The 72,089-nt window shown below is 40.7% G+C and overlaps 1 protein-coding gene and 1 non-coding gene across 2 annotated transcripts; one reads left to right on the plus strand and one right to left on the minus strand.

Annotated features, from left to right (window-relative positions):
- Nucleotides 1-30,619: 30,619 nt before the first annotated feature.
- On the minus strand, nucleotides 30,620-48,228 carry LOC126213083 (zinc finger protein 493-like). The gene is made up of 3 exons (XM_049940674.1): nucleotides 48,131-48,228; nucleotides 36,887-37,445; nucleotides 30,620-33,747 (listed from the first exon to the last, which is right to left on the minus strand). The coding sequence occupies exons 2-3, from the start codon at nucleotides 37,432-37,434 to the stop codon at nucleotides 32,664-32,666; spliced, it is 1,632 nt and encodes a 543-aa protein (XP_049796631.1). The 5' UTR covers nucleotides 37,435-37,445; nucleotides 48,131-48,228; the 3' UTR covers nucleotides 30,620-32,663.
- Nucleotides 43,103-43,177, plus strand: Trnat-ugu (transfer RNA threonine (anticodon UGU)). The gene has a single exon. It is a non-coding gene; the product is annotated as a tRNA-Thr (tRNA).
- Nucleotides 48,229-72,089: the final 23,861 nt, after the last annotated feature.

Here is a 72,089-nt window from a genome sequence, read left to right on the forward strand (position 1 = left end):
GACAACGCAACATTCGCGTTTATGTATACCGAATTTAGTAGAAGACGAGTAAGTGTGGTACATTCATAAGGGGTATGGGCATTTTGGTATAAAGAAATGTATTGCACATATGAATAAGTTCTACTACATTAAAGAGCTAGGACATACAATAGCATCGGTCATTAAAATTTGTGAAATTTTTCAGATGGTAAAAGAGGGTAACACTCACATTAAATACAAAATCTATCTAATTATTCCTAAAGCATTACACGATCTAATAGCTGCAGATTTCTTTGGACCTATTTCAAAAGAAAAAGGAGTGGCCTATATTTTTCTCCTCTTAGTGTGTTGGTCTAAGTATGTTATCTTATACCCTGTTAAGAAAGCAAACACACCAACAGTAATACACTGCAACAGTACTTTCTCGAGGTAGGAAAACCGAAACGGTTCCTTTTCGACAATGGACCACAGTTTGCTAGTAACGAGTTTATGGAATTTATAGCGTGCGAAAATATTCGTCAAGTATTAATCTCCAACTATAATCTATCTTCTAGCCCATGCGAAAGGGTTATGAAAGAAATTGGGAAGTTATGCCGCACATACTGCCACGAAAAACATACGTCTTGGGCAACGGAAATGAAAGACTATGAGATTATTTTCAATGAGTTACCACATTTATCAACGGGATTACCACTTTTGGAGGTAATAGGTAATCCCTTTGTCGGATAACCCCTTATTAAATGTTTCGTGTGGCCTGAGCAACCTATAGACGATTCCAGCTTAAACAGGAAATAGTCTTCAAGAACACACTTAACGAAGCACAACAACGAGTGAGCAATTATAACGAGAAGGCTATCGAACCACAATGTAAAGTTGAAGATGCAGTTCTTGTAAAGCACTATTTTCAGAGCTCGCACCTGAAGAAAGAGACACATAAATGATTTCGGAAATATGCTGGACCTTTCTGGGTACAAACAGTAATCCATCCCAAGACACTACATTTAGTAGATCCTATAACTGGATCGGAAAAGAGAAAACACAGAGTAAAGGATTTAAAACTGTATATTCCCTAGGGACGTTAACATTCTTTATTAAGGGGAGGAGTGATGGCTGTCAGTGCCTGAGTTGTTTTCGGTTATACTTCCACATTAGTTTTCCTACACCGAATTTCCTTCAAATATTCAATTATTCTTAATCTGTTAACAACCTCTTAAACTATCGTATCATATTAGAATTAAAGTGACCGAATACGACTACAAGATTGTGATTAATTTAAGAGAATCAAGGAATAAACAGTGATCTGTAAGCATAAAATGGAACGAACGTAATAATATTGTGGTAGTATGTATAATATGATGGTACTATGGAAACAAAATGATTTTAAGGTGGAATGAACAGAATAGAGTATTATATTTAAGAATAATATAATATGAAGTGACTGATGAGTTAACTTTTTGATTATAGTGTGTAACTTTCCATTTACTATAGAATATTCTATTCCTTTTATGAGATGTGAGGTAGATGGTGAGGGATTATATCGATTTTGAAAAAGGGGGGAGGGTAGTGGAAGTACCAACATAACTAACACTACACACACACACACACACACCACCCTTCAGACGACCCTCTCACACAAGTGTAACCCATTCTTCACCATTTGCCGTTCCATAGGAGTTGCTAAGATCTTTCTTCAGGGACTTCAAAGATGAAGATAAGAAAGTCTGTTCTGCAGGAGACGTTTACATCATACCTCCTCCGGCTTTGACTCAAGTACCGGTAAAGTAGGGTTCATGGGGAGGAGGGGCGAGAAAGGTTTTCCTTTGGGGCTATCTTCTTTCACTTCTTTGATCTTAGCAAACGTTCCTATGTTTTTCCTTTCTCACTTCTCTATTGAGTACTGGTCCAGCTTTCCCTCTTTCCATACGCATACAATTCTATCGCTGAAGTCCTTCCTATGCTCCGTGGTTTCCTTTTACCTTCAATTTATTTCAAATAAGGAGGCCAAAGAATCAGGCTGCACGAACACACATAGACATACACACAAAACTACACTTAGACACAAACATGAAAATTACGGACTAGAAACCGAAAGTGATGTCAGAACCGCCAAGGAATCTAGGGGAGTATAGATATATGTACATGTGAATCGATGCACATGTTACATTGTTGATATGTGACGGTTACTTTTGTCACTCTAAAATATATATTGACATGTGACGTACTAGTCCTTGGAGAAAAGTTGATAAATACAGGTAGACATAGCATCTACTATCTGCGTGCATGATATCTGTTTATACAGTAAAAGTGAGGAGTGAAAGAGGACTCTAGGGCGTAAGATGATGTCTTTGGAATATGAGGGTAAAGTAGATCTGTAATTTTACCAGAGAGTATTTAAGAATAGTATTCATAAAAATGTATGAATGGGCAATGAACCGGGAGGCCGACTGAGGAAGGAGGACGAGGGCGCATCTAGCATTTATTGGATGAAAAGGGCAGATAGGCAGACCCAAGAGAGGCTGACCTATACTGTGTAGACAGGTGCACCAAGAAGGGCATCGTCCTGTACCATAGATTAGGAAGTTAAAAGGGGCGTACCTATCAAAGCGGAAGGAGAAAGGGTACACCTAGGATCAACCCATGTAAGATATAGGTACGGTTCGTAAGGGGGAAAAAGGGCAGTATCGTCACAGAAGTCACACGTTTAAAGGAAAGAGTTTGGTAAGTTTAATTCTATGCATAAATAGCCTCATTTAGTTCAGGTTTACAAATGTCCAAGAAGAGAACAGTTTTATTCTACCCAGAATTCCTCCAGATTACAATAAGTAATGATTAAGCACATAATTAGGAAAGGTAGTACGGCAAGTAAGAACAAAGTACCAGAATATTCATGAGTTACGTGCATCTGGAATATACAATGGGAATTAAAATGGGAGCTTATCCTGTGAAGTTCAAGAATTTATGAAAAATACATATATAGCTAAACTACAAGTGGTTGCCTCGCTCGCCACAGAAGTTACGTGCCCAGCATTAGCAGCAAGCGCGCCTTACTCCGTGACGGTGCTACGTCAGTCATTATTGTGAACAGTTGAACTGTGTAAAAGAAGCGAAAAGACACTTTTACTTACTCACTTAGGTACTTACCGACTCTCTAGAGTCGTGAATGGTGGACTTGTGATAAATTTCAGAGATTTTTGGAACTGTATTTATTGTAAAAGTAATCAATAGTTTCTGCCGGACCGGGAGTCATCGGATTTACGAAATATGATTCATTGATGTGAAACAGTTGTGTTGTGTTCTGTTTGTGGAAGTGAAATATAGTAGGGTTGTTTAAAAGTATCCTGAGTGTACGAAATCATTTTAAGAGAACAGAAAATTCCTCCAAACAGCGTCATATCTTCGGAGAAAATGTTGGGCAGATCGTCGCAGCCGACTGAGAAGAAGATCGGCAAAGCACCTCCAAGTAAGTCCAGTGATGAAGGGGACGTGTGAGTCTTGCGCACCAGCACCACATTGCTTCCTCTTGTCGCTGGAAACCGCCAGACCGGTTTAAAGCTTCTTATTCTTTCGTTCGTTTTATTATTCAATATCTCGTGATAGTAATTTTTATTAAAGATTTTGTTTTGATGACAGCGGTTATCATATTTCGTTTTGAGTAACAGGTTTATTATTCGTTGTTGCTTCTGGTGGTAGACATCTTCATTAATCTTTCCTCTCCATCACTTAATTTGAAGTTTTTAACAATTACTGTTGATGCTTACGGTTCCCATTTGGGTTATCGTAGTGTGATGTGACTCTATTAAATAAACCTTTTATATAACCAGTTAAACAAATAAATGATCAACATAAATGAAGATGGTCTAATAACTCCCCTCAACCATTCTCAAAAGATTGATGTATATGTTTCTATTCTTCCTTGTCATGGCTGGGGAGGCTTACGTGCCTCAGCGATACAGATAGCTGTACAGTAGGTGCTACCACAATGGAGGGGTATCTGTTGAGAGGGCAGACGAACGTTCAGTTCCAGAAGAGGGTCATCGGCCTTTTCAGTAGTTGCAGGGACAACAGTCTGGATGACTTACTGATCAGACCTTGTAACATTAACCAAACGGCCTTGTCTGCGGGTACTGTGAATAACTAAAAGCAAGGGGAAACTACAGCCATAGTTTTTCCTGAGGGCACGCAGCTTTTCTGTATGGTTAAATGATGATTGCGTCGTCTTGGGTAAAATATACCGGATCTCCAGGAAGAGACTACTCAGGCGGACGTCGTTACCATGAGAAAGAAAATTGGCATTCTACTAATTGGGGAGTGGAATGTCAGATCCATCAACTGGGCAGGTAGGTTAGAAAAAAAAGAGGAAAAGAAATCGATATCTTAAAGTTCGACATTAGTGAAGTTCGGTGGCAGCTGGAAGAAGACTCCTGCTCAGGTGAATACAGGGTCATAAATACTAAATCAGTTAGGAGTAATGCTAGAGTAGGTTTAATAATGAATAAAAATAGGAGAGTGGGTAAGCAACTACGACCAACATATTGAATGCATTATTGTAGACACAATGCCCGCGCCTACAACAGTAGAACAAGCCAACCACCTCCACAGATGATGAGATTTAAGAAATTTCTGATGCGATAAAAGAAATTATTCAGATACTGAAGTGAGACGAAAATTTAATTGTCATATGGGACTGGAATTCTGTAGAAGGGACAGCAAGAGAAGGAAAATTAATAGGCGAATATGGAATGGGGGCAAGAAACGAAAGAGGAAGGCATGTGGTAGAATTTTGCACAGAACATAACTTAATCATAGGTAACACTTGGTTTAATAAACATGAAAGAACGTTACATATGTGGAAGAAGCCTGGAGACACTGGAGAGTTTCAAGTTGATTGTATAAAGGTAAGACAGAGATTTAGGAACCAGGTCTTAAATTTTGAGAAATTTCCAGGAGCAGATGTGGATTTTGATCACACTTCATTGGTTATGAACTGTAGACTAAAACTAAAGGAACTGTAAAAAGGTGAGAATTTAAGGAGGTGGGACCTGGATAAACTGAAAATGCCAGAGGTTGTAGAGAGTTTCAGAGAGAGCATTAGGGAACGATTGACAAGAACAGAGGAAAGAAATACAGTAGAAGAATAATGGCTAGCTTTCAGAGATGAAATAGTGAAGGCAGCAGAGGACCAAACAGGCAAAAAAAAGAAGGGTAGTAGAAATTCTTTGGTAACAGAACGGATAGTGAATTTAATTGATGAAAGGAGAAGATATAAAAATGCAGCAAATGAAAAGCCGAAAAGGAATACAAATGTCTCGAAAATGAGGTCGACATTAAGTGAAAACTGGCTAAGCAGGGATAGCTAGAGGACAAATGTAAGGATGTAGTGGTATATGGCACTGGGGGTTATATTGATAGTGCCTAAAGGAAAATTAAATATAAAAAGGAGAACCACCTGTTCGAATATGAAGAGTTCAGGGGTAAATCGGTTCTAAGCAAAGAAGGGAAAGCAGAAAGGTGAAAGGAGTATATAGAGGGTCTATACAAGGGCGATGTACTTGAGACTAACATTTTGGAAATAGAAGAGGGCGTATATGAAGATGAAATGGGAGATATGATATTGCGTGAAGAATTTGACAGAGCACTTAAAGACGTAAGTCGAAATAAGGCCCCTGGAGTAGATGACATTCCATTAGAACTACAGATAGCATGGGGACAGCCAGTCATGATAAAACTCTAGAACTGGTGAGCAAGATGTATGGGACAGACATCAAGAATAATATAATAATTCCAATCCCAAAGACAGCAGGTGTTAACAGGTGTGAAAATTAGCGAACTATCTGTTTAATAAGTCATAGCTCTAAAATACTAACACAAATTCTGAACAGACAAATGGAAAAACTGGTAGAAGCAAACATCAGGGAAGATCAGCTTCGTTTATGTTGAATTGTGGGAACATGGGAGGCAATATTGACCCTACACCTTGTCTAAGAAGACAGATTAAGGAAAGGCAAACCTACATATCTAGCATATGTAGACCTAGAGAAAGCTTTTGACGATGTTGACTGGAATACTCTCTTTCAAATTCGGAAGGTAGCAGGGATCAAATACAGGGAGCAAAAGGCTATTTACAATTTCTACTGAAACCAGATGGCAGTTATGACTCAAATGGCACGAAAGGAAATCAGTGGTTGAGAAGGAAGTGAGACAGTGTTGCACCTTACAGCCAAAGTTATTCAATCTGTATATTGAGCAAGCAGTAAAGGTAACAAAGGATAAATTTGGACCAGGAATGAAAATCCATGTAAAAGAAGTAACAAATTTGAGGTTTGCTGCTGCTGATGTTATTCTGTCAGAGACAGCAAAGGACGTCGAATAGCTGTTGAATGTAATGGACAATGGCTTGAAAGGAGGTTATAAGATAAACATCAACAAAAGCAAAATGAGGATAATGCAATCCAGTCGAATTAAATCAGTTGATGCTGAGGGAATTAGATTAAGAAATGAGACACTCAGAGCAGTAGATGAGTATTGTTATTTTGGTAGAAAAATAAAAGTTGATGGTTGAAGTCGAGATATAAAATGTAGACTGCCAATGGCAGGGAAAGTATTTCTGAAGAAGAGAAATTTGTTAACTTCGAGCATAGATTTAAGTGTTAGGAAGTCTTTTCTTGGAAGTAGTTGAATGGTGTTTAGCCATGTATGGAAGTGAAATGTAGATGATAACTAGTTTAGACAGGAAGAGAATAGAAGCTTTTGAAACGTATTGCTACAGAGGAATGCTGAAAATTAGATGGGTAGATCACGTAACTAATGAGGAGATACTGAATAGAATCGGGGAGAAGCGAAATCTTTGGCATAACTTGACTAGAAGAAGGGATCGGTTGGTAGGACATGTTATGAGGCATCAAGGCATCACCAATTTAGTATTGGATGGCAATGGGGACGGTAAAAATGATAGAGGGAGACCAAGAGATGAATACATTAAGCAAATTCAGAAGGATGGAGGTTGCAGTAGGTACCTGGAGATGAAGAAGGTTGCACAAAAAAGAGTACCATGGAGAGATGCCAGTCTCTGGATTGAAGACCACAACAATAACAACAACATGAAGCTATTTTTACGTATATCTTTAAAATACGGCTTTTTGTATATTTATATTATGTATTTCATTTTTTGTACATAAATAGCTTATAATTAGATTTTAACACTGAAGATGTGAAGGAAATACTTTTATTTTTAGGTAACTTTTATAAGTGGAAAGTTTATTTTTTATTTTCCTTACATAAATGTTAGAAATGTTAATGTCATTTGACTGCTAATTAGCAGTTTTCATATTGACTTTACATTTTCTTCATTGGAACTCAATAGTTCAGTTACATGATTGACAACAGTACACTTCTTTTTATCCTCAATAAATATCAAATGAAGCTAAATATCTACCAACCTTCCAGGTCGAAACTGACAGCAATAACTCGCTTCTTATTCAGTATGAAGTTGACTGATTATATTTATACATTCTGTATACAACCCAAATGTAACGATTAACTACAACCCTTACCTGCTCCTTTATTTTATTTGTGATATAATATTCCTGGAAGGACTGAAATGTAGAATATTGTTGATACTGTACAGATTATAATATCTGGTGCTTTCATAATGCTTACAATTGCAAAATTTCTACATCTAAGATCAGAAAGTTTATGGCAATTAAGAAAAATAGAAGGGAGAAACAAATCTGTGCTAATACTTTTTTCGTCAAATCAATGTTCAAATGGTGATTTTTCAATCATTAATTAACTTTTTTGTTAGAATTGTTGCAATAATTATAACAATTATTGGAGTGATAAAACTACTAGAAATTTTTGTAGGTAATACTAGGATTGTTTTACTTGACTGATAATCAAGCTTTTTGATTGGAAGTGAAATGTACTATTTATAGAAGGAAAACTATTACCTACATCATCAATACCTACATCATCAATAAATTGGTATGTATATAAATATACAAACAGCCATTATCATGTAGTGGCTTCAAATCTAAAGCACTGTGTTGGTGAGAACCAATTTATTGAATGTCGATGTATGCATGTTATTAGGAAAATTGTTCCAATAACTATACAAACCACATCAAATCCTGTGGCAACAAAAATGTTTATCCATAAACTATATCAGCAATGGTGAAAGATGCTTACCAATATCTGTATGATTGAACTGTAGTGAAAGATGATAACAAGAGTAATATAAATAATAATCCTTGTAACATCTGAGTTTGACTGGATTCTTTAAGTCTGTGGTGTGCTCATGTTACTCTTACTCCTGATGCAAGAAAACATTTTATACGGTTAAAAATCTAACCTGCTATTTGTCCTCATAATATTCCCAATTCAATAGTTGGTGCTCATCTTGTACTAAAAAAAGTGCCAAAGCATGTTACAAAGAACATATCTTATGATGCAATAAGTAAAATTATCCATTGCTGTAATTTAATTGAGAAAAATTCTGTATGTCTTCCTTGGTATGTGCATTCACAGTCTACATCTCATCATCAATGAATAATTGTAAGAAATGTAATTCCAATTCCAGCGATGAACAGGATATTGTTAAATAAGTGGAAATACTTCGCTAAACCTGATACTAGCACTACTGCTCCAATTTACCCATCAATAGTCAGGGTCTATAATCTAATAGGTGACAAGGATTGTTTGAGTGAGTTGTTATCATAAGTTTATTATACTTCTCTAAAATATATAGTTCTTAAAACTAAGAAGACATAAGCTTCAAATATAGCTACTGCTGATCCCAGAACCAGCATTAGCATTGGTCCAACAACTAGCTATGAGATTAAATTTATTGCTATTGAAGATCCTGTTTCTCCTAATAATGTTAATAGTACATGTCCAGTTATTATACTCAGGGTTAATCATATCGCTAATGTTCCGGGTTGTAAGGTATTCCTAGCTCTTTAAATTAGAACTACTCATATAAATGATATTAGTGAAGGTGGTATACCTCGGGGTATCACAAGAGTAAATACATGACTGATGTGATTTATTCATACTAAAAGCATAAATATTAATCATATAGGTAAGGCAACTGCGAATGTTAGTGCTAAATGTCTCATAGTGCTGAAAATAGAAGGCATGAAACTGTGTAACAGTATAATAACAAAAATTGAGATGAAGATAAATGTTGTTTCATTAAACGATTTTGGTCCTAATGAGTTTTATATTCCTTCTGTAGGGTTATGCTGTCCGCAGCTCGTGCTCTCGTGGTAGTATTCTCGCTTCCCAAGCACAGGGTCCCAGGTGGGGTCAGGGATTTTCGCCTGCCTTGAGATGACTGTGTGTTTTTGTGCTATCTTTATCATCATAATTCGTTCATCCCCATTACGGTCAGAGGAAGTTAATGGCAAACCACCTCTGCTAGGACCTTGCCTAATACAGTGGTGCATCCCCTATGCTCTGTCAAGGAGTATGGGACTTCATGTCATCAAGGTTATGTTACTTCAGGCAATGTTGGTTTGTGATAGTGTAGGCCAAATAGTGAAGGGATTAATAGTAATACTAGGATTGTTCTAGTTCAATTTTATGATAAATTGGAGATATGGCAAATGGATGAATTGTGGAGAGTAAATTTGTTATTTTTTTCAGATTAGGTTCTTCCTTTCAGTTACCCCTTGCTCTCTTTCAATAAGATTTGGTTCAAAACATAAAAAGTTTATTTCGTTAAATAATGCATCTGAGACGATAATAAACAGAGAGAATTGTATGATTGGCGATATTTGAAGGATTCAGATTAAAAATTCCCCAGCTGAAGTATCCATTAATTTACTATTCTTTTTATTAAAAGGCCATTACCTATTTTGAGCCATGTCATGTTCCTAGGCATACTAAGTGTTCACTTACTCTGCAGTGACTTTTTAACAAACTCCTTATATTATCTTAAATAATAATTTGATAAGTAAATTTACTGATTCTCTTGCAGTTACAATTAATATAAATGTATGCTTTGCCCAACAAATTTCTTAGCAAAGAATAACCCAGGCTGATTTATTGTTAATGTTCCTTGATTTAGCCGACATGTGTAGTGTGAATATTAATTCCTAATGCTGGTATTGCTCATGAGTGTAGGACATCTGAAGTTGTTGTTAATACTGATACCTCAACATTTATAGTTAAAAATATTCGATTGTTCACATCTAGTAATCGAAATCCATCTCTTCTGGATGTAGTTCTGAAGTTGTATAAGCATCAAGTTCTAAATCTACAAAATATGAACATTCATTTCTTTGTAGATCGAGTTGTTTTGATTGTAGTTATTGTACCTACAGAGTCATCAAGTAGGTATAAGTCATAATGAAGGTAATGGAATAAAGAGTAGTGCTGGTAATGCTGTTCAAATGGTTTCAATTACTTGCACATTAAGTATATTTCTGCTTGTATAGGCAATAGCTAGTATGTAACTAAAAGCATAGCATACAGTTACTGTAATTAATAATAGTACAAACATAGTATGGCGATGGAACAATGGTAATTGTTCCATAATTGGTGAAGATCTGTCTTAAAGCGATAAATTTTGTCACTTTGCCACCAATTATTCCCAGCAAACGGCAGACCTTCTGTTGCAGAGCCAAAATCTTCTGCACTAATTTGCCATATTAAACTCTAGAAATTACTGGTAGTTCTGAAAAACTGTGTTCCAAGGTTGCTTTGTAATCAGTCGATTGATCTACTTATATTATGATTGCTGGACTTGCAACCAATCTGTTGTATGTAATTATAACGAATATATTGATTCCAACAATTGTGAGTGTTGATCCAATGCTTGATACTACATTTCATGATGTACATACATCTGGGTAAGCATTGTTTTATCGTGGTATCCCTGCTAATGATAGGGAGTGCTCAGGAAAGAAAGTAGGATATAGTTGAATAAGTATAGTTGTGAAGTGGATATTGAATCATCTATTATTAATAGTTAATACTGTAAATAAAGGGTGTCATTTAAGTGACACTTCCTATAATTGCAAATACTGTTCTTATAGTTAATACATAGTGGAAGTGTGGAACTACAAAATAAGTATTTTGTAGTTCAATATTAAGGGAAGAATTTGCTAATACTGAACCTGTTAATCCTCCAGTTGTAAATAAGAAAATGAACCATAGGACTCACAGTATTTTGTAGTTCAATATTAACGGAGGAATTTGCTAATACTGAACATGTTAATCCTCCAGTTGTAAATAATAAAATGAACCATAGGACTCACAGTAATGGCGGGTTAAATTTGAACTTTTTTTTTGCATATTGTTCTAATCATCCGAATTTCTTAGTTCCTGTTGATATGGCAGTAATTATTGTTGCTGATGTAGCATATGCTAATGCATCAATATCCACTCCCACTGTGAATATGTGGTGTAATCACATAATAAATCATATTATTCCAATTGATAATATACCATAAACTATCTCCAAAGTTCCAAATGATTTAGTTTTTCCACTACCTTGACATATAATTTGTAAAATAACACCAAATTGTGGTAAAATTAAAATGTAATCGACTGGTTGTCCAAAGAATCAGAATACATGTTGATACAGAATGGGGTCACTTCCACCTTCAGAGCCAAGGAATAATGTATTCAATTTTGGTAAGTTAGTAGTATGGTAATAGCACCTGCTAGAACAGGAAGTGAAAGATAAGGGAGAAGGACTGTAATAGCAACGGATCAGACAGATAATGGTGTCTCATCTGAAGTTATTCTCTCTGATCTTATACTGACTGCAGTTGTAATAAAACTTACTGCTTCTAGAATAATGGGTTTGTGTTTCTATTATAGCTGCATTCACTGATAATGTAACTGCCTTATGAACACTGATTTCCTGTTCTATGCTAAATAAGTCGAAAAGTTTGGGCTGTTTGTCAGCAGTAGGTGTAAAATATTATCTTCACAAGATGATTCTCTTATTAGTGTGTCAAGGTGATTTTTCGATAAAGCACATATAACGGTTTCATATGATTCTGTATCTCTACTGTCGTCAATACAAATTACTTGGGTTCTCATTCTGTTTATGGCAGAGTTAAAATCTTGACCTAAACTGTAACATGGCTACATCTTTCAGTGACACTTAAAAAGACTCGCCAATTTATCCAAAAGCACCTGAATTTGGTTGCATGCTTGCGATTCCCATTCCCACAAGGTGTGCACATTGTAAGTGGCTGTGGAATACAGCAACACCTTTATGTATTTACATGGTTAGAAATATAAGCACCTTGGATTGCATGACTGGGGACATCCTTCTTTGTTTGTGTTACACACTTTTCTACTAGGCATAGAGACGTGCAGAGCAATTTCATAGGGTCTGTACATCATATCTACCGATTTCTGTCCTATTTTGATAATTCCTTTTCTTCTCTTATCTTGGAGTTTGGTTTAAAGACGGTGTGCACAGTGAGAGCAGTTTGAAAAGTAAAGTTTTAGACAGAATGAACTGTTATGTAGGCTATAAACTTTCCTTGGTGGAAGTCACATGTAAACAAAATAATTGGCGTTGTTGGTAATGTTATCTTCCCTATTCCACTGGCACATGAGAATACCTCTTTACCTTATGATGACCTGTGCTGTACTATATTAGTGAAGCCAGGACAATTAATGCAGAAGATGCAATAACACTAACAGCTTGTGAAATGAATTTATTGAGACGTAGTGGACACCAAATGGGAATGAGAATGTAGATGTCTTGAAGGAGTATAAGACTGAACCTATAAAACTGTGTAACATTATGCTTACCTAAAAACTAAAATTCAATACTTTTTAAGGTTGCAATAACAGACAAAAAGGTTCATGTCGTCTACTCATTAGATAACTTAAAATCCCTTACTGCATTCTCTGTCTGTATTTGAAGGCTAATCTCAGGAGCTACTGTAAGGATTTTGATATGGTTTTCAATAATAGTAAGAAAGTTTCTCTATATGAATACATATTATAAATTAAAGTCCAGCATTGTGTTTTACTGTCTGTGTGCAATGGCTAATTTCATGGCCTACTTTAGGGATGCAGTTATCAGTAATACGTAGACTGATGCATCAGGAAGTTTTTGGGGTTGTCATAGGATACTATTGTGGTGTCTCAACATAGACATACATTACTGGTCGCTACTTGTGAATAATTTTCACAGCTTGAACAGAATTTAGTATCTGTGTATAATAGTAAATCCTGCATATTAATAAGCAGATTATCTAGATGGTTAGCTTCATGTTTCATGGATCATTTTGCATGATAAATCTTTATGATGTGAAATGAATCATTTTTAATTCAGAGCTCACATTAATTTGTATATTTGCTTACATATTGAACATTTATAAGATAGTATTATCATCATTATTTAAATATGCAGATGTATTTCCTACCCAGCACCTGCTACACATTCCAATAACAGAAATTCCTACCCACCACCTATTACACACTGCAATAACAGAAATTCTTCTATGGAGCAGAAGGAATTTTGAAGGAGAATCTTTCTCAGTTTGTTATGTTATCAAAATTTTTAGTTGCTATGAAAGGGAAAAGTACCGCCCAACATTGAAAATAGGTACAACATACTTCATTATTTTTGTCAGAACAACACTTTTTTTTGTAAAGTAACTCAATTTCAATTAATACAGCGAAGCCGGATACCAGTGTGGGAAAAAATGACAATTTATTTATTTAATTGATCACATGTGCACTCCCACAAAGTAAATCCCTACATCCAGTTTGGTGAGATCTGTGAAATGAATGAATGTATGGTCGTCTGCTAACCGCAGATAGTGAATGTGAATATATGATCATCTTTGAGACGATCCTTTGGCCACCTTTGGTGGCACCAAAGAGATGAAACTTACCGGAGCTTTCAGCGCCTGAAATGTGGCTGACCAATACGGTAGTATGGTCTTCCCCCACCTCGACATAGGTGCGAGAGGACCTGAACAACGGCCATGATTCAGCACTCTGCCGCTGGATCTTGTGCTGTTATGACCTGTTTTAGTTGTGCTCCGTAATGACAAAAGAGTGGAGACATGGTATGCATGTGGATTATTTAAGAGTAGTTTGAAATAATAATTTCTCTATTTCAGGAACTTTTGAGGGGAGAATTAAATGTCAGGCAGGTAATATTAATGGGATTGTAGTAATCTTCAGAAGTGACCAACAGTCACAATGAAACCATGTGTAGCAATAAGTTGAAATACTTTCATGTGCTTAAGTTAAGCTGAATTACTAGCATGTGTACAATAAGTTGAAATATTTAAGAAATAGCGTGTGTACCATAAGTTGAAATATTTAAGAAATGGCGTGTGCAGGACTTGAAATTAGAGACGAGTACTCCCACGTGATGAGTACTGTGTGAGTCTCAAACTGTGTATGAGACAAAAGATAAAGAGAAGTACTCGTCCATGGTATCAGTTGAGGACTCGCGTGTGTGATGAATACGTTCTTAATATTACTTTGCGTGATATGATTCCGTGTGACGCTAGATTCAAACTCTGAAAGAGAAGCAAGGTGAGTCGGCCGTCTATCCAGCAACGCCACTTGGCTTGCATTGCACAGGAAGACGTGCAAATATCTCCAGAGTTCATAGTAGGAAAGTAGAATTACAAAGTGGGGCAGTGTCGTGTGAAACTGGGATAAATACTAATTGAAGTGGGAAAGCTGAAAGTGATAATGTTGTGACTATTTAGTGTTTTGTATTTCTTATTGCAGTGTGATGTATGTCATGTAATTTGGGTATGTGTGGTTTGCATGGGAGAGTAGCAAGGTAGTTTCAAAAGATTAGTGGGTTATGCTTGTTCCTTCTGTATCGCTCGATCTGGAGGAAAGTTTCGTGATGATGATTGTGAGAGTCGAAGTGTGAGAAATAATAAAAGATCCACCATCCTATCCAGAAAGTGCACTGTAGAGTTAAATAATTACGAGACCATAATATAGAGATTCACCAATGTAAAGCCATGCCCACTGGGCGGAATTTCTCATGTGTTATTGTTGTAGGTTATAGAATTTGTGTGTTTAAGTTAGAGAATTTATCGGAATAAATAAGATAGTGAAAATAAAAAGATTGGTGGACTTTTCCTTCGAATTGTATGTTGTCATAATGTCCCGAATTTATAATGTGTGCGCCATTCATATTCAGTGCGGTGGCCACGTGTTGACAAAAGCCGTTAAATAAAAGACAAAAAGGAAATGTGGTATTGCCAGTGCGTAGTGTACAGTCAGAGTTCTGTAAATTACTGATAGTCAGATGCGTGTTTCCGTTGCGTATTAATCATATAGGAGGATAACTTGTAACTTAAGTGTGAGTACTAGAGTTCATGTTACTCGATAAATAAGAATGAATCCACTCGCTTGGCAGACCACTCATCTTGCAGGCCTGACTGCTTGATGCCACAGTATGAGCTAGGCATGTGGGTGCCTCTCATAATTTCGACCCTGCCAGGATTATTTTTGCCAGGATATTTTGTCAGGATATTTTTCCAGGATTATTTTGCTGTTAGGGTTTGCTGTTAAGATTTTTTTATTTTTTGATGGAATATATTGTGATAGCACTAAGAAGTAAAATTTTTTCTGTTTGCAATTTCTTTCTGGATTGGTGAGGATCTTTTATTTTTTTGGTAATTAATTGCCATATCGTCCAAGGCTGGAAGATCGTTGTATAATTTTTTTTGCGTAATGTCCGTAGTAACTAGGTCGCAGTCGAAAAGTGTAGACACCATGGAGAATAATGATTCTAGGGTGAATGTAGCAGTGCAGCAGGAAGTAGCTGTTGACCATGGGTTAATGAGCGAGAACGACAAACACTCGGAAGGGGCGGAATTGTTCAGCAGACCGCAGCTAGGTGATCCTTTATGCGGCAGGCTTTGTCCACAAACGGGGCCTTTTCCCGACGACGCGGGCGAGCCGGGACTAGGTCAGGTATGCAGTGAAAGTGAAGGTACCCTTAGCGAAGCTACAGTTTCTCAGGCGAACAATGTGAGCACACCGAAAGTAGCAAATGACAATGTGCTATTGCAGTTTTTTCAGAGGATGGATAGAGATAATAAGGAAAGATTGGAAGCGATGAATAAAGATAATAAGGAAAGAATAGAAGCGATGAGTAGAGATAATAAGGAGAGAGATAGGGAGAATAAGGAAAGATTTGAAGCAATTAAGGAAATATTTGAAGCCATGGATAAAGGTAATAAGGAAAGATGGGAAGCGATGGATAAAGATAGTAAGGAAAGTATGGAGGCATTGGATAAGGGAAAGAAAGAGGCAATGAGGAAGGTACACTCAGTTATCGATGAGCGTCTGCCCGCAGTTAATAATCGGTTAGATGAGGGGGAGAAGAATCTGGGTGCGTTGAAGCAAGTATGTGACGCCGTGAAAGAAAAAGCTAATAATTTGGAGGGATGAATATTTGCAATAGAGAGTGATACTACTGAACGTAGGGACGTGTTGCCGGACGAGCGAAGCAAAGAGGTAGTGGTCAGAATGAATACGATTAGCGCAGATGTAGAAAGGATCGGTATGAGAGGCGAAACAGGCTCTGACAGTACGCAGCGAGAGGTTTATGCCGACCAGGAGGAGATACAATTACAGTTTAAAGAGGCACAATTAGAAACAAATAGGAAACATAGGGAAGAACTAGCACAGTTGCAATTAGTGTGCAGTAGCGAAGGTGACACACCACCAGGTAGATTGCAGAGGGAGAGTGAGATAAATTCAAAAAACGAAAATAGGCAGAAAACGGAAGACGAACTCAGAGAGTTAGAAGAACGGTTGTGTCGGATAAAACAGGTGGCAAACCCAACTGGGTATAGTCCAAGGCTGTCTCAATTTCAAGATTCATTACCTTCATCGTGGGGACAGCTCCTCAAAATGAAGATTGTGTGTAACCATTTGAGGGACGAGGCTAAAGCAAAAATGCAAGAAGTTGTTAAAGACTGTAGTAGCTATTTAAATGAATTCTGGTCGCAAAGTAAGCAGGACCAGGTTACGCAAAGCATATTGATGATGCCAAATTGTAACGAAGGTGGTATAAGAGATCCAGTGTCGTGCTATCAGGAAATCCTGAGACGAAATAGGTATTTGGATGTGACATACGAACCTGGGGAGCTCATTAGGATCTGTATAGCGAAGTTGCCAGTGAAATTGCGCAGAGATATAGCGATAGCAGGCAGAGGCGTAGACGATTCTGCGTCATTTCAGCACTTGTTACAAGGATGGGGTAATGAGAGCAATATCGTGAACGGAGACACGACTCATAGGTCAGATGGTGTCGAGGATAGGAACGGCAGAAGCTATCAGAATGACAGGAGAGCATGGAATCCTGGCATTTCATTCTTGTTGGTTGGTTGGTTTGGGGAAGGAGACCAGAGAGCGTGGTCATCGGTCTCATCGGATTAGGGAAGGATTGGGGAGGAAGGCGGCCGTGCCCTTTCAGAGGAACCATCCCGGCATTTGCCTGGAGTGATTTAGGGAAATCACGGAAAACCTAAATCAGGATGGCCGGACGCGGGATTGAACCGTCGTCCTCCCGAATGCGAGTCCAGTGTCTAACCACTGCGCCACCCCGCTCGGTTTCATTCTTGTCATAATGGATTGAAGGATAGGAGAAACTAATCCAACATATCAGCCCTAAGCATCTTGCCTTAAAACACATGCAGCTGGCACTGAAAATTGTCTATGTAGCAGACATACTCTACTGATATGTAGGAATGCAAATACCATACTTCTGATCAGAGAATAAAACACCAGTAATGGCATCTGTTAGGCTGGTCTCTCAGAGCAAAATTTGCAAATTTTTATTTCGAACAGTAAAGTAAAAGGACTGTTTCCTCAAAGAAACCAGTTGCTAAAACGTTATGTAATAATGCCAATGAGTCCAGTATAATTAGTGCAATTTGACTATTGCAGGTACTTAACACGTAATGTAAAAAGTCAACATTGTGATCGAAGTTTTTAGATTAGCTGCCATCTGATCTATAGTATGTCATTGTCGTGGTGACAGTTATAATGAAGTGCTGTGTATGGTTGTTCGGAATCGGGTGTTAGGGAGAGAGGTCACTAGCACCTAAGTTTCTAACACTTCGGCTGTCCTATCTCTCCCAGCTTGTATATTCTCTGCACACATTTAATTTTCATGTAAACTTAGATTCCTAACTAGCAAATTCTTTACTGTGTAGAGTGGACCATTCAGAGTGAGGCAGATTGTCCATGAAAATGCTGTACTGATTGAGACGATCAAGGGAAAACAATCTCGTGGGCTTCATCACATTTCTAACATCAAATTATGGAAAAGTTAAGGATAGATAGAAAGTAGGCAAGTTATGGCAGATAGTCAGTGTATTTATTTGTGGTGTGTAACGTTGTGCAGGGTCAAATCGAACATGAGAATTTTCAGGCGGGATGTCAGGAAGTATGACGGAATAGACTGGTCGAATGAGTCACGAACAGGAGTCGACAGAGTGGTGTATGTACGTATTTTTTGTCATATGAATAAGGATCAAGCAGAAACGACGTGATGATTAATGAGTGGATAAAGATGGTAGATAGAGAAGCGACGTGATAAATAGTAGTGGACAAAGGTGATATTTAAGGAGAGAAGCGACGAGAAGCAGTGTGATTAATAAAGAGAGATTCGACGTGATGAAACAGTGGTAAATAAAGGTGAGTAGAATTAATAATGTGGAGATGTCTTAGATGTGTGTTACAGAGAGGCCTGTGTATGCTGCAATAGAGATTGATGCCAATGGCGAAGGAAGACCAGGAAATGATGGAGTAATGGACGGACAGAGAGCCGAAATACGAATGAAGAGATAAGGACAACTGCACAATCTGAAAGGACATAAAGGGAGTATGAGATCCAGATGGTGAACGTTGTGGAATACTGACATAGGATGTAATATAAGTGTAAAATCTAATTCTTACCATAAGATTTGCAATTTGGCGAAAATAATATTTTTGTTGTTGTTGAAGCGTACCAGTATAACTAATCAAAACGGTACCAAGAAGGTGTACAGTTATTTTTCAGGATGAATAATTCGTGTATTTTTTGTTATTAGATGAGATGTCGCAATTCCAAGTTGATATTTATCAGGATGAATAATCGGTAAAGTGAATGCAGAGGTAAGCCGATGGAGAGAGGTGCCAGAGTGAAAGGACGAATTCGGAGACTGGAAAGCTATCTCCAAAACAGCTTCATGTGTTATGTGGTTGAGTATAAGGGAGCAAAGGTATGGTATGTTGTCGTGAGTGTGGTGGTGTTAAGGTTAGCTGACTTCTAGGCCTATTCTGTTAGTGTATTAATGGGTTGAATGAGAAGGAAAATATGATGTCTGGTGAGTGAGAGTCGTAGAGTAGTGTGATCAATGCGCACACTCCTGTAAAGGGGTGCTACCGATACATAACTAAAACATTATTGTGTTATTGTTTGATTTGGATGAACCTCGATGGCAGGTCAGGATTTGACATCATGTGGATGGTTCAGACATGTCCTAGAAATGTTGTTATATATAATAAAAAGGTAAAATATATAAAAAGATACTAATTTCAGTCTGTCACAAGCACAAAGGTGCATTGTATGTTGTAGATTTAGAGTCATCAGTTTCTAAAATGTTTATTGTGTTAGGATGTTAAAGTAGTTTACTATTTAATAACATATGGTAGGTAATTGTGAGCTGTGTAGATAATTTCTTATTTTTTTGTTAGAACACTTTCAAGGGGTATTAATTTCAGTCTGTCACAAGCACAAAGGTTCACTGTATATTTTAGTTTTAGAATAAACAGTTTCTAATATTTTCACTGTGATAGGATGTTAGAGTAGCCTACTATTTGATATTGTGATTATGAGCAGCATAGATTGCTTATTACTCCTTTTGTTTTTTTTACACTTTCATGTTTTGTATGAGGGACGACAGGTACAATGAATAGCACAAGTGTGGGCTGTATATAGAAAAGGGATAAATGTTGATGTTGTATGTGTAGAAAGCTAGGGGGTATGATTTTATGTTTTTAGAACAAAGATTCTTTTATTACCAATGAATCTAATAGATCATACATGTAATAAATGAGTATTTAAATACTGTAAGAATATCCTTTTGTCTGTAATGTTGCAAGATGCACGGAAGGGTCTGACTGATTGGGTGTCATAGCGCAGAGGGCTACACCGAACACGCCCGTACCACATAAGCCAAGCAGACGTCGGCAACAGAGCCGGTGCACTCCCCACTCCACTGCCGGTCGGGGTACACTCCACGCTCCCGCTACAGCAGGTCAACGGCCTGGGGCGACACGCACGTACCACTGGCCATTCATAAGTTCCGCCACCCTTACGACTGGGGAAAGTATCCCGCGGAGGCAACAGCGGGTGGTTTCTTCTGCTCAACGGGTCGCGCGGCAGAATGAACGACGCGGCGCAAAGTCCAGAGGGCATTTTTTACCAGCAACTATTAACTAGTACTGCTCATATGTCTCCATGAGGTGGAAAGTGAAGGACTGGTGTTCCCACGTTGTGAGTGGTGGAAAAGATTTTGTCTTTAGCAGACAGGACGATTGATTTGTTTTGTCTTGACCACTGAACGGTGGGATCCATAAACCTTTGTCAGTGACTTGTTAAGTGTGCTTTGTGAATTGCATGTGGGACGCTTGGTATACTTAAAGAGGACAGTTGTCGTTTGGTGACTTATTATTGTATGAACGCAAGAAACTAGAGTGGGACATTGACATTTGCATCTGTAGTAGGTGACATTTCTTGAATTGGTGCGGGAATAAGTGCTGTTTGTTGGAACTTAAGGGCCATTTCTGGACGACCAGATTCGTGTGGATGGTACGCTGAGAGTGACTATGACATTTGTGTTTAATGTGAGATACAGTTTACTGTTCAGTGCGTGTTCAAAATGCCGATTTGAGTGACTTAAAGACTTTCGTCCGGGTAACCATGGGAGAGCTTTGACACCGAAACAGTGTTTCTAGGGAACCTGTCAGTAACTTTTTTGACCCCAAGAAAATCACAGAATGAAATGATTCCGTGTGACTCGCAAGATAGGGAATAATGTATTTGTACTTGTAATTGTGTAAATTTTTTTTATGTGTTTCATTCCTGAAGGGACAGCAAGTGTAATTGTATTTTATTAACATTTGTGTTTAGAATAGTTAGTGTTTTTTTCTGTTTGTTCTGGGTTATCAAGTTCACGTAGCATGTTTATTAGAATATTTGGTACAATGATGCTTTAATTATTAGCCAGTGGCGTAATACTAACGTAGCGGCCCTTGTTGCATTGGTCAGTAAGATAGTCACAGGGGACAAGAGTTTGCATTGCACAACATATATCGGAATTAACTGATGCAGTTTAATGTCGTGGACAGTAATGATCTTGTTGGTGTGTTGACTGAAGCCACTTATTTTCATTATCACAGTGGTGATATTTCACATTAAAGTGTAACGAAGGCTAGTCGAAATGCAAGTTCTTGTAGTCTAAATGTGTGACAACAGAGAAATGAGCAGTAGAGTAAGATACGAGAGCTACTGGTGGATTCAAGCACTTATTGCTAAACTATTTACTGCGTGTATTGATCAAAGTTGATGGACTGACTGGCTCAGCAGCAGGTATTTGTACTGGTGGATAAGGATAAGGTTAAACTCACTGTCGAGTAGTTGTGGCAATTGCTTAGGTGATGATAGTTAATGAGGTATGACATGATGTCTTAGACAAACTATATTACGTAACCAGTATGTAACTTGTGGTATATTTCATTGTTTTTCTTCTCAGTTTTATTTCTCTGTAGGTTTGATGTATATTTTAGAGTAATGGTATGGAGCCTGACATTCTACGTGTAACTAGTGTACGAAATTTTTTTCTTTTGTTGATTTTGTTTTGTATTTAGACCTTGCCATGTAAAGATTATTACAACGCAATTTATGAATGTCAGATTACTTGTTCTGTGTTTGGACGGTGAGCTATTTAAAATTTCATGAGTACAATTAGTATTTTTTTTTATTTGTCATAGAAAAGTTTGGATTACTCATAAAAATAACGAAGATCCCAGTAACTAAGCAAATTTTTATCTCAAAATTATTTTTTATTTGTTTGATGTAATGTTTTATTTGTCATGTGGATTGTTGTAAACTTGTATGTGTATGTTACTCCAGATTGTGGAGAGTACAATAATGGAACAACTGTGTCAATAATTTGGTAAAGTAACAGCATTTGGTCGTCTATTTGAGGTCAGCAGGAGCTAAGGTCTACTCCTGGTTATTTTGATGACTTGCTATGTTTGTTCTAATACAGTTTTCTTAAAAAAATGTTCGGAACTACCCTCGCATTGCAAGGATAGTACCGTGCCATTTTTTTCTGCATGGGTAGCCGGTGGTGAAAGGGTACAGTACCGCCCGACATTGAAAATAGGTACAACATACTTCATTATTTTTGTCAGAACAACACTTTTTTTTGTAAAGTAACTCAATTTCAATTAATACAGCTAAGCCGGATACCAGTGTGGGAAAAAATGACAATTTATTTATTTAATTGATCACATGTGCACTCCCACAAAGTAAATCCCTACATCCAGTTTGGTGAGATCTGTGAAATCAATGAATGTATGGTCGTCTGCTAACCACAGATAGTGAATGTGAATATATGATCATCTTTGAGACGATCCTTTGGCCACCATTGGTGGCACCAAAGAGATAAAACTTACCAGAGCTTTGAGCACCTGAAATGTGGCTGACCAATACGGTAGTATGGTCTTCCCCCACCTCGACATAGGTGCGAGAGGACCTGAACAACAGCCATGTTTCAGCACTCTGCTACTGGATCTTGTGCTGTTATGACCTGTTTTAGTTGTGCTCCGTAATGACAAAGGGTGGAGACATGGTATGCATGTGGAATATTTGAGAGTAGTTTGAAATAATAATTTCTCTATTTCAGGAACTTTTGAGGGGAGAATTAAATGTCAGGCAGGTAATATTAATGGGATTGTAGTAATCTTCAGAAGTGACCAACGGTCACAATGAAACCATGTGTAGCAATAAGTTGAAATACTTTCGTGTGCTTAAGTTAAGCTGAATTACTAGCATGTGTACAATAAGTTGAAATATTTAAGAAATAGCGTGTGTACCATAAGTTGAAATATTTAAGAAATGGCGTGTGCAGGACTTGAAATTAGAGACGAGTACTCCCACGTGATGAGTACTGTGTGAGTCTCAAACTGTGTATGAGACAAAAGATAAAGAGAAGTACTCGTCCATGGTATCAGTTGAGGACTCGCGTGTGTGATGAATACGTTCTTAATATTACTTTGCGTGATATGATTCCGTGTGACGCTAGATTCAAACTCTGAAAGAGAAGCAAGGTGAGTCGGCCGTCTATCCAGCAACGCCACTTGGCTTGCATTGCACAGGAAGACGTGCAAATATCTCCAGAGTTCATAGTAGGAAAGTAGAATTACAAAGTGGGGCAGTGTCGTGTGAAACTGGGATAAATACTAATTGAAGTGGGAAAGCTGAAAGTGATAATGTTGTGACTATTTAGTGTTTTGTATTTCTTATTGCAGTGTGATGTATGTCATGTAATTTGGGTATGTGTGGTTTGCATGGGAGAGTAGCAAGGTAGTTTCAAAAGATTAGTGGGTTATGCTTGTTCCTTCTGTATCGCTCGATCTGGAGGAAAGTTTCGTGATGATGATTGTGAGAGTCGAAGTGTGAGAAATAATAAAAGATCCACCATCCTATCCAGAAAGTGCACTGTAGAGTTAAATAATTACGAGACCATAATATAGAGATTCACCAATGTAAAGCCATGCCCACTGGGCGGAATTTCTCATGTGTTATTGTTGTAGGTTATAGAATTTGTGTGTTTAAGTTAGAGAATTTATCGGAATAAATAAGATAGTGAAAATAAAAAGATTGGTGGACTTTTCCTTCGAATTGTATGTTGTCATAATGTCCCGAATTTATAATGTGTGCGCCATTCATATTCAGTGCGGTGGCCACGTGTTGACAAAAGCCGTTAAATAAAAGACAAAAAGGAAATGTGGTATTGCCAGTGCGTAGTGTACAGTCAGAGTTCTGTAAATTACTGATAGTCAGATGCGTGTTTCCGTTGCGTATTAATCATATAGGAGGATAACTTGTAACTTAAGTGTTAGTACTAGAGTTCATGTTACTCGATAAATAAGATGAATCCACTCGCTTGGCAGACCACCCATCTTGCAGGCCTGACTGCTTGATGCCACAGTATGAGCTAGGCATGTGGGTGTCTCTCTGGTACATTGTGCTAGAGATAATCGTAATGTAAAGTAATGAATGTCTTCTTCCTCCTGGTATTATAATTATGTACATTATTGTTACTCCTGAATTGCAGTAGATTATTTACAACAAGTTAATAATATTGAAGCAGTGGTCAGAATGGCCAAGTCCTGAAATAAATGTCTACAAAATGATTGTGGGTGAGCACCAAATATTATTCTTAGAGCCTGTTTTTGAGCAATGAAAATTTTGTTTCATAAAGGTGAGTTTCCCATGGAACATTATTCCATAACAGATTACTTAATGAAAATATGCTAAATTTGTAAACTTACTGATTTGTTTGTGTCAAAGATTTGCAATTATTCAAAGCATAAATGTGGCTAATCTGTGTTGTTTTAGCAATTCCAAAATGTACTTTATCCAGTTCAAATTCTCCACAATATAGACACTTGAGAATTTAGGGGTTTTATTTATCATGCATTACAGTTATTATTGGTTTAGACTGCTGGGTCTACAGAGTTAAATAGGTTTTCCTTTTTTGAAAGATTAGAGTGAGAGCATTTGCAGAAAACTGATCAATGATACTTTTAAGAACATTGTAGACTATTTCTTCTGTTTCTGTATGCATGATTTGATTAAATGCTGTGCTAGTTACTTCCGCAAAAGGAATAATCCTGCTTGTTGTGTGTTAGACTGGACATGGTTTACCTATAAGTGGGACAATAGTGGACCTAAGACTAAGGCTTCGGATGCCCCTTCGTGATTTCCTCCCATTCAGAACAATGTTCCCAGACTGCACTGATTGAATTACTAAGTACAACATTTGCAGTTTTTGGTTGGATATGGTAATATACGTTGTTGGTTGTAACATCTGTCTATAAAACTTCAATTTGTTTAGGAGAATACTGTGATTTGCACGTCATATTCCTTAGATTAGCATGCAAAAAAATACCAACCGACATTTTATTTTTTATTACTTCTAGAAAATGATGCATGAATATGTAAATGGCATTCTCCTTAGGAAAATACTTCTGAAATCAAGACTATGATTTTCTGAGGATATTATTGTTGCTCAGGTGAGATACTATCCTAGACTACGTCATCATCTCAGAAATTTTACTCTTATTTTACTTTTGTTGAGGGTTACTTTTTATAACTATGATTAATATGTGTGATGCAAAGTTCCACCCTACAGAAATTCAAGATTTTCTAGTTCCTCTGCCACAGATATCTTTTCTTATTACCAGTTCCATGGCTGAATAATTTGTTGTCATGTGTGAGCTATATTATGTTCTGATGGCATCTTGTGAGCCATTGCGACAACACAGCTTCTCAAAAGTTTCTGCAGTACTACATATGTTGACATCTCCTATTGCCTTCCTTATAATGGGCCTTGACAACAGAATGTCTAAGATGAGTAACATCACTTATTTATCTTGTGAAAAAGAATAAAGTGATCATGTGCTAGAAAATTTTATGTGGTGCATGGAAGTAACCGTTGCCTCACCATATGTATACTGCAGATGTGATATGTATTGACTTATGTTTACAGGTGCATCGATAAGCTTCGCTGTAGACTGCACCACATTTACATAATTTGAGTATAGCCCTTTACTCTTGTGTGGCCCACAGTCTAAGGACTGTTTTGATGCAAGTCTCCATGTTACCTTAATTCATGTGAGTATCTTCATGTCTGGAAAACCATTGCAATTTACATACGACAGAGCATACCTACTTACTGAGTTCGAAGCCTGGTCTCCCTCGACAACTTTTGCACACAAGTTCTTGCTCCATCCGAAAACAGGTGATTCCTTGAAGTGTCGTGATATGTATTATCAATAGAGCCTTCCTTTTAGTCTCGCTGTGTCGAAAAATTATTCTTTCCAATCAGATTACTGGCTCCTCAATAGTTATTCAATTTAGTGTTAAACTTTTAGTTAACTTCCATAACACCAAATTTCAAAAAAATTCTCTTTTCTCTGAATGTGATCCACATTTCTTTTCTGTACAAGACAACAGCCCTGAGAAAGTCTTTAAGAAAAGAGTTTCTACGTAAATTTAGGTTTGAAGGTAAGATTTTTCGTTTTTGGAAATGATTTTTTTACAATAGTTAACCTGAATTGATACCCTCTTTGTTTCACCCATCATCCATTAAATTGCTACCAAATAGTAAACTAGATCTACTATGTTTTCTCTTTTGTTTTCTAACTTTCTCAGTACAGCTTTATTGATGGTAACTACACTGTGTTACCCTTATTTTACTTTCGTTGAGGATTACTCTTTACAACCATGATTACCATTTGTGACACTGTGTTCCACCTAGCAGAAATTCAAAATTTTACAGTTCCACTCACAGATAAATTTTCCTTTCACAGTAGTTCCACGCCTGAATGCTTTTTTACCAGGTGTGAGCCATGTAATATTCTGATGGCATCTTGTGAGCCATTACCACAATATAGCTTCTCAGAAATTGCTGCCACAATACATTTATTTCTTTATCACTTGAAAATAACTCAAGAGTCACTCTTTCCTGGCATGAGGGTGTCAGTGCCATTCTTGTTGAAATACGTTCGTTTTGTATTAATCTGTACTGAGAAAATTCTCAATGCTGGTGGCAGTGAAATCAGTGATTTGGAAGGTCAAGGTTTAACAGTGGGTCACATGGTGATTCTTAAAATGTTAATTTGTGTAATAATTCACTGAAAGAAATAGTAATGAACAGTATGCTTCATAATGAAGAAAGATGACCCATACAGTGTCAATTGTGCAACAGTGCAAAAAATTTTATTGCAAACAACCTGAGTAGGGTATCAACAGATAAAATGATCATAAATACTGAAAAGAACACTAAAACAAGTTAGAATATACTGACGTGTTGAAATGCTGCTAAAATTGACTGAGAGTTCAATCTGCCACATTCGCTGTTATGTTGTAGTCCATCAGATACTAGTACAACTGGTTTTGAACCATGCAGGTACACCTTCAGGCTTGTTTCAGGTTCAATATCCCAAGTTACCTAAATTGTTTATCACATTATCCAGGGTGTAATGACGAACAATACTGACACAAGCACCAACAGAGGTCAAAGTTAATAAAGCCTGTTGTCACCAACAACTTACGTTTAAGTTTGATTTCTGTCAGTTGTTGCGTCATGGAACATTAGACCTTAAATACACCTCAGGACACACCTGCATGATATGAAACCTCTTGTACAAGTCTATAAGCGACCACAATAAAACAGCTAACTTAGCAAATTGCACTCTCAAACCATTTTATTAGCACTTAAACACATCATTACATTTCAGTTTGTTTGTATGTTTCTTTGAGTATGTAAAAAATAAGCTATTGCCCACATACAAATAAATCCACAGTTATTTCAAGTAATTTTTAAATATTGCTGCTACCAAAATATAGTTCATACAATACATCACAATTACGTCACTTCATAACATCTTGTATTTTGCATTTGTGGATTGCACAAAGATGTGCAACACTTTAAGAAAGATATGTCGACATCAGAAGGTAAAATCATCATCGAAAATGTGATATACATTGTTTCTTCAACTATGACATAAGTGATGGGAACTATTTTAAATCCATATTACAGCAGGTGTACAAAGTAAAGGCTGTAGGAAACATGACACACACAAAATGAATCGTTTTGCATTTGTGAGAACAATCAGTGCAGAAGTCCAAATTTCAATGTATTCACAGACTGGTCATACAGAAATGTCACTTTATCAAATAAATTTGAGAAGAAGAAACGATAGAGTTTACAGGAACCACAGAAATAAATAAGACTGTCAAGTCTACAGAAATAGAAAATAAAACGAAAATGAAGAAATGTCGCAAGTCCACTGACATGAAGGCAACAAAGCATTGATATTAAGACCGTATCACAGCTTGTAACAGACCAGCCATATTTGTCTGGACAACTAAGTCTTTGCGATCAAACCACATGATACATTATAGAAATGTAGAAGTGTGTTCACCAGACAACGCATATGGAGTGAAGAAATGAAATTACCGACACAAAAGCACACATTTCAATGTTACACTCTCACTGTTGCGTGTATGGCCTGTATTGTTCATGTAAACTGAAGTGTGTGCACAGGTTTACTGCAGAAAGAAGTCATGAAGTTAAAAAGAATGCGTCTATGAGTTTATTGATAGCACTCATGACGGTGATAAATTAGTCAGAAAAATAATGGTCTGGAGTTGAAGTGAGTATTGTATGCAGATTAAAAACTGGAACTTGAAGAAAATACACAATAATTTTCAAAATAAACACCATTACACAAAAGTACTAAAAGCCATAAGAATGTAAAGTTATCTTGGATATGGTATTGTGGTTCTCTCGAAATGAGTGAGCAATAGCTATGGTACTATAAGCTGCTGAGTATCTTGAATGATCAAGATGTTCACTGGAACTCATTTTCAGATGTACTGTGTTGATAAGGACGCAGGAACTGTGACAGATGCAGCTGACATTAAATGTATTCTCAAAACGAATTTGTGTGATTGCCCTTCCCTGTTCATCAATTGTTCTTCGTTATCCACACTTCTTTTTTAACAGTTCTTTAAAGGCATCTTGGCTTGGTAGAAGAAAATCTCGCATCGCTATATTGTGTTTACTGAAGCTGTGATTAACTATAAACTGATGGATTACGTAAATCACAAGTTTTCCTATGGTATGTTAGGCTGAACTTGCAGGAAAATCTGTAGAGTCATATGTATGTGTGTATCAAGGTACAGAGAGGTCATGAAGCCGAGCACACATCATAACAATATCAAATATGTGTATGGGTGCGTACCAACTGATACATCTATAGTATGTAGATGATACACAACAAAAATTACCTACTGACTGAGCTAACTACTATAGTGTCAACTGGTTTTACCGATAAACCACTGTAGTTTTGGGGACCAGTATTTCTTTTTCCACTACAGACCAGTGTGGTGGAGCAATCAGTGGTAACAACATTAGAGATCAAACGGCTAGCATAGGTAGGTCACAACAGACTGAAGAGGATGAAAGTGTATGAAATGATTCTTTTACATAATTAGTTCTCTAGGGTCCCTCGGGCTTGTCTTACTCGTTTGTGCCACACCATTACATAGTTTTATACTTTTCGATTCTTTACAACCTTATTTACTCTTGTTTATTATGACCCATTTGTATAAATATTTTATCTCCAATTTTAAGCAAATTCTCTTATATGGGTCTACTACTTCTCATGTTCCTCTTTGTGAAAATACTTTCGCCAACCATCACCCTCTTGTTCCATATGCTGTGGGCTGCATGTACTAGCCATATACTTTTTGTGTGTTTCTATGCCGAGTACTGTGTAAGCAGCTGGAAGCATGAGCAGCTGCGTCTCCTGTACTGCGTGATGCATCCATGCAGGCTTCATCCCGTTTTAGTGGATGTAGATGGCCCCGCATATCTCAAAAGGCAATCTGCTGCCTCTATACACAGATATACATACTTCTTGCAGATGAAGTCAGTTATTTGCTTTCGAATACTTCCTGACAATTTTCGAGCTGACGAGTTTCATTTGGACGCCATGTGAACTATTTTAAGTATATGACAAGAGGAACTACCTCCTCAGGCTTTGATGTGGTTTAGATGCAGTCCTCTATATTTTAAATTTTTATATCACTAAGCTCCTTTACTTATTTTTTAAAATTTTATTTGAGTGTGCTTTGGTCTCTTAGTGCACTAGACTGTTTCCTGGGTTCTGATCATTTTATTAGCCATATTATGGTATAACTATGAAGACTTTTGTGATGGAATCCTACATAAAAAGTGCTTGGTTTACTTACCATGTCAAAATTGGATGAAATCCCGAACTTTCGATGACTACCTCCGTCATCTTCGTCAGGGGTAAAACTGACAGGACCCCTGACAAAGATGATGGAGATAGTCATTGAAAGCTCGGGATTTTATTCAAATTAGATGTGGCAAGTTAACTGAGAACTTTTTATGCATATTCTGGTATAGTTTTCTCTTAACTTATAGAACACTGCACAACGTTCTTAAAATCCTGACCACAGTAGTTTCCTGCTGGGACATTTGTATGCGTGGCATCATATGTGCTTAACACCATATTTTGACAGTAACAACTTATTTTTTCCCTTGCTAGTCGAATTTTGATGATCGAGGCCTTGGCATTTATATGAAAAGTTGTATTTTCTCTCGTAGGCCAGTCTGAAGATGCCTTGGTGAAATGCGTCATTGGAGGAGAAATAAAATAAAAACTCCAGTCTTGGTATCAAAATTGTTTGGTTCTTTCAACAGTTTCTCAGGTTCCCTGAAGCGCCTTTAGCAGTCTTATATAAATTACTACAGTATGTTACATTATATGCAAATATAATATGGTAAGTAAGAATTGTTAACACTTTTTAGGAAGACAGTAGGAGTCAGTTGTAAATGATTAATGTATACAATGGGCAAATAGCAATGTATTATTCATAGATAACGAGAAAATCGTTAGAAGGAACACATCATTTTCGTTTCCATTTTCCAGCTTTGATGACATATGTCATTCCCAGTTGACACAAAAAGAATTGTTTTACAACTGAGAAACTACCAGAAATTCAAAACTACAAACTCATGTTTTAATGTGTACCAATACTTCCAAATTATATGAAAAGTATCCAGCACAAAATTATGCTTACTTTTGTTTTTATACAAAGGGAATAGTTATTTATGCTTCTTACCACCATGATTAAAAGAACAGTAGCTCAATGGTTTAAAGTAAATTGACAGCAACATTGGATCCCTCATACTAATGCTAACAACGATACCTCAAATTGTTGTAACAATAATTCCACAAGGCTCAATGTCAAAGCAGCTTTTAGGAACAAACTGGTGAAACTATAAATACAAATTTATAAAAATCAATAAGTAAAAGTTAAAAAAATCCATAAAACATTAACACTAAGACATATAAGGTTAGATCACTGATCTCAAAATGTCATAATCATATCTTAAAAATTCAGAAACTAAAATTTGATACATTAGCCAAATGTGCCACAAGAAGAACAGTATCCTCTTTTATTCTATCTGGTCTCCTTTTATATCGCGGTCGATCTTCTTCACATTGTTCCACTCCAGCTTTGGTAAAAATGGAAGACATATGTGAATACTGAATAACTTTCGTTCTTTAATAGAGTATATTAAACAGCTATAGTTATCAGACATTGAAAACTTTGTGCATATAGGTAAATTGGAGAGTTTGTATACATTATGCCAAATTCAGATGTAATTTTATTAGTTAACCAATAGAAAAGCTCACACAAGTGGAAAGGTATATACTTTGCCACACTTAACATGATACAAATACAGAAATGTGAACATTGTTCAGTACATACAAATCTGTCACTTTTAGAACATAGTCAATAAAATCTGTTACAAAACAACCAGATACTTGAATCTTATGCACTACACACAATGGCACTGCCACAAAAATTACAACTATCGATATAAGGTTTACATAGAAAATTAAGTTAATTTCCCTGAAATGAGTACTGATCTATGGGCTATGGATGTCAACTAACACTCATTTATAAAATCTCTCTGCCAATTTCTACTGATCTAATTAAGCTTACTGGCAGGCTCATGTGAGGTCTGTCTCCCATTTGAACTATGTCACTTTTGTATCCAGTTTCCATGATTTTGGATGGTTTCCTACTTGTATGTATAAGGATACCCTACTTCAAATCAATAGATTTAATTAAGGATGTCCCACAAATGACACTTGTATGTGATCTGTCGTCCATATGTACTAGAGCATGAGTCCTGAGACTGCTAGCCATGGTAAATGATATCCCACAACTCCACATTTGGATGGCTTCTTGATGTTATGTATTAAGGTTTGCTTCTTGAGGGCATCATACACAGCAAAGGGTTTCCCACAAATAGGATATCTGTGTGGTTTTTAGCCAGAATGAACTAATGCCTGCTTTTTGACATAAGTAAGCTAAGTAAATGATTTCTCACAGATTTCACATTTGTGTGCTCTGTCTCTACTATGTATTAAAACCCTTTTAAAACATCTGACCGAGCAAAATATTTCCCACAAACATCACATTGATATAGTTTCTGGCCAGTATGAATTATAGTGTGCGATTGCGGATAAGCTGAGTAAAAGATTTCCCACAAACATCACATTTGTAGGGTTTCTTACCTATATGTATTAAGGATTGCATATTGAGATAACTAGAGAGAGTACATGATTTTCCACAAACTTCACATTTTTCTTTTCGCCGTACGGTATGTGTCAGTAAATATTTTTTGAGATTTTCAGATGTAGGAAAGCATTTTCCCACAAACACGATATTTGTGAGTTTTTTCGACAGTATGCACTAATGATACTTTTTGACATTACTAGTCCTAATAAATGATTTCTCACAAAAAATCACATTTATGTTGTCACTCTTTATGATGTATTAATAAATGTGACTTGAAAACATTAGGCCGTGCATAAGATTTCCCACAAACATCACATAGGTACACTTTCTGGTCAGTATGACTTAATGTGTGCAATTGGAGATGGGCTGACTGAGTAAAACATTTTCCACAAACATCACATTGGTAAGGTTTCTTTCCTATATGGATTAAGCAATGCTTTTTAAGACTACAAGAGCGAGTAAATGATTTTCCACAAACCTTACATTTGTGTGGTCTGTATCCAGTATGTGTTCGTAAATGGACTTTCAGATTATCAGACCTAGTAAAGCATTTTCCACAAACATCACATTTGTGTAGATTCTTGCCAGTATGACTTAGGGTGTGCGTTTTGAGATGGAATGACTTACTAAAAGATTTTCCACAGACATCACATTTGTGTGAACTCTCGCCAGTGTGAGTTAATTTGCTTGTTTTCGGATTATAAGACTGATTAATGGATTTCCCATAAACTTCACATTTTTTTATTTCCTCACTGTCTTGTACTAAAGTTGGTTTTTTGAGAAGATTTGATTCAGTTACTGATTTTTCGCTAACGACAGATCTTTGTGGACTGAGATTATCAGTTGTGGTGAAGGATTTCGTAGAAGAATGGAATTTGTGTGGTCCCTCATCAGCACACATTATTTCATGGGACTGGTTTCTACGAAGTTTATCAGTGATTTTGCCACATTGATCTTCCTTTTTACTAATCCCTCGCATCGTCACACAATGAGTGCTGAAGCTGCTATGGCTGAGAGATACTTCATCAGACAATGTACAGTTATGTGCTGTTGACTGAACACCATCAGTGTTGAGCTTCTTGTCTGACGAAAAGCTCTGCTTGCGTGAACTGCAGCCAAAGTCTTGATACTCCTTTTCCTCTAAGTTGCAGATATTTGTAGCGTACGATCTCTTCTCCGGGGTACAAAATACATGTGTTTCAACACTATTTCCAGCAAAATGCGCTGATTCGTCTGCAATGATCTTCGGATTATCAGCAGTCAGTTCTTGCAGCCATGTTTCTTCTAATAACGTGTTACCAAGCTCAACGATATTTTTTCTCAGCCTGAAACATAAAGATGAGTCCAATATATAGCTATTCCACTGTACGCTGAGAAATAAAATATAAATAATCGATATATTCTGTACTACAATTGAAAGTATTTCAAATATACACGAAACAAAATTTATATTCAATTAGTACTGAACTAATGTATTTATATACATATTGTCCTGAGTTTCAACTCCTTGTAGCTTAGCATATCAAAATACAGATCGTACAAACAAAGCACGAATGAAAGATAGTTATTGTACTTAGAGTGATACAAAAATTGTTGGAGCGCAAGCTCTAAGTACATAATAACAAAAATCATGCACAAATCAGAAGGCCAATAACAATCAGATGTATTTCGTGTGGCACTATGACCAGCAAGCACTAAAGGAAACAAAAGAAAAATTCGGAGTAGGTTCTAAAATCCATGGAGAAGAAATTAAAACTTTGTGGTTCGCCAATGACATTGTAATTCTGTCAGAGACAGCAATGGACCTGGAAGAGCAGCTGAACGGAATGGACAGTGTCATGAAACGAGGATGTAAGGTGAACATAAAAAAAGCAAAACAAGGATAATAGTCGAATTAAATCTGGAATTAGATTAGGAAATGAGACACTTAAAGTAGTAAGTTTTGCTCTATGGGTAGCAAAATAACTGACGATGGTCGAAGTAGAGAGGATATAAAATTTAGACTGGCAATTTGTTAACATCGAGTATAGATTTAAGTGTCAGTAAGTCTTTTGTGAAAGTATTTGTACGGAGTGTAGCCATGTATGGAAGTGAAACGTGGACGATAAATAGTTTAGACAAAAAGAGAATAGAAGCTTTCGAAATGTGGTGGTACAGAAGGATGCTGAAAATCAGATGGGTAGATCACATTACTAATGAGGAGATATTGAATAGAATTAGGGAGAAGAGAAATTTGTGGCACAACTTGACTAGAAGAAGGGATTGGTTGGTACGACATATTCTGAGGCATCAAGGGATCACCAATTTAGTATTGGAGGGCAGTGCAGAGGGTAAAAATCGTAAATGGAGACCAAGAGATGAACGCAGGAAACAGATTCAGAAGGATGTTGGTTGCAGTGAGATGAAGAAGCTTGCACAGGATAGAGTAGCATGGAGAGCTGCATCGTACCAGTCTCTGGACTGAAGACCACAACAACAACAACAACAAGCGCGGTTGAAGTCAGGTGCGACTTCAGCTAGTGAGGAAAAGATACAGGCTGAACACTGAATCCTGAAAGATGGTCACTGATCTATACATCTGTCTGTGTTTGCAAATTGAGTATGTATTGTATCAGTGGCTACAGTGTAACATTACCATTGTGTCTGGAGTAAAACGATATGAATGTATGATTCTCATTTATTTTCTTAGTGCCGTCCAGACATATAGCAGGGACTTTGGATGAAAATGCTTACGTTGACTACAGAATTTTGTACTTATTGCGTTGAGAGAAGGAATCAACTGTGCAAGGAATTGATACTGTAATTAGAGATTGAATTTATGTCTGCAGATTCCAGTATCCATGAGCAAGTGACTAAGGTAGCTAAGGTCACCAGGAGAGCATTGTTGCCAAGGCAGGTCCAGAGTGGTGACAACACACTGTTTGCTGAGAGCCAGGGAGCAGCATGGTGACGCGAGGACTTGGGAATAACTGGCTGTATTAGTTGGTGCAGCTGCAAGTAGTGTGATGTGGTTGTGCTCCGTCCTTTCCCGTGGTATCTGGACTTGGTGGCTGAGATGCTTTGGAATCTCAATCTATATTACTGCCCACTTCTGTTTGAAATTGGAATTAATCGCGATCCCATGAGAAGTTATACATGCCAGAAGGGGAGTTCCTCTCTTATTTAGCCACGTCAGTGCAAGAATTATTAAATACTAGCGGTAGTTACTTCCCTGTTATAAAGTTCTCGGTTTATCTAAACTGTATGTTAAAATATTTAGTCCTTTGGAACAGCATTAGTAAATAATCAGGAAATATATCTAGAATGAAATTTTCACTCTACAGCAGAGTGTGCGCTGATATGATACTTCCTGTCAGATTAAAACTGTGTGCCGGACCGAGACTCGAACTCGGGACCTTTGCCTTTCGCAGGCAAGTGCTCTACCAACTGAGCTACCCAAGCACGACTCACGCCCCGTCCTCACAGTTTTACTTCTGCAAGTACCTCATCTCCTACCTTCCAAACTTTACAGAAGCTCTCCTGCAGGAAGTTTCAATCAGGAAATATGTCAAGCATCCAGTGGATGATGTACTCAGATCCTTATATGTATAAATTGACCTACAAGACCAATCAACAGTAATGCGAATGACAGACCCTCACCTACTATAGTTGTTGTGGTTGAAATACGAGGAACCTTATCAGAATGGTCTCAGAAGTACAGGCAAAGAAATTATGATCTCCAGCCAAAGGTCTGCGGTACTATGTTAGCATCTAGAACATTGCAAGAGTGATTGTGTACTTGGTATGGTTGGCATCAAAATTATGAATTGGTAGATATGTGAACCGAATGAGAAAAACAGAAATAGTGGTATATCTATCACATACTGAGACAAATATAATACAGTATATACCATAGGGCCTAAAACAAGAAGATAACTCCCTCCATTCCATGGTTGAATTTGTACTTTAAAACTATTAGCATGTAAGACAAAAAATATTTCTTTAACTGTAGCTGCATGAGCAGGAGTAATGCACTCGTTACTCTTAGCACTAGTCATGTATACACATCCTGTAAACCAACTCGTTCAAATCATTTCAGTAAAATAATCGTTCAAATGATTTACAGGACATGTGACCAATTAACTAAAAAACCTACTTTACATCTTCCTGTACTTACGCAAATAAGAGAAAAATTGATTGGCAGTAATTTAAAACTAATTTAAGAAGCTACAGAACATTAGCATCTCCCAAGACCTGTGTTAGCTAAGTTATCTGCTCATCAACATAATTCATCTTAGACTTTCGATTTACCTGTTATGAGAATTTAATGAAGGCTGCATAAACTACCAGAGACAGGCCATTGCTAACGATAAATTTAACATCATAGACGCAGGTAAGCAATCTTTGTAGGAAAGATTTATGACTCAGATATACACATATACTTAAAACTGAGCAACACAGATGAGTGGCTTGTCTTGTGCTCACCTGGCTTCCACTGGTGGATCAGATACCAGGCGACACACTTCGATCAAATCTTCAGGCTGGCTATGCATTGCATCTGCCCAGCCCTGCGTGGCCATCACACTGACCAAGTGGGCCTTAATGAAGGCGACGGCGGCCTGCTTCAGGCTGTCAGCAGAGTGCCTAATCGCGAGGACAGCGGTGGCCGCCGCAGTCTCGATGGACAGCTGTGCAGCCACCTGCTGCTCACACTCTGCCTTCAGGACGGACACTCCGTAGCTGTCGGCGGCGGCCAGCAGCTGGTGGGCCATGCTGGGCAGTTGGGGCGCCTGCAGGGTGTAGAGGTAGCCCAGCAGCTCTTGCAGTACTGGGCCCTCCACGTCAGGGACTGTGAGCTGGCCGCTGCTGGCCTCCGGCGCGCCGTGGCGGAACATGTCGGCAATCACGGGGCTCCTGGCGGCCAGGACGGCCCTGTGCGCCACCAGCCGCGTGTCGCCGGCCACCAGAGCCACCACGGCGCCGTCCCCAGCGTCCAGCATGGCGCCCAAGCTGACCTCCTGCACTGCTTCCATTGTGGACGATTCTGAAACACGGAGTAACTTAGAAGAGCTTTGGTCTTACACATCACTCTCTACATGGTAAAGATTAATGAAACTGGCAAACTACTGGGACTGTTTCTGACTAGAAATGGAAGAAAAATGTCCCCATGGTCTGGAAATGTGTCGTTGCTATGATAGCTGTCGCTGATGACTGGCACTTCGTCTGACCATGTCCCGTGTGTTCCTTCTGTTGGGGACGTGTGATTGACTCAGCGTACTATAAGCAGCAGAATGCTCGGGTATTCATGTCAGGAACAAGCCAACATTGTGTTTGTGCATCGCCAAGAAAATGTAGGCGGCCCAGAGGCCGCACTGCTATACCAAAACGAGTACCCTCATAGACATCCAACACATCACTCAACGTTTGAGGCCCATTTTGGGCGTTTGTGTGATCACGAGCCCTTTCAGACTGACAAACATGCAGGGATCTAGCGGACTGTGCATACAACAGATCTGGAGGGCGTAAGACATACTGTCCCTCGACCGTTTTCATCTGCTTGCCTGTATACAAACACCATATCGGCTTCCTCTCGGCATGAATAACATATTATTTTGTTCCCTGCAGTAGGCTCTGTAATGTTGTGGGTTGTGTGAAGTTGGAGTGATATGGGATACTACACCACATATACACAATTGCTACACAGTACCTCCAGGAACACTCTTCTGAATATAAACACTTCTGCTGGCCACTACACTCCCCAGACGAGAACATTATTGAGCATATGTGGGATGCATTGCAACGTGCTGTTCAGAAGAGACCTCCAGCCTCTCGCAGTCTTACGGATTTATGGACAGCCTTGCAGGATTCATGGCTTCATTTCCCTCCAGCAGTAGTCTAGAGATTAGTCGAGTTCATGCCACGTCATATTGTGGCGCAACGCATGCTCACGGGGGCCATTTACGATATGAGGCAGGAGTACCAGTTTATTTGCCTTTCCAGCAGTGTTTCGGTTTTAATGGTGTTCAACCTACATATTCTGTGAGATACAGGCGGATTGTATCAAGCAATATTTGCTAAATGATGTTCATTGTATGTCGGTTGCAACAACACTGACTGAAGCCACAGCTGGACAGCAGTCGCATAGCTATTAAAGGTCTAAGCAGATCAGTGCCCTGGATCCTCCAAGACGAAGGGTCCCTCGGCTTCCATGAACGATGTTCGAAAAAGCTACCTAATATCTGAGCTGAGTCAAGTGTTTTTGACTAATTTTATGGACCATGATTAAGAAACCTCGAACGGCACGAGCTATGAACACAAGAATATCTCCGACCTATATAGCATCAACATAAGAGGGTGTATTTCTTGTCCACTAAGACTGGACCCTGGCTCTGGTCGGGTGTTGTCGTTTGAATTCGGAGTCGCCGTGTGTGCCAATCTTTGTGAATTAATAGTGAGTGGCACGGAATAACAAAATGGTTCAAATGGCTCTGAGCACTATGGGACTCAACATCTGAGGTCATCAGTCCCCTAGAACTTAGAACTACTTAAACCTAACTAACCTAAGGACATCACACACATCCATGCCCGAGGCAGGATTCGAACCTGCGGCTGTAGCAGTCACGCGGTTCCGGACTGAAGTGCCTAGAACCGCATGGCCACCGCGGCCGGCGCGGAATAACAAGGAGTGGGTTTCGCAATACAGTGTGTGATTACGATCGGATATGAAGTCCTTATTGTGTATTTTTAAGGAACATTGTTGCTGCCATGCGTCATTTCCAACGTGGAGTACTATAGATATTTCATGCGAAAATGAACGCCCTGCAAAGCCCTGGCCTTTTCTCCCCATGTCTGCGAAGGCTTTGCTCCATATGGTCCCAGAATCCCCCGTGGCATCGAGGCCCATGTTGTAACATACAAGCAATAATATGGCAATAAGCATGACAACTTAACAGTTTGTGTAAGGAATTCCACTAAGCGAACGATTGTTCATCACAGATCCCGAAAAGTATTGTATACAGACGTACTGTGAATTTGATAAAAGAAGAAGAGAAAATGTGGATGTTGGTCATGGGTGGTTTTGTGGACAGTTTCAGTGATAGGTTCGTTATCAGTTCAGTAAATAACAGCTCCAGTGGCGACCTGTAGGGCTGTTTCGATCGGATGTAGATATCGAGGGCGTTGAAAGATTAATGGATGAGTCAATGACGGCGAGTACTGACCTCAGTGGCTTCACTTTCTTTCTCTGGTCTTTTTCTCAACTGACATATGCCTTTAACTGGCAGTTGAACTATCTGTTTGTGAAGTTTTAAAGTATTTTGATTCACTGTCTCAAAACCAGTTAGCAATTGCTGTTTTGTTATTTCTCTGTCGGTCGTCGTTTCTATAAATTAGCTGCAGCTGTTCACGTAACTATGAGTTAGCTGGTGCGGCTGGCCAGTCAGCGCCAATGTGCCGGCAAAATCAGTGCTGTTGTGAGAGTTTTTTCGGTCTCATGGGCGTCGTTGCAGCACAACGTATCTCATCATAATGTTACTTCAGCGTACTTGAGGGTACTGTAATTCTGATAAATCAGAAGTAGTAGAAAGACGATTTAGAAGGAGAATATTAGGAACGCAAATGTCAGCAGAAAGTTGGAAATATGAAGTAACGCTGAAATATACCCAAATGTAAACAGGAAAATGGTTTTGCGTGGCTATATAACATTGCTGCTAATATTTAACGCATTTCTTTCGAAAACTTGTAATGTAATATTAACACTAAGTGTCGTGAACCCGTTCAGGTCAAAACTTTAAATTAAAGGGAAAGAGAAGGGACGTGAAGAAATTTATGTTGTAATGTGCCATACACTACAAGCCAACACTGCTGCCATCTGGTTGCAAGTTGATGTAACAAGTCGCTGACCAATGAGAATACGCTAACCCTATGTGGCATAACTTTCTTATTCTACGTTCCTTGACCAAAACTGACAAATCGTTTACTCAGTCTTCTACAAGTACTTCCGCTCCAATCATTTTTGTGGATTGTAACTCAATGTGGTATGTGTCCAGAAGCCAATTGGACGATCCGATAATAATTGCACTTAAAAATACCGCCAGCCACGAAGACGTCAACGATAATGTTAATGGAATCTCCACGGCACAGAAAACAGGGAAAGAACCGACGACCTGTACACTCTTCAAAAGGCTAAATAAAGCTTCCCATGTTGTGGAAAACTTCGTGAAGAAAACATTGAGTGACAAATAAAAACGTCTAATTCTTGACATGGGACCGTTATGGCTTTAAGGACCATTTCCTAAAGATCTCCACCAGATCAACAGGTGTTATTCACATCCCACTATGTTTCCATTTCTATGTATGAACCAGTTAATTGGTTTTGGCTGTTAATTCCCCAATTCTAGATGATGCCTATTGTCAACCTTGCTGGTTGTTGGCCTTGCAAAGGAATAATGTAAGGTGTACAGGTAAACAGATAATCCGGACTGTAGGTACTTACCAGATAGAATTAAAGGAAACAGTTTGTCATGTGGCCATAAGGAAGCATGTGGCGTGTACAAATTTTGGAAAATAATGATATCATCGAGAAGGAAACTGAAAATGAAGTTCATAAAGAAGCATTATTTTCGAAAATGGTTCTCACAAGGTTATTCGAAATCACACTGACTCTAACAAGGAATTCATTCGCTTTGAGAGGACATCGAGAGAACTTTTCAGGAGGAAGGATACCATAGCAGCACAAAACGAAGTGATCGATGCTTAGGGAACGAACCTCAAAATAAGTTGCTACAACAAATTAGAGCATCAACGACTTCGCCATCGTAATGGACACTACACTGGATGCATCGAAGATAAATCAGCTATGCATTGTACTCAGATATGCTGTACTAACCAGATCGGAAAATGGATAAACAGTGCATACGGAAGTAAAAGAATTATTTCTAGGTCTTTATGCAGTCATCAAATATGACACGGCAGATTTAGACAAGCAGATGACAGAATTATTTTTTTATTGACAAAAATATTGATATTAAATGTGTTTGGGACGATGTTATGATGGGGCCAGTGTGACCAGTAGTATTTATAATGGATTACAAAAGCAGATTAAGAATACTCAAGTATGTACATTGCACCAGTCATAATTCGAATTTAGTGGTAAATGATGCCGTTAGCAGTTGTGTGGAAATACAGACATTTTTCGCAGCAGTGCAAAATTCACGTAGATTTTTGAGAATAGCACTGAGCGTTGGGATCTACTGTCTAAATTCACTGGGGCATCAGAAAGCACACTGAAAAAAATTAAATCTGAGGAAATTGTCTAGTGGAGTTAATACGCTATCTCCAATAAAATTTCTCTTTTTAATATAATCAAGGAAAAGACGACCATAGCGGAACACGATAGTATTAAAACAAAAATGCCAAGTTTCGAGTCCGTATTCCCTAGTGAATTAATTCACCAGATATTGAATGACATCAATTATGATTCCAAAATTTTACAAAAACTCGATATCGATTTGGATGAGGCAAGTAGAGCTTTAGCAGATGTCAAAACAAAATTGATATTTTTTTAGAAATGATTTTGAATCATTCAAGTGCAAAGACAGTGAAACTACAAAATGGTATGACACAGATCCGAATTTTCACGAAAAACTGCAAAAGAGAGTTGAAAACCATTTGAATGTACCAGCTTCTGAGCACCAATTTCGAACAGGGATGAAATATTTAAAGCTATTATTTTCAAGAATGCACTGGACACAATAACATCTTATTAAATACACGTTTTACTTGCATGAGTGCAGTCTGTCAGATATTTAACTTCCTGACACCATCATTTTCCCTCACTGTGGATGAAACAACTTCTTTACAAAAATGTGACCTGTACATATTTTAATATAATAGGTCTCCTATTTATCTTCAATTTATTAACACATATCACTTTGTTCTACCTAAATTGACTCCGAATTGGATAATAAAATCATAACTAATACGGAATGCCAGAAAGCGACATTACCGAAGTGATTACCGCAGTTTTATTATTTTACTCAATACCTGTCTCCTGTGCAACAGTCAAATTATCACTCAGAAAACTGAAAATAATCAAAACTCATTTAAGGAGTTGTGTGGGTCTAGCTCGACTCCGACTGTTTGGACTCATAGTAATCGGAAACAAGGCCGCATCAACTATAGATTTAACGGTACATCTTCATCAGTTTGCAACAACTAAAGCCTGAAAAAGACTCTAAAATAAATGGTTAAAATAGAATTGACAACTTCTTTTTACTGTGTACCTGTATTATCAATTTAAATCTACTGCCCGCATCTCGTGGTCGTGCGGTAGCGTTCTCGCTTTCCACGCCCGGGTTCCCGGGTTCGATTCCCGGCGGGGTCAGGGATTTTCTCTGCCTCGTGATGGCTGGGTGTTGTGTGCTGTCCTTAGGTTGGTTAGGTTTAAGTAGTTCTAAGTTATAGGGGACTGATGACCATAGATGTTAAGTCCCATAGTGCTCAGAGCCATGTGAACCATTTTTTTAAAATCTACTACAGTCACGAAAACATGGCCCCTACCTCCGCCGCAGTTTTCGCGAACTGGGATACCGAATGGTGCAATTAGGCGCACTACGAATGTAGTGGTGTGGACATGTTGGGAATGTGGACCTCACGGGGAGCGTGCAAGGGATAAGTCCCTGCAGACGCACTATCCTCTGTGCCCGCGGTGGCTCAGATGGATAGAGCGTCTGCCATGTAAGCAGGAGATCCCGGGTTCGAGTCCCGGTCGGGGCACACATTTTCAACATGTCCCCAATGAAGTACATCAACGCCTGTTTGCAGCTAGGGTGTCTATTTAATCATCATTTCATACCGAATGGCACATCCTGAGTACGCCAAATAAATTTCATGTTATCAAGGCGACAGCGAATGTGGGGCGGTCATCCATGCGAGCCACCCGCAATGACTCTGTCCCCCTTTTCCGGCTCTGCATTGGCCACAGGTGGCCACCACACGGTCACCTCCTCCGCTGCGAGCACCCACCACAGCGTCGCTGTGGCTCCCACATGACTGACGTCCACATCTTGTTGGAGTGCCGTTCCCAGCTCCCTACCTATTGTGTTGGGCGACAATGCCTGAAGGCTGATTGTTGTACGTTTTATTCGTGAGGGGGCTTTTATCATGCAGTCTAAGGGTGGATGTCTGGCCTTCTCTCCCATGCCTCCACCCTCCCTCCATTCTATCCCTTCGTAACTCTTTCCTTGCATTTTGTTTGCCTTGGTGTTCGTCTTCTCCCTGTGTGTGTTCATCTCGCCTTGTCTTCTAGGCTGGCGATTTTAGTGTGTTGCAGAGTGGCTGGCTCATCCTTTGCTATTCTTGTGATCAGCCAGCCCAGGCCATCTGCTATATGATTTTATTTGCTTCCTCTAAATTTTTTTAGTGTACGTTTTCCCCTTGGTTCGCTTCTTTCGTTTGCTCTTTTCGTGTGGTTCCCCATTACTTTCAACGAATACAAAGTCTATTCTGCGAAAACGCAGGCAAATGACAGACAATGAAGTCCATACTTTCTCTCTCCATTGCAAGATGAGTAAACCAGCATGAAACTCGTAAAGACAAAATAAATTGTCATAAAAAAGTGACCGGTCACAGATTTTCAACCCTCCAACATACGTTAAAACTATCTTCTAGTAGCGCTTGACTACAACAGGCCTGTTGAGGATGCGGCTGGGCGAGCAAGGGGGCTCACGCTTGCTGGCCGCGTGGGCTGTGAGCGCTCGCCGTAGAATGCGACGGCGAGACGCCGTTACGTGCCGCAGCACGGCCCACTGGTAGCGCAGGAGGAGTGCAAATACTGTGCTGCCTCCAGAGGAGTGAGTACAGTGATGTTCGGCGTAGCCTTAGATATGAACACACAGTTTGTACGGCGCTGTCCTTACGGGCTCATTCCACTCAAAAATTTAACTTCTCCTCTTCCTCATAGCAACCGAATTTTAAAATGGTGTGTTTTATGTGAAGTTGTAGTAACATGTATGTTCTGAAGTATACTGTTTCATTGGTATTTGAGTCCTGAACTTTTAATATGATTTTAATGGTGTTCTTGAAAAACAACTTTAGTTACTAACACCATAATTGTCACATGCTGGATTTTGTAGGTACATTCACAAGACATAGTCCAACGGTTCTGTGCATTCACTTTATGACAAATATTAATAATTTGATTTCAGCGTTTATTTCAAATTTCAGATTTAAATTTTCATAATTATCGACCCATAAATATGATGCTGCAATAAAAAAATTACATTTTCGATAATATATATGCACAGAAGCATGCAAACACTTCAGGACTACTTCCTGCAAAATTTCCTTCAGGTTGGTGAATATTAGTAATAAAAAAGTTGGCACTCAGCTTACAAAAAATAAAAAATCTGTTTTACAATTTTATCAAAAAATAAATGTTTCTACAAGCCTCATACCCATTAAAATTCACCTGTCCCGTAAGTGTTCCCATTCTAGTGATATGAGACTTCTTGTCGTAATTTCGTCAGGGTAACCTTTCCCTTGATATTTCTGAATAAAAATCTACTCACAGTATTCTTGAGAAGATGCAGTGCTAGCGATATCTGGTTGTAAGCTAATGCCAATTTCTTTCAAGCTTACTGACTGTACTGATCAGGACTTCAATGTATTCCCTAAATTTATATTTACTCAGTCAATAGGCAAAGTAACTGACTTACAATGACTGGCTGGCAATTGTTTCACTTCAGATTTCCTGGAAATCTTGCAACTTATTTTTCCGAGTCTGAGTCATGCCAAGGCCGAAGTAAAGATCGTTCTCTTGGATGGTGATAGAATTCAGAAATTATTTTTGGCATCTTTCGGTGTGCCGCAGCCCCTTACACAATGAATATTTCAAACAATTGTCAAACGTCCTTGAAATTCGGATAGAGCGAAACAGTTTTGGGATTTAGGAGTAAATTCTTCAGAGGTGTGAGTGGTCCTTAAATTTTTCTAAATCAAATTGAAGTTTTAGACTGAATTCTTCCTTAAAACGGAGAGTAGCTGTTTTTAAAGGAAGGAAAGCTAGAATGATGGTTGGGTTAGGAACTTGAAAGTGGTCAAAGACATCAATATCTATGTATCAGTGTAGGATGCCTAATCTACATGTTTATTATATGCGGCAGTGTCATGAAAAGTTAGTCTTTTATTAAGACGCTTCAAAACTCTGAACACGGCGGAAAAATTCAGCTTACAAGCACATAAAAATAGATTTCAGTGCAAAACATTAAGGACACTTGGAAGGCAAACAGCGAGAAGCAGAAGTGCAGGAACTAGGAAGAAAGAACCGGTTCTAAGCAATATGATTGAAGAACGTGCATATGGGAGCCCTTCACTTTTACTATGAAAATACATTTTTGTTTTCAGGAGCAGCACTCAGCGAGTGAATCTGCAGTTACATCAAGTTACCATGCTCCATTTCAAATTGGAAAGAGTAGGTCAGTTTCTCTAATTTTGAGGTTGTGTTGGCAGTGTGGAAACTGCATGACGTTAGGGTGAGTAATTTCAAAGCGAAAGTGGTCTCCTTGAGTGCTGTTAACCCAAAGTAATTATTTACAACATTACAAATTCGCTGTGTAGGGTTAAATGTACATGCTGCTTCTTTGCACGATAAAGAGAACGAAATGCACTCACAGGAGCTCACTGTCAGACTTCAACTGACGAGCTTGTCTCCGAATTAGCATTACTAGAAAAGTCGTAAGAGACATTGGATCCTTTAGTGAACAGCAAAATAAGTATTAGCCATTGACATTTTGTGTGTTTATCTTTAACGTGGCAATAAAATTGTAACGAAATATGAATTTGTCAATTGAAATTCCGTCCTAAGCCGGGAGTCACCGTAAGGCTACAATAGTGGTAGGAAATATTACTTACTAGCTTAGCTGTACCTGTTGTTTACATCATATATATATATATATATATATATATATATATATATATATATATATATATATACTCCTGGAAATGGAAAAAAGAACACATTGACACCGGTGTGTCAGACCCACCATACTTGCTCCGGACACTGCGAGAGGGCTGTACAAGCAATGATCACACGCACGGCACAGCGGACACACCAGGAACCGCGGTGTTGGCCGTCGAATGGCGCTAGCTGCGCAGCATTTGTGCACCGCCGCCGTCAGTGTCAGCCAGTTTGCCGTGGCATACGGAGCTCCATCGCAGTCTTTAACATTGGTAGCATGCCGCGACAGCGTGGACGTGAACCGTATGTGCAGTTGACGGACTTTGAGCGAGGGCGTATAGTGGGCATGCGGGAGGCCGGGTCGACGTACCGCCGAATTGCTCAACACGTGGGGCGTGAGGTCTCCACAGTACATCGATGTTGTCGCCAGTGGTCGGCGGAAGGTGCACGTGCCCGTCGACCTGGGACCGGACCGCAGCGACGCACGGATGCACGCCAAGACAGTAGGATCCTACGCAGTGCCGTAGGGGACCGCACCGCCACTTCCCAGCAAATTAGGGACACTGTTGCTCCTGGGGTATCGGCGAGGACCATTCGCAACCGTCTCCATGAAGCTGGGCTACGGTCCCGCACACCGTTAGGCCGTCTTCCGCTCACGCCCCAACATCGTGCAGCCCGCCTCCAGTGGTGTCGCGACAGGCGTGAATGGAGGGACGAATGGAGACGTGTCGTCTTCAGCGATGAGAGTCGCTTCTGCCTTGGTGCCAATGATGGTCGTATGCGTGTTTGGCGCCGTGCAGGTGAGCGCCACAATCAGGACTGCATACGACCGAGGCACACAGGGCCAACACCCGGCATCATGGTGTGGGGAGCGATCTCCTACACTGGCCGTACACCACTGGTGATCGTCGAGGGGACACTGAATAGTGCACGGTACATCCAAACCGTCATCGAACCCATCGTTCTACCATTCCTAGACCGGCAAGGGAACTTGCTGTTCCAACAGGACAATGCACGTCCGCATGTATCCCGTGCCACCCAACGTGCTCTAGAAGGTGTAAGTCAACTACCCTGGCCAGCAAGATCTCCGGATCTGTCCCCCATTGAGCATGTTTGGGACTAGATGAAGCGTCGTCTCACGCGGTCTGCACGTCCAGCACGAACGCTGGTCCAACTGAGGCGCCAGGTGGAAATGGCATGGCAAGCCGTTCCACAGGACTACATCCAGCATCTCTACGATCGTCTCCATGGGAGAATAGCAGCCTGCATTGCTGCGAAAGGTGGATATGCACTGTACTAGTGCCGACATTGTGCATGCTCTGTTGCCTGTGTCTATGTGCCTGTGGTTCTGTCAGTGTGATCATGTGATGTATCTGACCCCAGGAATGTGTCAATAAAGTTTCCCCTTCCTGGGACAATGAATTCACGGTGTTCTTATTTCAATTTCCAGGAGTATATATATATATATATATATATATATATATATATATATATATATATATATATGCGGTAAGCGATTGCTCACTGTCATGGAGTGAGCACCCTCCGGTATCCATATCAGGCGATGCCTGAGGGCTGAGGATGACAGGGCGGCCGGTCGGTACCGTTGGGCCTGCAAGGCCCCTTCCGACGGTGTTTGCTTGTTTGTGTAATGTACTGGGCTGTATAAGTCGCTAATTGTATCATGTATACACATGTCTGAGAAGATTTCGTGTGAATAACCATTGTAATAAGAGGTGCAGCACCACAGAACGTTCATAATGCCAAAGTACCTGTGTCTATTGTTTGCCAGATATCGCGTGTGGCGGAGAGTACGGCGTGCGGCAGCTACTCGAGCAGGCGCTGACCTCTCGGCTGCTCCGTCTCCCTCAGCTCGACGCTCACTGCTACAGAAGGACGTGGAGCGCCGCAGTGCTGGGCTGATATCACGTGTGTAGGGAACTCCGATAACGGGTTGTATCAGCTTATCTCTTACTGGGAGTGCTGATTGCCAGCTGAGGCGTTTGTAGATAAATCCCGCTGAACTTGACAACAGACTCGCAACAAATTAGATAATCCGTCTTTCTCCTTTTGCGTAAAAAATGTAATTTTTGTTTCGCAGTACTTTCAGTATATTTAACATTTACAAATAATGTTACTGCTGATCCATCTGTCAAAGACGTAGGACAGCTCTTGTTATTAGGAGCGTCTGAAGGCTGTCAGTGTACCTTTCTCTGCGAGATTCGAACTGTCTTTGAATACAAGAATTATGGTTGAGGCACATGTGACGTCATTGCGATCCTCACCTAAAGATGAATTCCATTTCGCCTGTCACATCAGCCTAGCATCAAGCGAAGAGGAGAAGTCACATTTTCCCAAATATTACATACTTTACTTTAAAATCAAATTGGATGATTACGAACATTGTATTATCTGAGCCATATGATGCGAGAGTTTTACGAGGAAATGGATATACTGTAGTTACACTTCTAACAATTTAAAATTTGCCGCTTGAAATGTTATAACGGCAAAATTCAAAATGCCACCTGTAGCACCCAATGTTTTTGTCAGTTTGGGAACAAAAGAAGAGGCGCAGGTTGTGGTGTAGAAACATGAACGGGACGTGTCACGGAGCTTGAACTCTGGAACGTCGCAACTCGCCACTGGGACTGCACCCTGCACTCCGCCTCTGGCTGCGGTGGTCGTGAGGCGGAGTCTTCCTCCTCTCCAGCGCAGGTGGGGGTCCAGAGTGTGGGAGATCAGGCGGAGCACGTGGGGAGCCACTCAACCGGCGCTGCTTCAGCCCACCACAGAGGGCGCCGCTGCTCCCAGCTGTGTCCAGCGTGGGGGGCAGCCAGGGACACCCAGGCGTCCCGAGAACCTCCTGTAGCGGAGAAGCGAGAGCGGGACGAGGAAACTGGAAGCACCCCAGTGGCCGAGATTTTGTCTCGTGGGCCATGCCCGGGCACGAGTACCGAAGCGCTCAGCCTCGCTTCACATTTCCCCCACCACCATGCCATGCTGTCTGAGCGTCAGGATAGGAAAGAGACGAAAACAGCGAAAGCGCCGCATTTAGAAAGTAGTTTTATACTTCATAATGCTCAAAACCGTAGGCGTCAACCAAAACAAATTTTTAGCATTATTTGATTATTTTTGGTGAGCTGAATACATAATATAATTTTTATCTTGAACAAATTGTTGCCATGTAGAGTGCACCATTCAAGTCGCCACGTAATCGTGACTTATTTAGGTTCATAATCAAGGGATCACAAATTTAGCATTGGAGGGCAGCGTGGAGGGTAAAAATCGTAGAGTGAGACCAAGAGATGAATACACTAAGCAGATTCAGAAGGATGTAGGTTGCAGTAGGTACTGGGAGATGAAGAAGCTTACACAGGATAGAGTAGCATGGAGAGCTGCATCAAACCAGTCTTAGGACTGAAGACCACAACAACAACAACAATCGAAAAAAGGTCTCTTACATAAATATCTCGATCGAGATATTGTCGTACCTTTACAGTCTCATTACGGATGCTGTACCTGAGGAAAGCAATGTACCTGTCTTGGGCAGTTTTACCCTAAAAAGATTTGTAATTAAAACTGGAATTATCGTGCAGATCAATCAGCTACATCTGCACGTGGACTGTGGCGCTTTCTACTGAAAGAGCTCGAAACAGATGTTACATTGAAAGCATCATCAAAATTTATTTAAAACTATCCTTGTAATTCGGTGAAGGCCACAATGAATCCTTCAAGCCTCGAGTTTAACGCCAGTGACTGTAGCGCCCAGGACTGCCTCTGTCAGAATTTTTCCTTCTATAACGCGATCTTTTTAAGTGACACCCCATCAAACGAGAAGGAAGTAGCCTTAGTGTATTACTGTGGACAGTCTGCAGTCAAGTCCACTCAAAATATGGAATCTGCAAATAATTGCAGAGGGTCGTTAGTTGTGTGGTCGCAACTGTAGGACGGATGGTCGAAGATCTGCCATCCAAAGTCATTCAGCACATTTCATGTGGCGTCGGCACAAGCTTAGTACCTCTTGTCAACACAGCATGTCTATTGTTCTGGATCACCCTTTTCAGATTTTTCAGTGCCTGACATTATCAATCAACATTAAACGTTTCCCCTCCTGCTAAAAACTCGAACAGAAGAACACCACGCCGATCCCAGAAGACAGTGCACAGGATTTTTTGTCAGACTGTTTCTGGCAATTTCGTCTTCACAGGGGAATCACGATGCTGCCAATGCATGGTTTCTTGTATTGTTTCTGGTGAGGTATGGGATATGCATGTTTCATTTCTTGCTAGTCCGCCTGCTTAGCTGGGTGGTAGCGTGCTTGCCTCCCATGCACTGGCCCCGGTTTGATCTCCGGCCGTATTGGAGATTTTCTCCTCTTTGCGACTGGGCGTTGTGTTGCCCTCATCATCATTTCATCCTCATCATGGGCCGCAGCCCACATCTCGTGGTCGTGCGGTAGCGTTCTCGCTTCCCACGCCCGGGTTCCCGGGTTCGATTCCCGGCGGGGTCAGGGATTTTCTCTGCCTCGTGATGGCTGGGTGTTGTGTGCTGTCCTTAGGTTAGTTAGGTTTAAGTAGTTCTAAGTTCTAGGGGACTGATGACCATAGATGTTAAGTCCCATAGTGCTCAGAGCCATTTGAGCCATGGGCCGCAAGTCGCCCAATGGGGCGCCGACTTGCACTTGGCGTCCGAACTTCCCAGCATAGAGGCTTCCTGTCCAACGATGCCATACCATCATTTCATTTCTACCTCTAGTGACAACATGGTTGACACTAGTCATCTTTACCTGCGTACCGCTGTGGCAATATCAACGGTTTGTGTTTGTGTGTCCGTTGAATTGTCACTGTCTTCCACACAACTTTACCAAAACAAAGCCAGTGGGAAACAATTTTGTGCAACAACAAGCGAGACATTAGGGGAATTGACGAGAGCGTTCAGAAAAACTGAAGCGCCAGTTCTGCAAAATTCCTTGTCGCACACATTTCGAGCAGGACGTGGACGGCCACCGACCACTGAGGTCTTCTTCGTGAATACTGGTTCGGCTTATGCGAATTGGGTGGACCATCTTCTGACCACTCATAATGTCGTGTCTGTACACGTGACAGAACTAGCAATGAATCTCTGCAGGACTGGGCTTCCCAGTGGGCGAAAATCGGATAACTGCACGAACCTCGAAGTTGGTGGTAGACAGTGTTAGGGCAACCATTTTATCCTAGCACTGTGCTGTAAGCACTGCAGTCACAAGACCACAACAGCACTGCATTATTCCCACACACCTTGTCTCTACTCTCGCGACTGCGCATCCCCATCACACGACTCAAGTCAACCCTGGACGTAATAGGAACTTACCTCCTGCATCTTGTACAACTGCTCATAGTGGAGGGAGTCCCAGGTTGAATCCCACTGTGTTCACGTCTTCTCTTGTTGTTATTATTCCCGTTTCTTCCCGTTTTGTGTGTGAGAAATATCAACTTTAAACTACTAACAGTGACACATTCACGACTACACTCGTTTTACGATTTCTTGAGCTTCACAATTCTTAGTTTTAATTTGATTTTAATTTGTTTATTCTGCTCTTCCAGCCTCGTTTACTAAAAACAAGAACTAAAGACCATAGCAGATTTCAAAAACAGAGAAATTGAATCTCTAAGGGTGTGGGTAATATGAACTCGAAGTCATGTCATTGTGACATGATGAATGTACTTAGATGTATTTAAGATATTTGGTAGATGGCCTGATAAAGCTAGCTGGCACCGCTAGATATGATTACTACTGTCAGCTCACGCGAATCTGAAAATGACAATCTGCAAACATGCCCTTTGTTGATAAAGAATCTCAGTTACAGATAAGTTGGTGGTCTCTGAGGTTCTCTTACTTTTCAGAACTTTCTCCATTGTTTTATTGGTAACTGACGTTGTATCTTCTTGCTTTTCAGACAGCAAATATTCCTGTTCTACTAACTTTAATAAATGTTAAGGGATTACAGGCGTTTTCTGTGAACGTGTATTGATTCAAATTAATGAGAATTTAAAAGGTATTTTTATGAAACTAAGATAAATATCTCAAGTAACCACGTGATACTAGCAATTCAGTAAGATGAGTCGTAGTATTTCCCTTAGTACTTGGTTTAAAGTGACTGATAGGGCTCCTTCTATTAAATGCGTTTGTGCTTTCCATGCGTACTCTTTGGTTTTTATCAAAGAATGCCCAGTCGTTCCTGTCTCTAGCCTCAATAAGATCAGTGGTACCCATTCCGTATCTACATCTACAATGCGTGAGTCGCTTACGGTGTGGGGCGGAGGGTATTTCTGCTACCACTATGATTTCCTCCATTCCCCTCCACCCCTCGCCTGCTCCATTCGCGAACGTTGTGTGGACAGAATGGCTTCCTATAAACATTCGCATGATTCCAGATTTCTCTGATTTTCTGGTTGTGCTGGTTTCAGGATTTACATGTGGGAGGAAGTGATGCGTTTCCCGTCTCTTCTTCAATCGTGCTCTCTTGGTCTTGCAACAGGAGCCCTCTCCATGGTCCAAAGCTCCTGACTCGTAGCGACTGCCACTGCTGTCTGCTGGGAATCTCTGTAAGATTCTCGGGGAGAGTAACCACTGCTAAACGCGCAACCCTTCATCGAATCTCCTCCGCCTCTCCCGCTCATCCTTCCGTATGATTCTCGTACGCTGGGGTCTGTGTTTTGCTGTCGGGCAGAGGCTTCACAGCTCATCACGATCCTTACAGCCGAGGATGGCGCTCTATGTGTTCGCGTGAGCCGATACAAATTCTAGTTAGTTGGCTATAAGCTTTCTTCGAGATTTCCGATGTCAGTAGCTCATCCCACTAGAATTTTCAAACTCTTGATTAAAACATGTTTCTTTAGATAATTTGTTATTAAAGAGAGGATAAAAAGTATCTCAGAGGGAATTCCGGCTTTTAGTTTAAAAGTGCAAAGTAATTAAATAGAAACAGAACACTTTCAATGGACTCGCAGACCTAGAAAAAGCGTCTGAGATAGTACAGTCGGTACCTAAGGGAATATATGTTCAGGGTGACAATCATTGGACTGTATAAAGCAAACTCGTCATAACTTCTGAACGGTTTGCTTTAGGACGTTCAAACTGCACGGTTGCCAGCAGAGCATGATAGCAATTAGTATTCGCATGCATGGTTAGCTTTAGCGACGAATGCCACCTCATTTGGTTGGGTTCGTCAAAAACAAAAACTGACGCATTTGATGACTGAGAATCCATATTATCTCACACATGGTTTATGTAAGTCGAGATAATTGGGGTTCCTCCTGTATTGTCGTGCGACACTCACATATTGGGACTCACGTTTCTGTTGACCTATCGCTCTTTGTTATTTTGTAGCCCACGAGATCTGGTAAAAAGTTTCCAGTATATTTTTCATTTCGCGCCAATGGGGTGTTGGAACGAATTGGGGTGGCATCCCTGCAGACGCCTGTGTTAAATGTGGAATTGCCGGAAGTTTCATTGCTGTATGCCCATTAGTTATGTTTTAGTGCTGTAGTGAGTAGAAAGTTGTGTCGCACAGTGTGTGAATTTCGAGATGGCAGAGTTAGAGGACCCACGTGTGAACATTACATTCTGCTGAAACGCAAGGAAACCTTTACAGCGACACACCAAAAGATGCAGCAAGCGCACGCTGATGAGTAGTTAAGCCGTATTCCGTGTTACGAATGGTTCACACGCTTTAAAAACGGCCGGACGGAAGTTAATTTGACCCTCGTTCAGGAGGCCCTTCGACGGCTACAGACGACCCTCATGTCAAGAGCATGAACGAAATTGTACGTGGAAATAGGAGACTGACTGTCCGAAAAATTGCTCAAGAATGTAACATTTCAGTAGGATCATTTCATGAAAGCCTGACGCAGCATCTTGGAATGCCTAGTGTTGTAGCCAAGTTCGTCCCACGGCTGATGAGTCGGGAAGAGAAAGTTCTTCACCTTGCTACCTGTGAAGAGCTTTTCGACTGGACAAATGAGATGTTCTTCAAGAAAATCATAGCTGCTGATGTGACGTGGGTTTACATTTATGATGTTGAGACCAAGGTTCAATCTTCACAATGGGTGGGGAAAGGTTCTATAAGACCAAAGAAAGCTCGTCAGGTGGGGTCAAATGTCAAAGCTATGCTGATAGTTTTCTTTGAGTTTTGAAGGATTAGTTCACCATGCATTAGTTCCACAGGGAGAAACTGTCAATCGGTGGTACTATTGGGACGTGTTGCGACGCCTGCGAGAAAACGTGATAAAGAAACGGTCTGGAATGTGGCGAGACAGTTCATGGCTCTCGCATCATGGTAACACACCAACACGTTGATCCCTGTTAGTGGGTGACTGTTGAACAAATAACCAATCCACCGTGTTGCCTCATCTTCCATACCCTCTGGACCTGAACACTATGGACTTTGTTTATTTCTGAAGCTGAAAATCCCGTTGAAAGGACGAAGATTTGCAACGATGGACGAGATAAAAGAAAATTCGCAGACTGTAAGAGGCGTACCAAGACTGCTTCCGGAAACGGAAACGGCATTGGGGAGCGATGTCTCAGTTGTTGAGGAGAGTATTGCGAAGGAGACCATGCACAATGAGTAAAAGATGGGCGTAAATAAATTTTGTGGAGGCAGTTCCCGAGTTATCTGAACAGACCTCGTATAGCTTCAATGAAGTATTTTATTGAGATCGTACGAATCTGCAAAGATACTCCATACGATCGTGCCGCTAACACTAGCGCTATAATGTGGAATACCTTTAAGTAATCTAGGATGATGGAGTCCTCCTGTTCATTGGTTTCAATGATTTGTGTGACAGGTGTGCGTGAAAAATTTGCTGTATCCCCACGATTGGTGTTTCACGGAACAAGAACTCGCAGTGATAAGATAGTGGACGCTTTTTCAGGAGGACGGCGGTACAAATCACCGTTAGAAGACCCGAATTAAGGTTACCCTTAGCTTCATCTAAATCAGTTACGGCTGACATTGTCTCGTTCGCTGGGGGTGAGTGAGAAGAGGAGACATCAATTTATATGCACGCTGGAATGTATCCAAGGCGAGTAACATCGCTATTTCCTTTCCCCATTCTCGGTTTGAATGTAATGACCTCAACATCGAATTTGTTTTGAGTGAAATGGCTGATGTATCTTATATGCTATTATATCTAGGGTACTAGGTCTCTTTTGTGGTAGGCTGTTATTAGTTATCCACAAATTATTATTACTGTTTACTGGCGTTTTATGCCAGTAGGATAGTGATTCTCCTACTATGAAGTGGTTTACAAATGTTGTATACGGTATGTATTTCCACTTGTGAGTGCTTTAAAGGTTTCAGAGTATCTTACGCTACACTTTATGCTTGTCTTTCACTTGTGTGGCAAGTGACAGACACTAAAGATTAATTGACATACGTCTGCACAACTTTCCATAAATACGGCGAAACAGAGTATTTACAACTTGCTCTTCAAAGTCACCACGAATTATCCCGAGTAGGTAACAGAACGTTCCTCCCGTCATGTCGTATATTCGTAAAACCTATGTCGTTACTCTGATAACTGAAGGAAGAGTGTTTAGTACTCGCCACATTCCTTACGAGACAGCAAAGCTCATTCAGATCCATTCGGCATCTCTTTAATAGCAGAAGCCGCTGCGCAGCATTCGTAACCACGCAAAGAGAAGTCTTGGTATCCACCCTACCCGAAAAGATTAAGATATGACCCTAATTCTTACAGAGAATAGATTCTAACCCAACCTAACCTCCTTGACGCTGCCAAAAGCTGACGGAGATCAGACGCACCGTGACCAAGCTGTCGGCCGATGTTGTCGGGCGACCCCTGCCGACAGCGTCTGACGACGTCGTCGGTGCCGCTGTGAACGCAGCTGCCCCCCCCCCCCCTCACCCGCCCCTTCTACCGCGCAGCTCTGACCTACACAGTTTACCAGGCCGTGTGCAGAGCAACCTTCGCTCCTCCCAAAGCACGCAGGACGGGAAATATCTCGTGAGATATCGAAAGAGTGGAATTCCGATAGGGCCGAGTCACGTACCTGCTTACCGCTTATCTGAAGTGTTTACTACGCGGAGCAATGGCGTCCCCCTGACGTTCTCAGATGCAACGTTCATGGCTTTACATACGAGTGTGGACATATATAAGGGAAGAGGCAAGTGTGGGAGTGTTTAAGGGGGTCCGACCACAACGATTATAGCTCAACTCATATCTTACAACTTTGATATCGATGTATTGGGCAAGGCTTTGATGGCGCTGCAGTGATGAGCAGCTGGTTGGGCTGGTATGAGACTATGATTTTTCTTCGTCAAAGTTGATATCTCAAATACTTCTGTCAAATTGTTTTCATGATTTAATAGTGAACTTTGTCAAATCTCACCTGCCGTCAAATAAGCACATTCAGACTTCTGACATTCCAAGCCCCGATATGTAGAACATTATCCTTTCATTGGTTGTTCGATATTTTTCTCACGATCACCTTGCCCTTGGCAGTCCCGGATCATTGTGAAACATTTCGGTATATTTTGCAATGTTTTCGAATGCTCCTGGATACGCTCGAAAGTTCTGGGATGTTCTCGAGTACCAATTGTTCAGGAATTTTCTAGAAAATTCGAGGACGTACTTTCCAGTCCTTCTATCTTCAAAAGTACGCCCTGCAGGTAAAAATGGAAACCTTCTTCATTGATGGGGGATAAAGGCCTATCACACCATGCAACCTATGAACGTGTCTTCATTTTTCTTTTGCCTTGCATCCATTATGAACCGACTCGTCAGATCTGCCTCGCTAGTGCCTTTACCTTTTCTAAAGGCAAACTGATCGTCATCAGAAACATTCCATTCTTCTGCAACTTAGCTCCATCAGCCTTTAAGCTGATTGTGCGACAATTTTCACACTTCTCAGCTCTTCCAATCTTCGGAATTGTGTGGATTATGTTTGTCCATATGTCAGGTGGTATATCGCCAGACCACACATATTCTACACACCAAAGAGAATAGTCGTTTTGTTCCGATGTCCCTCACTGATTATAGAAATTCTGATAGAATGCTGTCTATTCCATCTGTCTTATTTGACCTAAAGTCTTCCAAAGCTCTTTTAAATATAGATTCTAATACTTGATGCCCTACCTTTTCTATATCGACTCCTGTCATCTTCTTCTATCACATCATCAAACAAGTTTTACCCATCATAGAGTTCTTCAGCGTCCTCTTTCTACCTATATGCTCTCTCTTCTGCAGTTAACAGTGGAATTTCCATAGCAATCTTAATGTTACATCCCTTGCTTTTAATTCCACAGAAGCTACCTTTGAGTTATCTATATGAAGAGACAGTCGTTCTAAGAATCATTTCTTATCAGAATCTTCAACTTTTTTCTTTGCAGCCACCTCACATTTGTTTCTCTGTACTTACTATTCATTTCATTCCTGAGTCACTTGTAATACTGTATTGCTGGATTAACCTGAAAATTTTTGTGTTTCCTTCTTTCATCGATCTACTGAAATCTTTGTCTCTTGCCTCTCGTTTCTTCGCAGTTATCTTCTTTGCAATAACTTTTATCTTTCCTGTTTCGGTGATTAGTATTCTTAGAGATGTCCATTCCTCTTCAACTGCACTACCTACTGTGCTATTCCCCGTCGCAGAATCTATAGCCTTGGAGAACTTCAAGCGTATCCCATCATTAATTAGTGTTTAGTGCTTCCATATTCCCCTTCTTTGAGCATTAATTCTTCCCTAATAGTGTCTCAAACTTCAGATTACTCTTCCTCAGCACTAAATTGTGGTCTGACTTTATATCTGCTCCTGGGTACGTCTCACAATCCAATAGCTGATTTCGGAATCTCTGCCTGACCTTGATATAACCTAAGTGAAATCCTTCTGTATCTCCTGGCCGTTTTCAAGTATACCTCCTCCACTTGTAATTCTTGAACCAAGTACTCCATATTACTAGCTTAAATTTATTACAGAATTCCAGCAGTCTTTCTTCTCTCTCACTCTTATTATCAATACCATACTCTTCCATAACGATTTCTTCTACTCCTTGCCCTATGACCACAATCCAGTTCCCCATGGCCATTAGATTTTCGTCTCCCTTCATGTACAGCATTACCTCTTCATCTTTCGCTGTCAGTGTCGTCATGTTTACCTGAAATATCGTTGTTGGCCTATTCACAATAAGCCTCTCCCTGCCCCACCTTCCTATTCATAACGAATCCTACTCCCGTTTTACTATTTTCTACTGCTGTTGATACTACTCTATACTCATCGGGAAAAAATCCTTGTCTTTACCGTTTCACATCACTGAATTCCACAATACCTACATTTTCCTTAACATTTCTTTTTCAGATTTTCTAGCTTCACAGCCACATTCAAACTTTCGACATTCCGAGCCCCGACACGTAGAACGTTATCCTTTCGTTGATTGTTCAATCTTTTTCTCGTGAACACCTTGCTCTTGGCAGTCCCTTCCCATAAATACGAATGGGACATTATTCCAGAATCTTTTAGCAATGGAGAGATTATAATGACAATTTTTCAGTTCCTAATGTCCCGTGGATCACACTATGTTTCTTTAATAAAGTGGTTTCCATTGGCTTCTGCATCCTCATTCTGTTGATCATTGCTGATTCTTCCGTCCTTCGGCGTAGTTTCCCACCCCAAGATCAAAAGAGTGGCCCGAACCTCTGTCCGTTCCTCCGCCCTCTCTTACAAGGACGTTGGCTGACTGGGGTGACTTCTTATGCCGGAAGTCATCGACCGTCAGTACTGACGGTTTTATCCAAATTTGAGCAGTGGCGAGATTCGCACTAGGGACCGAGAATGTTTTCATTGATAATCACAGACGCTATCCCTAAACCACAGGTACTGCCTCTTTTACGCGCCACACTTGGCCGAGAGTCTTAAACGAAGTTCACCTTAAGGCTACTCTTCTTCAACAATGCTAAAGTCGTGGACCACCTGTAATTGGTATCTACAGCGCTCATTACTAGACAAGTATTGTAAACTTTTCAAGGAAATAAACATATTAATAACAACAAACCTGTAAAAATGTTCCACTATGCAGCCCCTTCGAGCAGGTGGCCCCTTTTACAGTGATTAAGGCGAGGTGACAAGTACTTGTTCTCTTGTCGTGAAGTGAGGTGGGGGAGGGAGGATGAACACTGTAGAGCCCGCACGCAAAGTGGACGCGGAGTATGGCAGTAGCGTAACACGTCCGTTCATAGCCATAGTAGCTGGGCGCATGAACCACTGGCACGTTCTGGTTCTAATGTCTCTGAGCACTATTGGACTTAATATCTACGGTCATCAGTCCCCTAGAACTTAGAACTACTTAAACCTAACTAACCTAAGGACATCACACACATCCATGCCCGAGGTAGGATTCGAACCTACGACAGTAGCGGTCTCGCGGTTCCAGACTGTAGCGCCTAGAACAGCTCGGCCACATAGGCCGGCGCAGGCACGTTCTAACAGACGAATGTTGTGGATGTAAGACACGTCTTAATCTGCATAGACCATTCGTTACAGATGAAAAGAGATCTCAGGTAAACATTAATATTTCCGAGAAAGTATTATATATTGCTGTTTCCAAACGTAAGTAATCATGAAACTGAGAACTGTCTCGCTAGCGTAGGCGCTTGAAAACACGGGTAAATTGTTTTATTATAAAGCACAAAAATGAACCACTAGATGTCCAAGAATTGTAGGAAGAAATGGAAGAAATCACGAACAAAATACGAGAAAGACATGTTAAAATTGTATTATGAGACTTCAGTGCACAACTAGGCAAAGAGAAGAAGAACAGCAAATCAGAGGCCCATACGCTAACACAAACGCACGAGCAAATGTTGAGAAGGTTACGGTAAAAATTTTAACTTAAAATTATGTCAACGCAATTTCAAGAGCCAAGAGGGAACCTCAAAAAGTGGAAAACTCTGAAAGCATTTGGGAAGAATTAAAAATGTAACAAAGAAAAATAAAAGAGAAATCCCGAATGTGGTAACAAGCAAAGGATTCATCGAGTCTGGCCATCACTTAGTACAAGAAAAGATTAGGCCAGTCACTAGAAAGAGAAAGACGACAGAGAACAAAACGGTAAGAATTGACCCAGAGTAATCGAACTAATGAAAGACAAAAGGCTTGAAGAATTAATCAAAATCCAACAGAAAATTGAACAGAGCTTGCAAAGACAACTCAGAATGCAATGTTTTGAACTGAACCCCCTAGGAAACGCAGACACAGATGGTGGAGCACAGCTTGTGATCAGGCCATTGAACGTCGAATCGAGGTATGGAAGAAGCTTAGCGGTAATAGCACAATATAATCGTGGCATTCCACAGACAAGTTGGGTAATTAGTCCAAAAACAGTCCTCGAAAGATATTATAAGAATGTAAAGGACATATGTCAAATGTAGACTAAATGAAATCGAGGAAGACTTCAAGAAAAATAACAGTAGAAATTTCTTCAGAATAGTAAGGGAAAATATAAATGGTTATCACCCTAAAAAATATGCTTCGAAAGAACAGATGTAACTCAGAAAACAAATACTAAAGAAAACTGTGAAATTCCGGAAAAAAAATAATACTTTCATAAGCTCCTCCACTGCGAGGAGGGTAAAGAAAATTTGAACTTTTTGAACGCAATAACAAATCCAGATTAGGAACCGCCTATAACAACAGAGGTAGAAGAGATTACAGAATAGTGAAGAACAAAGAAACCCCAAAAGAAGATGGCATTATTTCCAAGACCTGGAATCTCAAAGACCTAAACTTAATCCATAAAATTCTCACAGAAATATGGGCGACAGAGACTATTCGACAGGAACTTCATTTAGTCTACATTTGTCACATGTATATTACATTCTTTCAATATGTTTTGAGGACTGTTTCTGGACTAATTACACGAAGCGAGATGTAATGTTAGGAGGGCTATGCGAGAGGCGTTTGGGGAATTGACGAGAGAGTTCAGTAAATTTGAAGCACCGATTCTGCGAAATTCCTTTCCAGCTGTTCTGGTGTCACCAGGCACGGCCCACCACCGACCACTGAGGTGGCACACCTAGCGATGAATCTCTGCAGGAGTGTGCTTCCGAGAGTGCGAAATCGGATAACTGCACGAAACTCGCAGTTGGTGGGAGACAATATTGGGGCATCCATTTTATTGTAGCACTGTGCGGTAACCACCGCCGTCACAACACAACATCTCCACTGCATTATTCCCACGCTTCTCCTCTCCTGCGAGTGTGCATCCCTATCACACGACTCAGGACGTGATTGGAGCTTACCTTATGTAAGCGCCTCATACCATCTCTTATAATGGAACGAGTCCCAGTTTGAATGTGAATGTGTCCACGTCTTCTCCTGTTGTTTTCTCCCGTTCCTTCCAGGTTTTTGTGGGAGACATATTAGCTTTAAATAACTAATAGTGACACATCTACGACTTCACTCATTTTCTCATTTTCTGCTCTTAACAATTCTTAGTTTTCATTTGATTTTAATTTGTTTTAAAACCGCTTCTTATTCTGCTCTTTCAGCATCATTTGCTAAACCCAAGAACTTTAAGAATTTAAACCTCTGCAGCGTGTGGCTAGTATCAATTCAAACTCATATCATTCTGACGTCGGGAATGTACTTAGGCACACTTCAGTACTTGATAATGGCCTGATATAGCTAACTGTCGCCGCTGGACTTCATTACTACTGTGAACTCACACGAATCAAGAGATAGCACACGCCAGAGATGTCCTCAGTTGATAAAGAATCTCAGAGATAACTTGTATGTTTCTGAGGGTCTCGTAATTTTTAAAACTTTCTCTATTGTTTTATTGCTAATTGATGTTGTGTCTTCCTTCTTTTGCAGACAGCAAATATACACTGTGGTAGTAACTTTAATACGGGTTAAGGAATTAAAGACCCTGGCTGCAAGCGTGTATTGATTCAAAGCAACGAGAAAAGTAGGAAATTTGTGGCAGACTGGGATTTGAACCCGGGTCTGTAGCTTATAAGTAGATTCTCAGATCATTAAACCTTCCAGATGCGCTGGTCATTGCAGATACACGAATTAACCTAACATGCCTTCTGTCCAACCCACATATTCAACTTATCCACATACTACTAACGTAGTGCCCCTTCCCCATTGTCAACAATTCTCGCGGCATTTTGCCGATTCCCGTTGGAGCCTGTTGTGCATCTGCACTGAAGGGATCATTGGCCCTCTCACCTTAATTACGTATACACTGAGGAGCCAAAGAAACAGCTGCATCTGCATAATATCGTGTAGGGCCCCGAGAGATCGCAAAAGTGCCGCAACACGACATAGCATGGACTCGACTCATGTCTCAAGTAGTGCTGGGGGGAACATGCTGTAGTGCCGTCCATAAATCAGTAAGAGTATGGGGGGCTGAAGATCTCTTCAGAACAGCACGTTCCAAGGCAATAATGTCCTTGGTGGCCAGTGGAAGTGTTTAAACTAAGAATAGTGTTCCTGGAGCAACTCTGCAGTAGTTCTGGAAGTGTGATTTGTCGTATTGTCCTGCTGGAATTGTCCCAGACCGTCGGAATGCACAATAGACATGAATGTATGCAGGTGTTCAGACACAATGCTTACGTATGTGTCAGCTGTCGTATCTATATGTATGAGGGGTCAATATCACATCAAGTGCATACGCCCCACCATTACAGAGCCTCCACCAGCTTCAGCATTCCCCTGGTGACATGCAGGGTACATGGATTCATGAGGCTATCTCTAAACCTGTTCACGTCCATCCGCTCCATACTGTTTGAAACTCGTCCAACCAGGCAACATGTTTCAAGTCATCAACAGTGCAACGTTGGTGTTGATACGCCCAGGCCAGGCGTAAATCTCTGTGTCGTGCACTCATCAAGGGTACACGAGAGGGCCTTGGTTGCCAAAAGCTCATATCGAAAATGTTTCGTTGAATGGTTCGCACGCCGACAAGTGTTGATAGCCCGGCAATGAAATCAGCTGCAATTTGCGGAAGGGCAGCACTTGTGTCACATTCAACGATTCTCTTCAGTCGTCGTTGGCACCATTCTTGCAGGATCTTTTTCCGGCCACAGCGATGTCGGAGATCTGATGTTTTACCGGATTCCTGATGTTCGCGATACACTAGTGAAATGGTCATACGGGAAAATCCCCATTTCATTACCAACTTCAGCCATCGGCACACGGACCGTGCATCCGAACGTTGAGCGTGCCCAGTTTGTGACGTCATTGCGTGGAACAGCACGTTCGTGAGTATTTCCGAACGTGCAGAGCGATATCTAGCATGTCAGATATCCTGAGCGTGCGTCTGAGCGTTGACCAATCAGATGGCACAACGCTACCTACGTCACATGCACGTCAAATCCCTTCAGCATTGAGCTGTGAGGCGCCATATTGGCATTCAGTTCAAGGCTACACCTATATATGTCGCTTCTGAGCACCAGCAAACTGAGAGTCATTCGAAAACCTGTTGTTAACTGCGTGATTCGTTGCAATGAAATAATGAGACATACCATACTCGTGGCAAAAGAATTATTGTAACTTGCGTATTATGAGAGTATATCATTTCAAGGCAGCGACACACTGACGATCCATGAAAAACACATTGTTCTTGGTACAATTTGTTATAATTAAATTTCAGTTAGTAACATAGCTACGATTAAAGCTTTTAGCAAGTGGAAAGTTCTTGTAAGAGGGCATAAGTGAGTAGTTGTCACCTTAGCGTTGCCGGCACGGTAGCTCAGCGTGTTCGGTCAGTGAGCTGCGTACTCTCTGTAGTAAAGAAACTGAGTCAAGGAACCAACGATCAATTTGAACAGATGTCTTGTGACGTCCGCCCCGACCAAACTCAACGAACTATATCGGGAAAAAAAAGCGTAGTGAATAGCGTCGCTAAATCAGGACCAGATACATGATCTCATGATGGTTCGCATCTCGCAAAGTCTAAATAGTTTTTTCGTAATATTCGCGTATATAATAGGTTGTGATGCTTTATTCTTAGGTATATACTACAATATTTGATGTTATGTAATTATAAGTTCACCTACACTCCTGGAAATTGAAATAAGAACACCGTGAATTCATTGTCTCAGGAAGGGGAAACTTTATTGACACATTCCTGGGGTCAGATACATCACATGATCACACTGACAGAACCACAGGCAAATAGACACAGGCAACAGAGCATGCACAATGTCGGCACTAGTACAGTGTATATCCACCTTTCGCAGCAATGCAGGCTGCTATTCTCCCATGGAGACGATCGTAGAGATGCTGGATGTAGTCCTGTGGAACGGCTTGCCATGCCATTTCCACCTGGCGCCTCAGTTGGACCAGCGTTCGTGCTGGACGTGCAGACCGCGTGAGACGACGCTTCATCCAGTCCCAAACATGCTCAATGGGGGACAGATCCGGAGATCTTGCTGGCCAGGGTAGTTGACTTACACCTTCTAGAGCACGTTGGGTGGCACGGGATACATGCGGACGTGCATTGTCCTGTTGGAACAGCAAGTTCCCTTGCCGGTCTAGGAATGGTAGAACGATGGGTTCGATGACGGTTTGGATGTACCGTGCACTATTCAGTGTCCCCTCGACGATCACCAGTGGTGTACGGCGAGTGTAGGAGATCGCTCCCCACACCATGATGCCGGGTGTTGGCCCTGTGTGCCTCGGTCGTATGCAGTCCTGATTGTGGCGCTCACCTGCACGGCGCCAAACACGCATACGACCATCATTGGCACCAAGGCAGAAGCGACTCTCATCGCTGAAGACGACACGTCCCCATTCGTCCCTCCATTCACGCCTGTCGCGACACCACTGGAGGCGGGCTGCACGATGTTGGGGCGTGAGCGGAAGACGGCCTAACGGTGTGCGGGACCGTAGCCCAGCTTCATGGAGACGGTTGCGAATGGTCCTCGCCGATACCCCAGGAGCAACAGTGTCCCTAATTTGCTGGGAAGTGGCGGTGCGGTCCCCTACGGCACTGCGTAGGATCCTACGATCTTGGCGTGCATCCGTGCGTCGCTGCGGTCCGGTCCCAGGTCGACGGGCACGTGCACCTTCCGCCGACCACTGGCGACAACATCGATGTACTGTGGAGACCTCACGCTCCACGTGTTGAGCAATTCGGCGGTACGTCCACCCGGCCTCCCACATGCCCACTATACGCCCTCGCTCAAAGTCCGTCAACTGCACATACGGTTCACGTCCACGCTGTCGCAGCATGCTACCAGTGTTAAAGACTGCGATGGAGCTTCGTATGCCACGGCAAACTGGCTGACACTGACGGCGGCGGTGCACAAATGCTGCGCAGCTAGCGCCATTCGACGGCCAACACCGCGGTTCCTGGTGTGTCCGCTGTGCCGTGCGTGTGATCATTGCTTGTACAGCCCTCTCACAGTGTCCGGAGCAAGTATGGTGGGTCTGACACACCGGTGTCAATGTGTTCTTTTTTCCATTTCCAGGAGTGTATTTTTAAGGAGTGAGTTTAGTTCGATTGGCTTAATCTACATTTTCTTTTGAGTTTCGTGATTTACATATTGTAAATTTTGAGCTACTGGGTAGGAACAGTGATCAAGTAAGAATGACTTTAGGGATTTACTAAAATGTGGGGAAGATAAAATAGTGTTTATCTTCAGTGGAGAACTATTGCAAATTTGTGTCCCATTGTTTGTAATGGAACTTGTCCTTATTGATTGGACATAGTCTTTCCTTTTTGTCTTAAAAACATGTACATCGATATTGAAATTTTTATATGTGTATGTTACATATAGAACAACGTGACTAGGATACGAACGATGGAGGAAATGTGCGTTTTAATAGAGCTAACGTGGGAATTTTACGCACGCCCGTTGAGTATACAGTGTGATTTACGAACTAGATTTGCGATCGCGTATACCACGTTAGGGCCATTGCACCCTCTGCACAAGTCTCATCGTTCCTGAGCGTTCAGCAGCACGTTGAACTTGGCACGCTCAACGTTAACGTTCGACAGCACGGTCCGTGTGCCGACGGCTTTAGAGATGCTGTTACCCCATCACTCGTGCAGTGACTGTAACTGCGCGCTGAAACTCACAAACTTAAATCTTGATAACCTGCCATTGTAGTAGCAGTAACCGATCTAACAACTGCGCCAGACACTTGCTGTCCTATATGGCCGTTGTCGACTGCAGCGCCGTATTCTGCCTGTTTACATATCTTTGTGTTTCAATACGCATGCCTGTACCGTTAGCTTTGTCGCTTCAGGGTGTATGTGGTGTCTGTTCTTCCGGACATGTCCGAAAGAACAGCCACCACATGTTCATTTAACAGGTGTTTCTGTCAAACTAACATAAATATTTCAAATAACGACGTGATGCCAGAAAATTCGGTAAGATTAGTTACGCTACTTCCCTCAGTAGTAGGTTTGAAGTGAGTGATAAAGGCTCCTTCTATTAAATGCCTTTGTGCTTTCCATGTGGACTCTGTGGTTTTTATCAGAGCCGCCCAAGTCGTTCCTGAGTCGGGCCTCAATACGATCAGTGCCTTCTATTCCATATCTACGTCTCCACTTCGTAAGTGACTTACGTTGGCGAAGTGTATTTCTACTACCGCTATGATTGTTTGCTCCCATCGCCTATTCCATTCGCGAACGGTGCGTGGCCAGAATGGCTTCTAATAAACATTCGTATGAGCTCTGACGTCTCTGATTTTCTGGTCGTGCTGAGTTACATGAGGGACGAAGTAATAAGTTCCCCGTCTCTTCTTTGATCGCGCGCTCTCGGATTTCCAACAGGAGCCCTCTCCATGGTGCAAAGCGCCTCACTTGTAGCGACAGCCACTGCTGTCTGCTGGGAATCTCTGTGAGATTCTCGCTGCGAGTGAACGATCCCGTGGCAAAACGCGCAACCCTTCATCGAATCTTCTCCGCCTCTCCCGCTCATCCTTCCGTATGACTCTCGTACGCTCGGGTCGGTGCTCTGCTGTAGGGGCAGAGGCTGCGCAGTTCACCCTTACAGCCAGGAATTGCTCTCTATGTGTTTGCGTGAGCCCACACGATCTCTAGTTAGTTGACCAGAAGATTTCTACCAGATTTCCGCTGTCAGCAGCTCATCCCACGACCCTTTCCCATTTCTTGATTAAAAATGTTTATTTATACAATTCTGTATTAAAGGAGAGATAAAAAGTATGACCGAGGGTGTTCTGGCATTTAGTTTAGTACTGGAAAGTAATTAAAGAAAAACAGCACATTTCCAGTGTACCTGCAGATCTGGGAAAAGCGTCCGAGGTTGTAGAGTCGATACCTAAGGAAATGTAGGTACAGGGTGACAATTACTCGACTATATGAAACAAAGTCGTCACAACTTGTGAACAGTTTACGCGGGGCAAGATGGGAATTAGTATGCGCATGCGTGGTTTGTCTTAGCGACGAAGCCCACCTCATTTGGTTGGGTTCGTCAATAAGAAAAACCGTCAGATTGGGGGGCTGGGAATCCGCATTGTCTCAGACATGGTTTATGTAAGTCGAGATAACTGGGGGGTCCTTCTGTAGTGTCTTCCGACACACACACATAGTAGGACATAGGTTTCTGCTGAGCTGTCATTTTCTGTATGAGGTCTGTTAAAAAATTTCGGTAACGTTTGTAATTTTGGACCAGTGCTGTGCTGGAACGAATTGGGTTGGCATTCCTGAACACGCCTGTGTTAAACGTGTAACTGCTGAAGTTTCATTGCTGTACGTCCGTTAGTTATGGTTCAGTGCTGTAGTGAGTAGAAAGTTGTGTCGCACAGTGTGCGAATTTGGAGATGGCAGAGTTAGAGGAGCAACGCGTCTTCATTAAATTTAACGTCAAACTCAAAGAAACCTTTACAGAGACACACCAAGTGATGTGGGAAGCCTACGCTGATGAGTAGTTAAGCTGTACTCGGCGTTACGAATGGTTCACATGGTGTAAGAACGGCTGGACGGAAGTTGAAGATGATCCTCGTCCAGGACGTCCATCAACGCCTACCAACGACGCTCATGTCAGGAACGTGAAAGAAACTGTGCCTGTCAATAGAAGACTGACTGTCCGAGAGATTGCAGCAGAACGTAACATGTCAGTTGGGTCATGTCACGAAATCCTCACACAGCAACTTGGAATGCTTCTTGTTGACGCCAAGTTCGTTCCACAGCTTTTCGATTGGACAAATGAGAACGAGATGTTCTTTAAAATAACCATAGCTGGTGATGTGAGGTGGATTTCTTGTTATCATGTTGAGACCAAGGGATGACTGGATGATGTGGAAGGAAACACCAGGGCCCTAGGAATTAGAGGTTGGAGAATGAAAGTAAACGAGAGGGCACAATAGAAGGAAACTTCTGAGAAGTCTAAGACCAATGCAGCGTTGTGAAGGCACAAAAAGAATTTAAATGGTTTTGCAAGCATCATCAAATGTATATCTCATTTTTGTGAAGAATTTATGTAATGAGAACTGGCCTGTTTTTTCAACAGACTCTGTTAATAACTTGTGCTTTTAGGTAATTAATTATTGATTCTTCTGTCAGAAATGTAACTCGTATGTATACAGGGTGCTTGGAAATATCCATTACAAACTTCTAGGACTTGTACAGGGGAGGGAGTTCATAATATCTAGAATAGGAAGCCATATCTGGAAACATTCTGTTTCTCTTCTATTACAGTTTCAGTTCAGATATTTAACTCACCCACTTATACTTGACGATTTCAATGATCCGTGAGACAATGTGGTTATCAAGTAACAATTCGAAATGAAACATAACGAGACATGAATTTACTATTTACGTAGATTTATTTGTATTAGGACTTTAACCTTAAATGTTTACATAATACCGAAACAAAACAGAACCCAGCATGCTGTATGCACAGAACACTGTTGATGCATTACAACAGGTGCTTGATGTGGCGACCACCTACGTTGTTAAAGACACTGTGCCTATGAAGCATGTTCTGATACACACTCTCCTTCCCACCTAGTGTCTCCTTAATTCCTAGTGCAGTGGCCCGAACTTGTGCCAGCATATCTTGCTCTGTCTCTGCAGGAGTGTTATATGGCAGACCTTGCACACGACATTAATGACATCAGGTGACCATCAGGTGCTGTGCACGTCAACCTGCCTACCCTGTTGCATACCAGGACAAGAAAACTCTGAGACTTTTCTCTTCCCCTCAGCAGATGTGGACACGTTACACATCTGAAGTGAAACTGCGATAGAACAGTTCATTTCGGGATATGAATTCCTATTCAAGATATTACATACTAACTCCCTTCTACAAGTTCTAGAAATTTTGTGTGCTATGTATAAATGAAGATTCTTTTATATGTGGTGCCTTAATACGTACACGCAACAGTAAAGTGATTGCTTTTTCCCTGCAATGAACAGTCGTCGCACTAACATGTCATATAATTTATTGTCAGATGTTTTCTACATGATTGTAGCTGCACCTCTAAGCGGACTATCCCTGTTACTCTATAATGACTACCCATTTGGGGTCCACAGGTCTATACTTCAGCACCTACCTTCTGCCCAGGAGATAACAATAATTTATGGCTTGCTCTGGCCAAAAGTGTTGTGGTTGGCAGGAGAGCCAACACCGTGTAACTAGAGGAGGCCGAAATGCACGTGTTTTAGCTCACGCAGGCTGGCGTGAGGTCTGGAACAGGACGAGGAAATTAGAATTTAGAAAAACGGACGTAGCTGGTGGAATACTTCACTTTAATCCATTAATGATGGACGTCGCTCTTGACGGTACATGATTCATAATAACAATAGTAACTGAATATGGCGCCTTGCTAGGTCGTAGCAAATGACGTAGCTGAAGGCTATGCTAAACTATCGTCTCGGCAAATGAGAGCGTATTTTGTCAGTGAACCATCGCTAGCAAAGTCGGTTGTACAACTGGGGCGAGTGCTAGGAAGTCTCTCTAGACCTGCCGTGTGGCGGCGCTCGGTCTGCGATCACTGATAGTGGCGACACGCGGGTCCGACGTATACTAACGGACCGCGGCCGATTTAAAGGCTACCACCTAGCAAGTGTGGTGTCTGGCGGTGACACCACAAAAAGTACTTGGAGTTACTACCCAACCCAAAAACATACAATTTGTAATTGCTATAATTGTTAGTCAGTAAATGACGTAAATACTGATATAATGGGTTCAGTACATCATACCCAGCCACTAATAGAAGTATCACAACTTAACTTTCAGTATGTGTATATAAAGGGCGATCAGAAAAGAGGTTCAAATATTTGCAGAGGGTGTAGTGTGCACCAAGAAAAGAGAAAATGTTCGCAGAAACATTTATCTTTAGCGTCATGGCCTGTGTGTGCCCACCATATACTTTTACACAATACAAATGAGGAAACCGCATATGTACTAGACATTTTTGCAGCACAGTGTGTTTGCATTCGTATCAAGCATCCACCCAAACCCAAGGACATTTACAGTATTCTGCAGCATACTACAGTATGTAATGTATTGATCAGGTATGTTATTTTCATCTGGTGTATCCATAGGGCTCGTATGGTGGACTGTTTGCTGTGACAGGGCACTACATTCGTGTAATTTGTTTGCAATTCTGTCACTGTATGTACAGTATCCAAAGGAGGCCCAGCCTACTACTCTGCATAGGAGATGGCACATATGGTCTTGTCCTTCTGGCAGGCACATGGAAACAGCTTATGGGCATGTAACCTTTATGTTACGAAATATGCGTGACATGGTATACCATTTGTAAATATGTTTATTACCATGAAATTGTAATGAAATCCAAACCTTCAGCTGCTTATTGGCATTGATAAATATCAATGGGGACAGTTGAAAAATGTGTGCCCGTGACTGGGATTCAAAGCCGGGACTTCCTGCTTACATGGCAGATACTCTAACCGACTGAGCCACGCAGGACACAGAGGATGGTGGGACTGCAGGGACTTATCTCTGGCATGCTCCCCGTGAGACCCACATTCCCAACTTATTGTCCACACACTACTCTGTCCTTCGTAGCCCAATCAGTGAGAGTGTCTGTCATGTAATCAGGAGGTCCTGGGTTCAAATTCTGGTTCGGGCACACATTTTCCAACTGTCCCCATTGATATTCATCAACGCCTGTAAGCAGCTAATGGTCTGGATTTCATTATAATTTCAATCTTCGAGAGCTGCAAGATCACCAGTGGGATCTGTACAGGTACCAACTTCGTATGTTTGTTACCCTGTTCCAGTGCCAATCGGAAATGTGAACCTTTGCATCAGGATAGTGGCACACCTCCAACAACCCAAACCTGATTTGGAGCAATGGATATTAGAATGTGTGGAAAATAATACTGGAACGATGGAGAATAATGTTGGAACGAGTGTCTGAAGAACGGCTTGCAAAGTGTGTTGTGTGGACAATCGTCCATGAAGAGTAGCTCCATCCCTACCAAGTACAGTGGGTTCTGGATTTGCGGCCATTTTGAAATTTTGCCATTGGTTTTTACAAAGGTGCACTCATATACTGTAGTTGAAAGCAAAAGTGTTTTTAACTAATGGACTGGGCTTCAGAAGACATGGTATCATAAATTGCCATAATACACACACATATAGGCCAATACCAACCGATGTGGGCTTGAAGAGATGTGACACCACCACACATTTGGTATCAACATTTAGGCAGACATCCACTGGAGCAGAGTGCTATGTCCTTACATTATACACCACACACTGAATTGTCCTAGGAATTGTCACT

The sequence above is a fragment of the Schistocerca nitens genome, chromosome 11 (genome assembly GCF_023898315.1).
Source record: "Schistocerca nitens isolate TAMUIC-IGC-003100 chromosome 11, iqSchNite1.1, whole genome shotgun sequence".
Taxonomy (NCBI): Eukaryota; Metazoa; Arthropoda; class Insecta; order Orthoptera; family Acrididae; genus Schistocerca; species Schistocerca nitens.

What these genes read in the sequence shown, in the direction of transcription:
- LOC126213083 (XM_049940674.1), bottom strand. Translation starts at nt 37,434, where the DNA reads ATGGAAGCAGTGCAGGAGGTCAGCTTGGGCGCCATGCTGGACGCTGGG. An exon ending in GATCCACCAGTGGAAGCCAG is followed by an intron (nt 33,748 to 36,886) that starts GTGAGCACAAGA and finishes TTTATGTTTCAG; the next exon opens with GCTGAGAAAAAATATCGTTG.